General features: G+C 35.0%; 2 protein-coding genes across 4 annotated transcripts; one reads left to right on the top strand and one right to left on the bottom strand.

Annotated features, from left to right (window-relative positions):
* Nucleotides 1–13,578: 13,578 nt before the first annotated feature.
* On the top strand, nucleotides 13,579–17,575 carry LOC109789372 (Intron maturase, type II family protein). Its single transcript, XM_020348302.3, has 2 exons — nucleotides 13,579–15,782; nucleotides 16,924–17,575. The coding sequence occupies exon 1, from the start codon at nucleotides 13,650–13,652 to the stop codon at nucleotides 15,771–15,773; it is 2,124 nt and encodes a 707-aa protein (XP_020203891.2). The 5' UTR covers nucleotides 13,579–13,649; the 3' UTR covers nucleotides 15,774–15,782; nucleotides 16,924–17,575.
* Nucleotides 17,576–18,593: 1,018 nt separating this feature from the next.
* Nucleotides 18,594–26,740, bottom strand: LOC109789373 (uncharacterized). 3 transcript variants are annotated; one of them, XM_020348303.3, is made up of 12 exons: nucleotides 26,511–26,740; nucleotides 25,906–26,160; nucleotides 24,221–24,425; nucleotides 23,817–23,907; nucleotides 23,554–23,699; nucleotides 22,671–22,914; nucleotides 21,410–21,514; nucleotides 21,085–21,267; nucleotides 20,378–20,582; nucleotides 19,315–19,807; nucleotides 19,121–19,200; nucleotides 18,594–19,007 (listed from the first exon to the last, which is right to left on the bottom strand). In XM_020348303.3, the coding sequence occupies exons 2-12, from the start codon at nucleotides 26,132–26,134 to the stop codon at nucleotides 19,003–19,005; spliced, it is 1,986 nt and encodes a 661-aa protein (XP_020203892.1). In that variant the 5' UTR covers nucleotides 26,135–26,160; nucleotides 26,511–26,740; the 3' UTR covers nucleotides 18,594–19,002. The 3 variants fall into 3 exon arrangements, with proteins under 3 accessions (XP_020203892.1, XP_082920000.1, XP_082920004.1); XM_083063874.1 differs by lacking the exon at nucleotides 26,511–26,740 and adding an exon at nucleotides 26,314–26,434; XM_083063878.1 differs by lacking the exon at nucleotides 26,511–26,740 and adding an exon at nucleotides 24,991–25,431 and having other exon boundaries at nucleotides 25,906–26,042.
* Between the last annotated feature and the right edge of the window lie 34,208 nt (nucleotides 26,741–60,948).

The raw sequence follows: 60,948 nt of genomic DNA, 5'->3' as shown, positions 1-60,948 counted from the left end.
TATAAAGATTAATCGGGTTCGGCATGACTTGTGATGAAAGTCTGAATGAAATCAGTGCAAGGGGATCCCCCTTTAATGAAGGAATGAAAGATGATCACAAATGTTGCAAAGCCAAAAGCCCGACAAGAAACTCCTTGAAGGGGCAGCGCAAAAATTAGGGCAAGGTCCGCTAAGAAATCCACAAACAAAAAGGGTAGCCTAGGCAAAAACGAGGATCGAAAAGAAAATGTTCGCTAGGAAACACAACTCAAGTAACCTAGGCAAAAGTTAGGACAAAGCAGCATCTCAAGCTGAAAACCAAAAGGCAACTCGGGAAGATCATTTAATCAATACGCAATCTCAAGTCATCGCCTAACTTTGAAGGAAATAATGAGCTAACGTGGAAAATGATTTTCTCATTTTAAATATGTTTGTTCATCAACCTAGACACTAGCTTACCTCAACCAGCCCTTATTCTAAAGAAACATTTTGAAAGAAATCATTTCTAATAAACCTTTTTAGCAAAAAACATATATATTCCTTTCTTTTCTTTTTCTATTTACTTGTATGGCATTAAGGTAAATTTGAGAGATGCACGAAGTATGCACAGTGAACACTCATAGAGAGAAATTAAAGGTGTCCTAAAACAAAGTCTATGTACATTTGATCTAAGGGTTAACGTATCATATCCAGTATAAGCGAGAGTGTTGATGTAACGACCCGCCAGGTCTCACACTGTCTATAGCATCCAGATACAAGTATAAAATAAAATCTCACTACTAAATAATTATATATATAATGAGAATACACAACTAAAAAGTCCCATAATATATATAATTGAAGTAAGGAATAATACCCTATACAACAACTAAGTAGTCAAATGCTACCAATCAACTAAATACAACGCCAGCCCTCCTCCTGAGTCCCAACCAAAAAGAAGCTCACCCAGTCTAGCAGAGCACCTAATCCTGATCTGCTCGCATACCAAGTTATGGTCATCGCAGTCCCAACCACAAGGGAAAACATGTTAGGGTAAACTCACAACAATAATCATAAAAAAATAGCATCAACATATAATAAACAACAATAAAATTTTACTTTCAACTTGCAACTTAAAGCAACACAACACCTACAACAATAGATATACAACATCAACAACACTTTCAACACATTGCACTTTACTCAAATTGGCCGCTTATAATCATTATAGCTCGGCCTGATCCCTATACCTTGGTCACTTCATGCACGTGTGCCTCGACCTTGCCCACACACAGGACCAACAAAGTCCTAAAGGAGAACAACAAATCATCCACTCCAAGGGACAACATTCCAAGGAGGGTTTTTAAACAAATTGGGCTCTCATAGCACTACAACTATCTCAAATCTCAATCCGCACAATGAGATGAGCAACTTTGAAAACTTCTCCTCTAGTCCTAGTGATCAATAACTCATCACAACACAATCACATTGTATTTATCACAATAGCTCAACTATCAACTCATTCATACAACATTATACACAACTTGAATGCAACAACATATGCAACATCAACTAATGCTCGTCACGCATATACAACTAGGAGATTTCTAACAACAGAGGTTGAGCAGTTTAGGTGGCATAAACCCTACCGAATCTACATTTGACCTATCTTAACCAGGTCAAGTATAGGGCATCGTTAGGAACTTTGAAGAGAACCAGGTATAGACAACAATAGGCAGTTGCTCACTTAGACTTGGAGGTCCAGTACTACTGTCAGGGCAGAAGGGTTTGGGTATAAACCTACCACGACCTTGGTTTGCATAACCAATTCACATATGGATTAGTCCACCTACAGCCCTCCAAGTACCATGCACCCTCCAATACATAGTCAAAGACTACATCTTTAACTAGATATCTTACTCAATTTGGTTATTCAACCATGACATGGATCGACTACTTCCATGTCGTCCACACAGTACTAAGGGATTCAAGTTTAAAACAACTTTCAACTTATCACCTTAATACTATGTATCTCAACATAGGACATATATCTTCACCATATGTCCCCAACTTTTCAACTTTACAACAATAGGCAGCTTTACAACTTTACGACAATAGACAACTTTACAACTTTACACCTTTACAACTATAGGCATCATAACAACTTTACAACAATAGACATCATAACAACTTTACAACTATAGGCATCATAAAAACTTTACAACAATAGGCATCATAATAACTTTACAACAATAGGCATCATAACAACTTTACAACTATAGGCATCATAACAACTTTATAACAATAGGCATCATAACAACTTTACAATAATAGACATCATAACAACTTTAAGGCAACTTTCAACTTTACAGCAATAAGCATCTTTATCCTACTTAATTAAACAACTAGAGCAACTATAGTCAACACAATATCAACTTTACAACAATGAACTACTTCAACTTATACATCTCAACTTATTAATAATTCAACAATAAACAACATAAAAACAACTTAGTTTCACCAAATACACAACATATAGCAACTTTAACAACATATCACATATTATCAACACACAACATATAAACAACATAAGTCAACAACTACTCATCTCATCTTCATCAGGCAACTTAGCAACTTAACCACGTTAATTATAAACAACTTCTAAAACACAAGAACAGCTACATGCAACCACTAATTTAAATTAATCATCTCTTTTTCTTTCAAACAACAAAACCTAACATTTTAACTCAATCCGCACCCAACAACTCAACCATTTCAAGGAAAAAAATGTATGAAGCTTCCGTAACCTGAAGATTGGCTCAGCTTTGCCAAGAGCTGAGAAAAAGCGAAATTTTCTTCTGAAGCTCAACCTCAGAACCTCAATCTTCCAAAAGCAAGCTTCCTGGCCTAGAGTCTTTCTCTATAAAACTTCTCTCTAAAACCTCTCTCTAAGTTCCCTTTTCTCCCCCTCCTCAACTCCTATTTATAGAGGTCAGGAGTGACTAGAATCGCCTGTTTTGAATCCGGAATGTCTAAGCTCCTTCGTCATGTGTAAAATTCAAATGCAGAACGATCCATTTTGACACGTCTAGAACGGCCCGTTCTTAAACTAGAACGATCCGTTCTGGAGTTGAATTTAACTCACAATAACTATGTTTGGAATGGTCGGTTCTCAACTAGGATTTACAGGCTTATTTAGTAATCTGGAACGGCATGTTCCAATTTGGAAATGACCTATTATAGGTTACTAAATCACATTTTTTTTAATAGTTTGGAACGACTCATTCTAATTTTTGAATCCACACTCGGAATGAATCTGACATAGCTAAATGCTAACAATCCACACTGATAATAAATGCGCATAAAATTTGCATTTTAAGCATCAGCATAGAAATAACAGTGCATAACATGCATATGGCACAAGGATGCACAAAAGGGTATAAAAAATAAAAATAAAAATAAAATAAAAATAAAAGTAAAAATAAAAATAAGAATAAGAATAAAAATAAAAATAAGAATAAGAATAAGAATAAGAATAAGAATAAGAATAAGAATAAGAATAAAAATAAAAATAAAAATAAAAATAAAAATAAAAATAAAAATAAAAATAAAAATAAAAATAAAAATAAAAATAAAAATAAAAATAAAAATAAAAATAAAAATAAAAATAAAAATAAAAATAAAAATAAAAATAAAAATAAAAATAAAAATAAAAATAAAAATAAAAATAAAAATAAAAATAAAAATAAAAATAAAAATAAAAATAAAAATAAAAATAAAAATAAAAATAAAAATAAAAATAAAAATAAAAATAAAAATAAAAATAAAAATAAAAATAAAAATAAAAATAAAAATAAAAATAAAAATAAAAATAAAAATAAAAATAAAAATAAAAATAAAAATAAAAATAAAAATAAAAATAAAAATAAAAATAAAAATAAAAATAAAAATAAAAATAAAAATAAAAATAAAAATAAAAATAAAAATAAAAATAAAAATAAAAATAAAAATAAAAATAAAAATAAAAATAAAAATAAAAATAAAAATAAAAATAAAAATAAAAATAAAAATAAAAATAAAAATAAAAATAAAAATAAAAATAAAAATAAAAATAAAAATAAAAATAAAAATAAAAATAAAAATAAAAATAAAAATAAAAATAAAAATAAAAATAAAAATAAAAATAAAAATAAAAATAAAAATAAAAATAAAAATAAAAATAAAAATAAAAATAAAAATAAAAATAAAAATAAAAATAAAAATAAAAATAAAAATAAAAATAAAAATAGGGCCCGTTCTGGACGGGAACAAAAAGCCAGAAATCGGAACGGTGGTTCTAATCCGGAACAGCCCGTTCCGAATAAAACTAATCCAGAACGGGGCGTTCTATAAGGAGAACAGGGCGTTCCACTTGCAGCGAATAGCAGAACGGGCCGTACTCCTTCCAGAACGATCCGTTCCAGTTGGAGAACGGGCCGTTCTGGTATCAGAACGGCCTGTACCAGTGGGAGAACGGCCTGTTCTGATTCCAGAACGGGCCGTTCCAGAAGGAGAACGGGCCGTTCCGATTCCAGAACGGGCCGTTCCGCCTCTGATGCCTATAAAAAGGGTCATTCCTCCTCAAAATCTTCATTGACTTCCCCAAAACCCCCTCACTTTCTCTAGAGCATTTTTGGCGTTTTTCATTCATTATCATGCATAGAGGTAGTTCTTCCCACGGCCGAGGCAAGAGGCTTCGCATATTATCCCAACCGCAGCGGCCAGTCGCACAACCATCACCGCCGGTTCCCGGACCACCCATCATGAGTGACGCGCAACTCAGACGGAGACACCGTCTGAACAACTTTGAGTTCGAGTTTGCACGACAGATTGACCTCCCCATCCTCGAGCAGGTAGGCCTCTTGGATAAGGTCCGGGACTATTTAGCGGCTATTGGATGGGAGTTTCTCTTGGAGCCACTCGGTCGAGCTTATCGAGTCGCCACGATTGACTTCTTGGCATCCGCTAGGATGTATACGGTCACAGCACCAGAGGGGCCAAACGTACAGATGGTCCTATTTTGGATAGGTGGAGTTCGCCATAACATCACGTTAGCCGAGTTCAACCGGATAGCCGGTTTTGTCCCGGAGGAGCTGCTGGCGACCCCGGAGTACTCAGAGATGCTCCTCTTCCCCTATTCCGAGATCTCCATAGACGATATGTGGCAGGAGCTCACCGGCGAGGCGGTCATGCCAAGGACCGCCAAAGCTTCAAGGATCAGAGACCCAGCACTCCGTGTGGTCCACAAGTTGATGACGGGGACCATCCATGGACGATACCAAAGCGTAGGTTCTGTCACACAGAGGGATCTTTTTCCTCTATATTGCATGACCCAGGGGATTCAATGCAATCCCGGAGCTTTCTTTCTTCGCCATGTGCAGGACTATGGAGAGAGATCAGGTACAGTGAGCCGCACCGGATATATAGTGGTTGGATCGATGCTCGCCCGAGTCGCTGAGCACTATAGAGTTGTCGACGTTGACTCAGAGACTGGCCCGGACCCTCGCCCCATTGATGCACTCATCCTCAGATCCATGGGCGTCATCGAGCTCACTCCCGGAGGGTACGCAGTCGTAGAGGAGCTCAATTACGATGACATAATATTTGACGACATGACAGAGATGCAGCCACAGCAGCAGCAGACAACTCAGCCTCAGTCGCAGTCAGAGCAGCCCACACACCCACTATTGCATGTAAGGGCAGATATTGAGGCCCTCCGCAAGCAGATGGCTAGCCTCGACAGCCGTTTCACTAGTATGCAGGAGGAGATGCGCCAGCAGCATCATCAGCAGCAGCAGTGGCACGAGCAGATGATGGCTTGGCTTCAAAGGCGATTCCCAGATCCTCCTACCAAGAGTTAGGCTAGCGATAAGATATTTCTATTTTGTATTGTATATTTCTCTCAGTATTTGTACCCCAAAAGGCATATCTTATCTATGATATTATCTTTTATATCTATGATATTATCTTTTATGAGCTCACATATATGTCTATTTCAAATACATGCATGCATAAGATACAAAGGAGATAAGCAGCAAAAAAAACAACAATATGAGAAAAAGGCAAAGCTTTCACATCCAGGAAAAGTCAAAGCTACAAGACAAAAAAAAAAAAAAGTTCTACAAATCCTTTTTATTTTTGTTTTGATAATTCCCTCTCATGACTCATTTAGGAGTCCTAATTTTATGCTTAAGTAGTTCATCAAATATAAGTGTTAAATCATAACTTTAAGTCAACAGAAAGTGTTTATTATCAATCTCTATAATAATTATTTTACTTTTTTAGTAATGTGAGTGTGTGTACATATATATATATATATATATATATATATATATGTGTGTGTGTGTGTGTGTGTGTGTGTGTGTGTGTATATAGTTAGTTAATTTAATAAACTAAAATAATTTATAAATAAAAATTTATTAATATAAACGAATAGTTATTTTTAAATGGTTAAAATAAAATAAGATATGCATATACCTCTTTAAATGGTCATAAAGCTATTAAGTATTATCATTGATTATTGTAGACACCTAATTTCATCCGAACCTTAAGCATGGACTTCTATTTTGAGAAAAATAGGAGTTCTCAAGCATGAAAATGACAGGGTACGACATTAGAAGGCCTAAAACCCAACAAAGTTGATTTAGTAACCCAGAACGAGTTGTTCCCAAGCCAGAACTGCCCGTTCCCAAACAGGAACATACTCTTTTCAAGTTGGAACGGCTTGTTCTTAAACTAGAACGGGCCATTTCAGACTACCAAAAAGGGCCTAAAACCCTAGTCTAGAACAGGTCGTTCCAACATAGACAGTTATGTGTTAAACTCAACCCTAGAACGAGCCGTTCTGGTTTAAGAACAAGTCATTCTAGATACGAATTTAGCACATAACAAAGGGATCTAGAATGGGCTGTTCCAGATCTAGAACGGGTCTTTCTGGTCACTTGACTCACTTTTGATGTTTATAAATAGCAATCTCAAGCATAATTCTCGGGGTCGGAAAAATTCACCTGGAATTCCATAAATCTCAAAAAAAAAATCTCTCTCTCTTTGTATTTCTTGAGATCTGTGAGACATTTTTGTAGTGTGAAAGGTTGCCAAAAAGCACCTATCTTCATATTTGAAGGTTCAATACAACTTGTTTAGGAGGTATTTTAATAAAAAAAAATTTATTTCTCATCTTTAATAGGTATTGTCATGCTAAAAACAACCATGTAGACATCTTAAGAGCAACCGCGTAATTTAAATTTCAAACATGTGAATAACCATTAATAAAGGAAATTAAATATTTAATTTGTTAATTCTTATTATGTTAATTTCATCACGAGGGTACCAATTAAGGGCGTCGTGGGGGTGCTTAATACCTTCCCCACACGTAACCGACTCCCGAACCTAATTTTGATTATTGAGGCCATGATTGGATTTTTTAATTTTTTTTTTCTTTTTTCAATGTTTTGAGCAAAACATTAGTGGCGACTCCTAAGAACCTCTTTTCAAAAATTATTAATTAAAGATTAATCTGGTTCCCATTAATCGATGAGATTTTTGATCTCATATCTAATTTATGAGTCGCAAAAACCATAATTTTTTGGGTTGCGACAACTATAACTTAAATTTACATTTTTTTATTTCTATTCCTTAATACAATAATTACTACATATTGAGATTTGTGATTAAATGAATATAAAATCATCTCATACTGTTAATACATATAATACTTATTATAATATGATTGCACATTGAAATGAGTTTCTTTATTATTAATTTTATACAAAAATATCAATATTGAATTAAAAAACATAAGCTTTCAATTGATGATAATGGAGCGAGGTGGCACGGTCGTAATCTTTTCATTATTTTGTTAAATGTTAAAAGAAAATTCATTTTATAACTACCTCATATTAGTACGGGTATATGCAGATATTTATAAGCACGTGTCTTCATTTATTAAAATATGAATTTGTAAATATAAACAAAAATAAATTACGAGTAAATAGTTCTGAAACATATATTTTCACTGAAATATATAATTTTAAAACATATTTTGACTATAAACAAATTGTTTTAAATATGTATTTTAAAAATAAATTAAAGCAATGTGCTTTACATATTAATATAAGTATTTTAGTATTTTTATAATAAAAGTATATACAGATACAAGTACTTTATTATCTATTCTTCCTCGTTAATAAGCAGGTAGAGAAAAAATCACGATGTTTTATATAAGTACATTTTATATTCTGTTAAATATGATTAATAAGAATTATATTTTGCTCTTAAAACTATATACGTGCTCGTAAGATTTATTAGTATCTTAGTTAATTAGTTTATATACATTAGAGTGTTAAATTTAATATGTAAAATTTAATATTATAATTATTTATAATTAAAATGAGAAAATTATTCACATCACATAATCAAGGTAATAATGTTTGTAACAAAAAAAAAATGACATTGTAACAAATAAATCATGGTAATAATGTAATATATATGATCGCAACCAAATTAAATAAATTTATCAATAGAATAACAATTAATAGACCTAAATATATTAATTGTCGATATAATATATTTAAATAATTAAAATAATATATATATATATATATATATATATATATATATATATATATATATTGTTTCGAAATATTTCAAGACATAATTAATGTTGTCACAAGATTATGAAGTATATTAAGATTAGGTAGGAGATAATGAATTTAAATTAGTGTAAAAAGTAAAAGAGGTAAAATTAATTTATTGTCGAAGAGAACTCCTATGAGAATTAAAATGAGAAAGACATAATAATTTGAGTCAGAAAATACATGGAGAAATCAGTGAAAAGATAAAGAAAATAGAAAAGAGATGAAGAAATCTAAATTAGTAGGAAAAGGTAATTTTATGAGAATTTTTGTTTAAATAATATTTGCATAGAAAGATAATATAGTCCAACTTTTTAGGGGTGTAACTTGTAAGTCATGACATCCTTTAAAGATAACGTCTCAATGACTTTATTCTGTGAAGTGACATTTCATATAGTCTCTCGTTGGTTATAACCATTTATCACTCAAAACTCTTTATAAGTTGTCATTTTTGAAATGTTAGACCATCTTTAAGAATTGTTCCCATAAAAATACAAGATTATTCAAATTATAAACTTTTCAAAATGTTACATATTCCTAAATTGTTCAAAGTCAAACACAATTAACCATAAAATTCTTATGTAATGAGTTACCAAATAAATAAATGCACATTGTTTATATATTTAATACAAATTAATTTTTTTAAGTCATCACATAGTCTCTCACCTATATAGATCATTTGATTCTTCTTTTTTCTAGTGTATTTAAGGTGTTACATAAACAGATTGATTTTAGTTATGTTTGAATGAATTTACTAGTCTACTTGATCAAAATTTAACGAGTTTAATTGTATTGAGTTATGCCTCGTTTTTTAAAATTCAACCTAATCTAAGCTAATCATGAATGCCAATAGATTGAATTTGACTAGGTCAATCGAGTCAACATAATTAAATTTATTTTTTATAAGAATTTAAATGTTTTATAATAAATGTAAATAATTTTATATGTTGCTGCAAATACAACATTATCAATCCATAAAACAAATAATGGTATGAACTAAAATTTAAAATAATTTTGTGGATTTGCTGCATTAATATCACACCTCAAATAAACAACATTAGTATAAAATAAAATTTAAAATAAATATATTATATTGTTACAATACTATTAATCCAAAAACATAAAACCTATTATAGAGCAAGAGTAATAGTGAATATTGTACTGAACAAGTAATCACATTAAATTATTATTATATTCTGTTATTATATATGACTATGTCAAATTACAAAATAAAAAAATACAAAATTTATTATTCGATTTATATAGTGTCAAATTTTTAAACAAGTCGAGTCGGGTTTAACCTAAACACACAAAATTTTGTTCTAAACTCATTTTAGCAAGTTTAGATCAATTTGAATTTACAGGTTACTCATATCTTTTTACATCCACCTTTGTCTATTAGAAGAAAATCTAAACATGAGAAAGTAAGGAGAATAAAACTCTCACAAATTTGATAATTATTTTAAATTATAGAAGATATTTTTTATGAATCACGAAAAAGTATATTTATAAGAGTATTTTTTTCTTCACATGATAATCATCTATTTCATTTGAAAGACATGTTTTTCTTTTGAAATAAATCTTCTCTAATGCTTTAAATATCCATGTGTGGCATTAGAAATTTAATTCACATATAAAACGTGCCCATAAAATTAAACATTTACTTATTTTTTTATTATTTTTAATTGTTATGTTCACTATAATTATAATAATATATAAAGATAACATGTTGTTTTTTATACACAACCTCTTGAACTATTTTTTTCTTTTAATAACTACCTATAAACCCCTTTGTATTACTATCATTTTATTAAATTGTTATTATTATTTTTTACTTCTATGTAAAACTCTAATTAATCACTCTTAATTTTTTTTATATAAACAGAGAAACATAATGCCTTTTCCTATTAATAATTAACAAGTGTGTTTTGTTCCTTATTTTGACACAATGAGACCAAATTATTATATTTCATGTTACTTAAAAAAAAAGAAACTTGTAAAACTATTTTTAAATAAAAACATGATGACACTAAATTATACCTAGATAGGCATAAGTGATAAAGAATACAAAGTGTTTTGTATTATTATGTCTTGACAAGAATGTAACGAGTTTAAACACAATAAATTAATTTGTATAAGTTATAATGAAAGTTGAGATGGTTTAGATGATTAAGCCACCAACCTTGCATAACCTACCAACTTAGTAGGTTGGAAATGGGTAAAACGAGTTGACCCATAAAGTTATTTTTTATATATAAAAAATATTTATAGGCTATACTTTAGACAAGAGAGAGAAACCATTTTATTTTTGTTTAAAAGTTTGTTTAGTTTTCTTCTACTATTACATGATGAGCCTTTATCTCACAATTTTTTTCCCTTTATTATCTTTGCCTTACCATGTGAATTTTGGAATCTTTACAATTTGTATAAATTATCAATTAATCAAGTTTTGTTGTCTACCTAAGTATCTATCTTTTAACTCTACATTTAATGCCCAATAATTGTGTTGGTGTGTAATTTATTTAACACTTCAAAGATTTTTCAGAGTCTTTATGTTTTGTTTGATGTTTTTTGTTTCAATAGTGCACCATCTATTTGCCAGTAAACATTTTTTTTCTTTAGTAACCATAGTAGTCAAATGTGACTTTTAGCCATATAGAGCAAGTACATGTTGCTATTTAAAAATTGTTGCACCTCAATCTAGTAAAATAGACAAAGTAAACGTGATATTGATCCTATAGTGATTTTGCACCCATGATATTAAAAGCTCATGAAATCTCTAAAATACTTTTGTTTTGTGATTGTTAATAGAGTATTTTGTGAATTTAACATTTTTTTAAAAGTGAGCAAGCATGTTGATACAATAGGTTATTATTATTTTTTAAACGTGTTTACATTGTTACTTATTCTTTATTTTTTGGGTTTCAAACATAAACAACCCTATGTAACTAAACTTTACCTACTAATAACATGGTCTCTTAACCATTTAGCATTGCCCTATTGGTGTTGACCTTGTACTTAAAGATTATGATTTTATCTACTACAAGTTATAATTAATCAATTCTTTGACTTTTTATTCACTGCACTACAAACTTAAAAAATATATATATATATATTTTCAATCTATCGACCTAATTTTGATTGCTTTGTTTATTTTTCTATTAATTTATTTTATGGCTTACATCCACTACTCATGCTTATATTATTCAACAAAAATTAAACCAAATATGTTTAGTAAAAAAGATAAAATATCTTCAAAATCAAAATTAGTCTTTGCTTGGACTTTTTTTCTTTTCTATCTTCCTTTATTTTTGTAATCTTACATAACTTGAAGCTAAGATTGTTGAATGTTGTTATTGTACCCAAGTTGTAGGTCATTGGTGGCTTGGTGCTTTATTTACTTTGGTGCTTCAGTAAGAATAGTTATCTATGCTTTGGACTTAGAGGTATTTTATGTGACTTTCACTCTCTTATTTTGATTCATTTATGTTGTTGTTTTTTTATTCCATCAACGTACCAAATTTATTGCTATTGTGAAAAAAAAAATCACCTGGAATAATCATCATTAAATTGTAATACACCAATGTCAAAATACTTCATTATTTTTTTAAAAGAAAAAATTTCGATATCAACCACAAAAAAAAATAAAAAATGAAAATATGCTTTCACGTTAATGTTAAATTTAGATGGTAACTATTGTCATTTAATGTTTACATCTTATACTCTATGGATTGAAACAAAAATTTTAAATTCAACTATGAGTTTTTAAATCATAAACTCAAAACACTTATAAAACATGAATTTAATGTTAAATTAGTTGAAGATGAAGATGGAAAGTCTAAAATGTATGATAAAAAATAATTGTTAATAAATTTTAAAAATATTTTTTCATTATAAAATAACAAGAAACATATGAAATTCATAATAGATATTATTGTGATGTCTTTAGATATATGAGAAAAAAACAAAGTTTAAAGAAAATACAACTTTTATTCTTAGTAAGATATCTTCAACAGTATTGACATTTAGTAATCCCATAAATTATATAAGTTTCTCAATTCATTTTATTAACACAAGTTGAAAGTTAATTAATAATATCAATTTTTGTCATACTCTTATTTTTTACACCAAGTTTTAGTTATTTAAATAAGTTATAAAAAAAATTAAAGGTAATCATTAAAGTTTTAGATTAAATTAAGGAGTGCATCAAATAAGTGAGAGTTTCAAATAGTAAAATATCACATTCAAACAATACATTAGAAAATTTGGTGATCGTGAATTGATGATACTTGAAGTGGTTGTGTCTAAATATTTTTATTTGTAGTAAACTTAACTCATTTGGTACTTTTGGTACTTCAAAGTACTTTTAAACATTAGCATGTATTTGGAAGCTTAAATTTGAATAATGTTAACAGTAATGACAATAATAATAATATCGATAATAATAATAATATTGGTAATAGTAATGTTGATGCCACTAGTTATTGTAGTACAATGATAATGATTTCGGTATCAATAAAAGTAATAATGACAATAACAAAGATTATGGTTGTCACGCATAGACAATACGATCGGTTGCTCCTCGTGGACTTTCATAATTCTGTTATACAAAAATAGAATATGCATTTAAAATGAGTGTTCGAATTATTATATATATCATGATTGATATGTAAATGGATCGAGTAATCTCTTCCTTTATCCAAGAAAAAACATTTTTAGTTTGCATGATCTAATCATTGGTCCTAAAATTTTTTATAATAAAATTAGATAAGTTACTCATATAATATAAATGATCATTTCAATAATAATGATGATAATAATAAGATAAAAAAATATTTGTTTTGGAAATGAAAGTAAGCATTTGAACTCCATTTTTGCTTTTGAAAATAAGTTCATCAAATTTCCACTAAATCACTTACTAATAAATAAATAAAAATATGGTGGAAAACATAGTGACTGAGAGAGGGTTTTTGTTGGGTTTTGTTCTTCGAATGCCCTGAGCTGACCCCAAACTCCGAAATGCGTCGACGCCTCAGCCTCTTCACTCACCTCCTCTCCAAACCCCCCAATCCCCTACGCGCACTCCCCACCGTCCTTACCCTGCACCCACCCCCCTCCTCCCCTCGCCGCCACTCCTCCTCCCTCTCCGCGAAGGAGGACGGCGTGGCCCTCTGCTGCCACATGTGGATCGACAACTTCCGCCACCGCGACCGCGCCGTCACCTCCCTCTCCCCCCTCCTCCGCCGCTTCGACCTCTGGCTCCTCGCCTACCAGAAGGTCGCCACCGACGAAACCGGCTCCTACACCCCCCGCTCCACCATCCCCACCGCCACCCTCCAGGACCTCCTCGCCCTCCGCAACGCCGTCCTCGACGGCAACTTCAAATGGGGCTCCCGCCTCAAGCACTTCATCAAATCCCCTCGCGACAAAACCGATTACGATTCCCTCTCCAAGCGCAAGATCAAAACCATTCTCACCACCACGCAACCCGCGCCCTTCCAAGACAAAATCGTTCAGGAGGTTCTCTTGATGATCCTCGAGCCCATCTACGAGCCTCGATTTTCCCCCAAATCCTACGCCTTCAGACCCGGTAGAACCCCCCACACTGTGTTAAGGGTTATTAGAAGAAACTTCGCTGGTTACTTATGGTATATAAAGGCTGATTTTAGTGTTCTGTTGGACGGGATGAAAGTAGGGTTAGTGATTAATTCTGTTATGAGAGATGTTAGGGATAAGTTAGTTGTTGATTTGATAAAAGACGCTTTGGTTACGCCGGTTGTTACCAGTGATGTTGAGAAGAAGGAGAAGAAGAAGAAGAGGAAGTATCAGAAGAAGAGGGTGTTGGCTGAGGATGAGCCTAAGCCTGATCCTTATTGGTTGGACACTTTCTTCGGCTTTGCGCCCGAGGAGGCTCTCAGGGTTCCCAATTGGGGGCATTGTGGTGTGCTTAGTCCCCTTTTGGCTAATGTTTGCTTGGATGAGTTGGATAGGTGGATGGAGGGGAAGATTAAGGAGTTTTATGTTCCTTCCAAGAGTGATGTTATATGGAATAGTCCTGAAGAGGAGCAGGGGAACACCTCGTGGCCGGAGTTCGTGCCCACGAGTGGGCCGGATAAGACGAGGAAGATGGATTTCGTGAGGTATGGAGGTCATGTTTTGGTTGGGGTTAGAGGGCCTAGGGCGGATGCGGCCACGTTGAGGAAGCAGTTGATTGAGTTTTGTGATCAGAGGTTTATGCTCAAGCTTGATAATGAGAGTCTGCCTATTGAGCATATAACCAAAGGGATCATGTTTTTGGACCATGTGTTGTGTAGGAGGGTTGTGTATCCGACTCTTAGGTACACTGCAACGGGTGGTAAGATTATAAGTGAGAAGGGTGTGGGGACGCTGCTGTCGGTGACAGCGAGTTTGAAACAATGTATTAAGCAGTTTAGGAAGTTGAGTTTTCTCAAGGGGGATAGGGATCCGGATCCCCAGCCTTGTTTTAGGATGTTTCATGCCACACAGGCTCATACCAATGCTCAGATGAATAAGTTTTTATCAACCATGGTTGAGTGGTACAGATATGCGGACAATAGGAAGAAGATTGTGAACTTTTGCTCTTATATCATTAGAGGCTCCCTTGCTAAGCTGTATGCTGCAAAATATAAGCTTCGGTCACGTGCAAAAGTGTACAAGATTGGTGCTCGTAACCTGAGCCGTCCGTTAAAGGAGAAAAAAGGGCAGTCTCCTGAGTACCAGAATTTGTTGAGGATGGGTCTTGCTGAGTCGATAGATGGTCTCCAGTATACAAGGATGTCTCTTGTACCTGAGACAGATTACTCACCATTCCCTAGTAACTGGATGCCTGACCATGAAAAGTTCTTGCTAGAATACATAAAACTGGAAGATCCAAAGACTCTGGAGGAGCAGAAGAGTTGCATCAGAGAACAAGGTCTTGTTTCACCTCAAGACTACATTTCAATGCTTGTTTGGAATTACAAAAGGAACTCTCTTCCTATGGACCAATTCTCATTAGTAAAGAGCAATGAAAGTGTTGTAGGAAATCAGCATTTGTTAGTTGGCTCAAACCAGGATGACCAGGACCACATAAACAAAGAGGAGGAAGAAAATGATGGAAGGATGAATGCAGCACAAATGTAGCTCATAAAGGTTTTATAATTTGCCCTCACTAAGCAATACTATTTTTGAATGTGGCCTTTGAATAGGATCTTTCAAGAGATTTGAACTCATTGAGAATTTTAGATGTAGGTTCATTTAGTTCCCTGATCCCCTCCCCTGCCTGCACAATTGGTATTAACCTATCTTTAGGTGGGAAACCATACATGATCACAATCTTTTTAGCTACTGCTGTCACAGCGCTACTGGTAATGATTGTTTGCACTGTATTTCAGACGATGCCACAACTTTCTTGAGCAGTTAGCACAGTGCAGTAATAGTTAGTGTATGTTTGGTTCAGTTTCCCAACCTCTCGAGAGCTTTTGAAAAATAAGTAATTATTTCCCTTTAACAAAGCTATTCCAAACATGCTCTTAGAGGGATGATACTTTAGTTGTGTACCCACTAAAGATAATATTTCTGGCATATGTTCTCGTCATTTCTTATAAACAGTAGTTACTAACACAACTGCCACCAAGGCACCGGACAACATCCAAATCTTAGTCACACTGAGAGGGATTGGCTACATGGATTCTAGTATGCTGTTGTGGTTGATGCTGTACAATGGATTCCTGAACCCCATGCATTATAAATCAAGCTTGAACACTTCAAATGAACTTGTGTCCGTCCGTTTTACTACTTGGTCTCAACTAACTATTCACTAGCCTTTCCTTCTTCTTTGATCCAGCAGTATCAAGCCCATCTCATTCTATATTTTAATTTGGTTTTTTGGTGGATAACACTTTTTAATCCAATATCCATTAATATATTTAAATTGATAATGCATGTTGAGATTTTTAAAAAATCGGCCTGCATGCATCCTGCATTAATAAAGTGAGACTTAATTCCCCTTGCTGCATTGGGTTCTGAATTAATGCTCTCCTGCCTCTTTCACATTTAGCATTGGTTTTCCAGTTTTCTTGTCAACTTACCTACCTGTTAGTGACTTTATCATATGCCTGTCATGTTAGCAGCATTTCCTTGTTGAAATATCTGTTTCACTCTACTGCTTATACTCCTGTTGTCTTTCTTTGTTTAGAATGTCAAGTTTTGGAATTAATCATTGCCAAAATGTTACACTTGGCACTTCTTTGAATCTGTTTGATGTTCCATACGCCCTTTTTTCTCTTTTCAGGTTGATATTATCTATCACCTTCCCACCATGGATGCTTGCCAGAGAAAGGGTGCAAGAACCGAAGAGTGGAGAGCTCATTCGTGCAGGCATCTTACACAGGCAAAATATTAATATTGCCATGCTCTGCTTGTGAACACTGGGCTATAAGATGGAAAGGAAGGTAAAAATTGACGCACTTGAAAACGTGGAAAGTAATTCCACTTACTGTTCTGGAGTGCAATATTTGTGAGTCCACGAGAAGGAGTGTGCAGCTTTCTGTGGGAGGCTAAAAGTATGTTCCTCGGGGATGCATACGAACGACAAGGCAAGTTGTGAATTGAACTCCCCACTGAATCACTTCAAATATTATGTTCGTTTTGTAAATTGGCAATTTGTCCATATGCACCTGCCCCTATTCCTTTTTAATGATTGGAGCATATCGAAACTTAGTTTTTGACCATACATTGATAATATATTTATCTTTTTTTTTTTCATTTTTTTTTTTCATTTTGTTTCTGTACGATGATGGCCTTGAACTCAAGAAGTTGTAAGAACTCTGAATTTCAAAGCAGTGTACTAGGAAGAACCTCATTATACTACATTATGGGCTTCTCATATGATTCCCCATTTTTAAAATTATATAATTGTCATCGGATTTTTTTTTTTTTTTTCATTTTCTATGTTATTCCAGAGTCTTTTTTATTTATTTATTTTGTCTATTTAGTATTGTTTTGTTTACTTTTTATTCCTTTAAAATATCAATTATTCAATTTATTTATTTTCTAAACATTATAAGTTTCTGATTTGATCTGTCATTTTTAAGAGCCATGATGTAGAGACTTAACGGAGTCCTTGACTTGAATCTGGTCTTTAAAATGACACGTTTTACAAAAATATTGAAAATACGAATTAGTGGAAGGATATCAGCTTCTGTATAAGTGGCATTGGGTTCTTGGACATCCTAATCCCGTTCTTGTATACGAATATTGAAAAATGTATATGCCTTCTTTCCTTTCTCTTTCACTCATTACGAACAATGCATAAAACTTCGAAGAATTACATATAAAGGCATTCTAACAAATCATTTATTCACTGTCATGCGATGCATCTGATGATTATCATTTCCACTTAATTGTCACGCTTCCAATAACTTATATTAAATATTTAGCAAAAATAGTTCGTAATTAAGTGCTATCTCAATTTTTTTCCCACGTCTCTAATTTTGTACTGCTTAATGTACATCAAAGATTTACAGGCTAACAAATGAATCGTGTATAAACGAGACAACGTAGTGGTAAGTAAAAGCGAAACCTTATGAAAACTAGGAAGCTGTTGTCATACGGCGAGAACTCTAACAAAACCTCCCAATATAAAGAGGTACAATAAACTTCTTAGGTAATATGTTCATTTGAGTTGATTAAATTAAACTCTGCCAACAGCTTCGCTCGTAACCAATACCGAAACTCCAATTTTCATAGGAAACAAAAGATGGAATAAAGAAATTATTGATGTACCAAAGAACAGGCAAAACTTTAATCAAATGTTTTACATCCTTATCATCATGTTCTCCATTTAAATGATGATACATGGATGCTCTTTTCAATAATAAATATCTCACATTAAACATGTATTACAGAATTCTAAATAAATACCCACATACCATTTAATTGGCGAACTTAATGACAAGAATGTAAAAAACATAATCTAAGTTTACTTCAAAAAGAAGGAAAGCAAGATAGACAATGGAACCATGCCATGGCTTGCAGCATTTGGCACTAATTTAGATGGATTTGGGCTATATACAAAGATGTGGATTTCAATTTTAATGCCGATGGTACGAGTAGAGAAGCCGGTGTTCAAACATCCTCCCTCTCTTTACCCAACACAAATTAAAATCTACTCAACGCCTAGTAGATTTAATACTTAATTTCTGATATTTCCTTAGAACAAGTTTGATTATGAAAAAGAATGTGCTCCAATTACTAGTTCTGAGAACAATAATAATGTCCCAATACAATGAATTAGACTAGAATAAGACTAAGCCAGGAAGTATCCCTAGTTCTCTAGCCACCTGCTCCAACAAACTCCCATAATTTGTGCTTAACCTATCAAAGTGAAAAAAATCATTAGTATTAGTATTCTATACAGTGAGTTTATTTAGTTTGTCACTTGAAAAAAATAATGAACTTTATGCCTAAGGTCACAATCACCAACATACCCGATAAATATAAGCCGATGATTAGTGTGATCATAATGGTAAACACACAAGCCCTTACATTAACAGCAGCTGAGGTTGACCTGCACAATGGATGTTTCCATCAGTCAACTCTTGTCAAATGAAAAGTCGTGAATGACTGGTGGCATTGTAAAAATTACCATGTAAAAAGCTTTCATAATTTAAATGAAAATTACCTTGCTACCAGGTCCTTGACGGATTCAGTTGTTAGTCCAAAACCAAAAGGAAAAAGGGGGTCATAATGAGGATCTCCAAAATTCATTGGGAGTTGATCTACAGATTTGAACCATGTCCTCGCAAGCTTACCGGTGAAACCATAGTCGCCAAAAAGGACATCTGTCACCCCTTGGCCTTCGGTGCCCGGTAACCATGCTGCCACCAATGCATCTATAGAAGAAACGTATGGTTCCATCACAATAGGTCTGCCAGAAATGACAACAACCACACACTTGACCGTCCCACAGACATTGTTGATGACATTTGGGCCAGGATCCACCATTGTAAGTGTCGTGCTGTCCCCAGCGGTCTCAGCATAAGGAGGCTCACCGACAACAACAATGGCATATTCAAAGTTGTTGGACTTAACAAACTCACTATCAGGGTTGTCACGAAAGACAACTTCTGTGCTTGGATCAACGGTTGATTTTATGGCACTGAGGATAGTTGTTCCTGTCCAAGGAAAAGAAAGTCTGTCAATTTCTAATTACTTTTTCTTTTTAATTTTGGTGGTGGGGCAGGGGTAATTGAACCAGGAAATAAAGAGCATAAGCAAATTTTTACATTTGGATGGAGTGCATGTGCCTACGAAGCTATGATGAATGTTTGTATTACTAAATCTTTGCCTCTCATTCTCTTATTTTTGTCCATATTAAAGGTACACAGCAGTTATGGATTGAACTTGCAATATTTAAGGGTTATCCGGTTCAAGTAACTGAGAAATTATTATAGCAACTAAAGGACTTGAGCACAACAGTTTCTGCTCATTTGACATGCATGCAACTACCTGCTATTAATTATTAAAAAATATGCATCACAAGCTTGGTGAATATTTATAACAATGACTAATACCTTTGCATTGCTTCACACATTATATAATTGGATAACTTCAATCAGACAATGCTTATTGACTACTACTCTCATACACCAAAGTAAATAAATAACATTACATCTAGAGCTGAGAATTTCATGCTTCCATAGGTGTAGACCTCAGCTTGTCATCAATTTCTAAGTGTCACTAACCTCTCGTGTCACTGTTGCCAGTGAATCCTTGCCATTTGATTGTCCACCCACCACATTGGTAACCCAAATTATCGGCATGTGTACCAGCAACTAGGAGTTTTGGGACTTTCTTTGGAAGAGGCAGAAGTGGAGCACTTTCATTTTTCCCATTCTTAAGCAGCACAAGAGTTTTTCTCACAGCTTCCCTTGCTAGGTCCCTGTGTTCCTAGTTAAACAACATAATGTTTTATTCTTTTATCCCATGACTCTTAATGTCTCAACTATGCTAGTATATATTATAAATTATTGGCAAGGAATGCCATTAAAATACATACTAATTTTTTTCCTTAAAATACACGTGCAGGCACTAGATAACTTCAATGCTACAAGGTATATTAAAAAAGAATGCAAATATATTCATTTTAGTTTCCTAATAGAAGCAGATTTCAACTTTGAAGATTTCATTTTGTTACAAAACTGTTATTCACTGAATCTATCATGCGGAAGCTGAATCATCTGAGATGGGTTGAAAAGAATCAACCTCAAATGGGAGATCTTCAGTTCACCAATAGGACATGGTTAGATGGGTTTGAAAGCAAGGAAGATTATATTCGATGTGGCTGAAGATATCCCTTGGTTAGACAATTTCATCAAGCATATTAGTTTTCCATCAAAGGAAATGTTGTTTTATATTATTCTGATTGAACTAAATGGTATGAATGACTCACCTGGCTTCCAAGCTCATTGACTAAACTGGTATCAGCTAGAGGATTCTCAAAAAGACCCATGGTGAACTTTACAAGCAAAATTCTCTCTACAGCATCATCAATACGCTCCATTGGAATGATATTGCTCTTGACCAAGAGGGTAAGATCCTGAATGAACTCATCATATTTGTATGGAACCATCACCTGTAATGATTAGTCAACAAAAAGTAAGACTTTGTTCTATAACCCTATACTTGAGAAAACATTACATTATTTCACGAGCTATACTCCAGCAGAAAACTTTTCACACCAGTCTCACAGGCAATTTCAGCATAACAAGACTAACCATATCAACACCGGCTTCAATGGAAGACTGGACAGAGAATGTGTAATTTGAATCGGGTGGTGATGTGATTCTGTCAATGCCTTGCCAATCTGAGATGACAAATCCCTGATAAATAAGTGAACAAATTTGTTGTTAGTATCCAAAATAGAAATCATGTTGCTTATATAAGGAGCAGATAATAGAATAAAGACATATCAATTATCGGCTGTACAATAATAGAACATCAGATTGGTTTATTCTCACACTATACTTGATAATATGGTTCAAATAGTATTATCAAAAGAGCAATACCAATTGCAGCCTAAGTTAAATAGATTTCACAAGACTCATGGCCCAAACGAGATTTTTTAGTAGATCTGATGACAGAGAGACTTAAACATAATAGTGCAAATAGTTGATTAATTCACAATAATATTCTGCTAGGAACCCAATTTAAGGTAAACTGAACAACTATATAATTGTTTGAAAATATAAGAAGTATTACAAGATAAACCCTTGTAATCCCAGAGCAAAAGCTCCTCAGAAGAAATTCTCTCTCTGCCCAAGTCAGAGTATACACTCTAGACTCCCCATTGAAAATACAAATTTGCACACTTCTTTCCTTCTACCCTCCCTACCTATATAACATATTCCATTATTTTTTTTCTTTTTCTCTCTCCTTAACTAACTCTTTCCTCTTTTCCCACATAATGTGAATCTAAGTGGGCCTTATATATTTGGGCTTGTGGTTGAGAACCTATCATATTCAAAGTGAGTTTCTTCAAGAAATGATTTCAGAAAGCGCTTTACACACCTCCTTAAACTATAGTTTTACTTGGCTGTAACAATTAGCAAGTTATAGAGCAATCAGCATGTGACAGAAATATCACGCACTGGCCAAATATTTCATGGAAAAATTGACACAACATTTTAATATTATTATTAAATATCAAATGGAATTGACTTCCTAAAGAAAAACACGTAAAAGCAATGATGATCAACAATCAAGCCTTAATCACTTGAGTACAAAATTTATTAAACAAATATAATATGGACTTTGCCATGTTCATAACCACAAGTCTGTACTCATATCATATGCAGTGCAGTGTTCCACTCATGCCTAGGTGTGTTTTTCATGTAAGATAGACAATATAATACAATAGTCAAACAGGTGAGAAGCATTGCTGTAAGAAGCGTTTGGTAGCCACTTCCATTGCAAAAACAACTGTACCACAACATTATTATGTAACTATGTATGGGAAAAAAATACAAAGCCAATCACCTTAAACTTGAGGGTATTCTTGAGGAAGCCAGTGACTAGATCACGATTTGCATGCATCTTCACACCATTCCAACTGGAGTATGAAACCATGACCGTAGAGACCCCCTTAATAATAGAATCAGAATAGGCAGGCACGTGAATGCTCAGCAGTCCATGCCAATCAATTACTGTGTTGTTCTCATTTATTCCCTTGGTTGTACCACCATCTCCAACAAAGTGCTTAGCACAAGCTGCTACCTTTGTCCTACAAGAAATTTATAAGCCCAATGAAGGATAGAGGGACTACAAGAAACTTTTCTTACATCTGTAACTACAAAAGTACGAGTCAATCATGATCTTTTATATTCATTTTGGTTGCAGCTTAATAATTGCGGTTGATGCTAATAATAATTAATTGACTTCTAGCCTAGATGAACTGTTGTTGATATAAAGTGATTTCCCCCAAGTCAGTCAAATTATTATTAAGCAAAACATAGTTAAAAGACCTTATCACACAAATAAACTTAATAAATCATTTTCCACCCCCCATGGTTACCAGAATGGTAAATCACATGCATACATCATATCAGGAAGTTGCAGATCCAGAGGAATACTGTTACTTGTTTAACACTTTAGTTAAAATGTATAAGAATCTTTCAAATATTAACTATATTAAAGTTTAAATTAATTAGCAACTTATGTGATTAAAAACACTGAAGATCCACGAACCATATGTAGATCATATCATTCTTCTATGGGTTGAAAACCAGCATATTAGGCATTAAAATTCATAGATCATGGACCCTGGTGTGAATTTTATAAAATGTGTACATAAAATGCCTGAAAAAATATAAAGAAACCCAATCTTATTTTTTAAAATGCTTTACTATCATTAATTACATACTTGCCACCAACATATGGAAATCCCTTCCTGGAATTGGCAGGGACACTTCCTTGTAGACCAGGTATGATCTCTGTCATTTCTTGCACAATTTTAGGATCCTCACTATAGCTTTCATAACACCGGCCCCATCTTGGATCTCTACAAACCTATAATCAATGTTTCAGGAGTAATCAATAAAATTCTAAAGCAAAAGGTACATATTTAACAACCTCAAACTTGTCTAAGAAGAAGATTTCTACAAGTTTATTATTAGACCTACTTACTGCTATACATGGAGCAAAAACATACGGAATTCCAGTAGCTCTGACTTCAAGAGCAGTTGCAGCACCGATCCTTTGCGCCAGAGCAGGATCCCTATTCATCAAAGATTATTAAAAGTACCGAACAAATGGTGGATACATCCAATAGAACGTACATGCATGATGCAACCTAAGGTACCAATACAACACCATTAAGATTAAGGTCAACTACGTTCTAAACCTACAGAACTGACGGCATATTTCATAATTGACTCCCTTCTCACCCAAGTATATTGCAGGCGAAATGGTTCAGGTGACAAGAACCTTGAGCTATGTAAATTATCAAATACCAAATAAGATTGAAAGTTCTAATATATGTTGTCCCTGTGGCCCATACCAACAAAAAATGATAATAATCTTAAACTTGCCTGGTACATCCAAGCCCAACATTATGGGGAAATATGGTAGCATTGTAGACATTATTGTGTCCATGAACAGCATCAATACCATAGATCATTGGTATGCCCAATCTACTCTCCAGAGCTCCTTTCTGAAATTCATTTATCATATTAACCCAATCTTCAGCAGTAGCCCTTGGAAGGGGTTCACTGCCACCACCACTCAATACACTCCCTGCACACAATTAAAAGAACCAGTTAATTGATAGTCTCTTAATAATGTCATAATCTCCTTTGATTTCCTATTCTTAATTCAAATTGCTATCAATTACTCATTCCTGGCTTCTTTCAATTTCCTATTTAGCTAATAAAGATCTTATGACTAAAAAAATATCCAAAAACCTATTGGGTCATTAAAAAGCTAACATTTAAACATGAACAAATAGGAAGGCACCACAGCACTCAGCAGAAGAGTATGAGAGAGAGAAAGAAACTCAAATTGAAGTCAAGAAAAGAAATAACTCAAAGGTGGCAAGTGGCAACTTTTCCCATTCTCAGGGATTCTTAAACCTGTGCTTTATTGTTCATATTTACAATATATAAATGCAGTAAGCACAAATTAAAATGTAGATTAAGATTTAAGATTAAATTACCGTTAAGAAATATTAAATTATGTGAAGATATTGTCATATTTAGTGAATTAAATCTAGTGACCATGAATGTAGCAAAGAGAACATTCACAAGGAAATCAGCACGGAGTCAGGATCAATATTATTAAAAAACTGTTATCAAAATCGTACATGGAGCTTCCGCCTCACACGGCTCCTCTAAGATGGAGGCAGGCCCAGCCCAAGCTTGGGGGGCTAAGGTTGATGTACACATCCTCAACTGATACTGAACCTTTTAAATATATTGTGCACCGCCATAATGCTATAACATGGCAGAATTTTGGCCTTCTGCCATCCGCCATAGACAACCTTGGTTAGGATTCAATGTGATGTCCATGGAAACCCTAAGGGGGTTGATCAACAGGGTCTCACATGTAACAGGCGTTAGCTAGAAGCTCTCATTAGTCTCTTCTTGGGGTGAGATAAATGTAAGCCTTCTTTAGGAACCTTTTGAGCCCAGAAGCTTTTCTTGCCTTGGAAAGGAGTACCATCCCCTTTCCCCAATTTTTTTCTACCAAAAACAAAATGATGACGTCCAAGGATGATATAATCGATGAAACTGTATTACTTTAGCTGGAAGAATTCACAGAAGAAATTCTTTCAAAATAAGTCAATAGAAACATGATAGGCAAAAAATGTCAAGCAATTATCGGAAGACAGGAGACTGATCACCATTAAAACATTTAGTTTGAAAGATTAGTCAGACATGCAAACAATCAAAAGCAATGCAGATCAAAAGGAAAAACACAGCAGAAAACTGTAAGCTTGGTTACAAAGTTAGTTGCCTAGACATGGGGAATTTTCACAATACTTCTGGAATATATCTACTCCCTTTCCTTTGAGGCAAGATACCTGAGAGTGACATGCATGATTACTTTCGCTAATCTAATTTTTGTTCTAAAACAAAAATACGAAAAAAGAAAACTGCTAAATAAAGAAAAATAACCATATACCTAAAATTTGGACCTACACATGAAATTACATATTTAATTCAAACACCATGAACTGAGAAGAGAAAAAAAAAATGTAGGAGTTCTTAGTTCTTACCAATGAAGCTGGTTTTCATAACCTTAGCATTGGCAACGCTCCTATCAATTTGAACCATTTGACCAATCTTCTCCTCCAAAGTCATTCGACTCATCAAGTCCCTAATCCGAGTTACAATCGGTTGCTTAGGATCTTTGTATCTCAGGTACTCTATTTGGGCTTCTCCAACTGATGCCAAACACCAACATAGCCACAAAATGCCCAACAAACGAACCAATGCCCTAGACATGTTGAATTTCCCAGCTCTTACTTCACCTGCAGAATTTGACAGAAGATAACACACCCAACCCAACAAAGATTTAGTTTTTGGAGTTATACCCCACTTGCTCTCCAAGCTAAATGATAAAAGAGCAGCAAAAGAAAAGCATATCCAATGAAATGATGCTCAAGAAAACTAAACCCCATTACTTGCTTCAGCAGTTTTTTTTTTTCTTTTTATGTAAAGATGTGGAAATGTGAAAAGGGGTGTAAACTATAAAGCAAGTAACCAAGATCAAAAAACACTTTTTTTTTATGTAGTTTGCAGCAGGAAACAAATTTGAGAGCAACCTAACAGATGGTGAAGTGAAGGAATCAAGAGAAAGAGAGAGGGGGTGGGGCAATACCTCAAAAGGGAAACAAAAATGGTGACTTTATGAGATGATATTTAAAAAAGTTGGTAACTTTGGATCCAATGGAGGATTGTGATGATAGAAATAATGGATAGTAACATAGGCAAAGATGGATGGTAGTGGGAGACACTTATCACTGTTTCGTCAGAGGTGGGCGGTTTTTTCTCTTTGTGAAATGTGGAGGTTACTTAACAAAACTTTGTGATGACAAGCATGTGCGTGAAACACTACTAACTAGGAAAATGTTGTGCTCACAGCATACTTATGAAAAAATGACAGATTTCAACACTAATTAATGATTTAAAGTTGGACTTTGGTCAGTGTGTTTGTTTAATATACTATTTGGGGATCTGTATGCATCCATATAAATGAAAACTCACACATTGTACTAAACTAAGAAGTAAAAAATTGTCTTTTTCATAATTTTATTGATTTTCAACTAAAAACTAAACATATACTTACTAGTTACTAGTATTAAAACTCATAGCACACGATAAATAAATGTTTATTTATATATTGAAATTTATAATAAAGAAGTATTTTGTATAATAAAAAATTATAACAAGTATTTTAAAATATAACATTATATTTTGAATTTTTAATAAATAATTTAAATCATTCTCCAAAAAAAATAATTTAAAATTTGAAAATAGTTTTAATTATTAATAAATACTTTTAAAATTTTTGAAATTTGGTTCATAAATAATATAAAATTTACTTTTATACTGTTATTAATAAAAAAAAATGAAAATTGATTTGGTGTATAAGGTTTTGACAATATGAGAGATCATGTTTTTTTCAAAAATATCTCGAGCAGAAGAGGTTTTGGCAAGGAGTTGCTTGATATATGTGGTGGTGGTCTAAAAATCACAAAGTTCTTTATAAATATTATGTTAGGAGAAAAGGTAGCGGTTTCATTGAAACCACATGTTGATCTTATCAAGGAAAAGTTAGTTCAAATTGAATTTGAAGATGGGAATTGTGTGAAACCCAATATTCATCTTGAAGAGACTAATTTTGATAAACTTTGTGTTTCATGGTAGGACATGTTAGTGGTTAAGCTTTTAGGGTAAGAACATTTGTGTGTTTTTTTTTTTTTTATAATTTAGAATATCCTTCAAGGATTTGAAAATTGGTTGCAAGATTTGTGTTATGATATAGGCAATGGTTGCTTTATGGAGAAATTTGGTGGGGAGGTTGATAGGAGGAAGATTTGGTGGGGAAGTTATTGGATATAGACAATTGTTATTTTATGAAAAGTTGTACGATCATGGATGATTTTTGATCACTATTTGACATTTTAGACATGGTCACCTTTGTTCATATTGCCAAAAGCACAAATTGAGAAGACATTAGTCCAGGTAAGATTTATTGGATTAAATCTTATTTTTCATATTAATTGTATTTTATTGGCACTTGCGACAACTATTGGTGGACATGTGAAGGTTAACTCAAAATACTCTAGACATCAGACATGGAAGATTTATCAAAATACGTGGATATTGATCTTACAACTTCAGTGGTAGGAAAAGTTTGGTTGTATGGACATTGGTATGAAGTTGAGTATGAGGAGTTGCACCATATATGTTATACATGTGGTTGTTACGATCATCTTGCTTGAAAGTGCACAAAAGTTCAAGTTCAAAAAGTGGAGGTTGTTTTGACACATTCACCAAAACAAAACACTCGGACTAATCATGAAGCGCCGCTTGGAACCTTATATTCTTTCGAGGGTAAGGAGGTGGCTAAAGAGGGTGGCCCACAAGATATTGATGATTCTCAAGCATTACATGGCCAATGGATGGTGGTGCAATAATAAAATCATAATAGATTGACCAACAACAACAACAATAATAATAACAATAATAAATCTCATGATTAATGTCGATCATGATTCTCCATGAAATTATAGGAAAAAGAATATTTCAATTAACATTGAAAAGTCAAGACATGAAACTGTCATTCCTAAGGTGGTGGGGACAATAATAAAATATGAAAGGAACACAACAACAAAAAAACTTGTCATTTAATAATAAAAGGTCACACAAAAAGAAAAAAGTTAATAATGGGTCAACATACCACTAACTCATTAAAGTCAGATTTAGTGTGAAACCCATCAATTCAATGGTGTATCTAATGTGAGACCCTACCCTTAGCTGACCACACTCCCCCTCCCAACTCTCACTCTAACTCTCCCTTTCACTCTCTTTTCTTCCTCCATTCTCATTTTGGCTGATTTCACTTTGGTTTCTAGGATTCAAGGTGGTGGTGTGGAGTGATTAAGGTTGCTAGCTGAACATTTGGGGGTTCCTCTTCTTCTCCGACTCTTCTCTCTTCTCCGTTCCTCAATCGTCTCTTCCCGGAAGCTCAGATTTCTTTACCGAGGTAAGGGAAGTTAGTATTTTAGCTGCGTTTTTGGCTGGAATAATGGGTTTAAGAACTCAGCTGACTGCTGGTGATTGATTGTGTTTGGCTGAGTTGCTGGAAAAATTGGGGTTTTGGGGTTTTATGGTTTTGAGTCAAAATTTGGGATTTTCTTTGATCTGTTGTTGCATGCGCATAAAGGTGGTACTTTTGAGCTCCTTGATGATAATGTGGCACTTTGAACCGTTTGCATGTGAGTTTTCTGTGAAATTTTGCAGGTTTTGGAAATTTTTCGAACTTGGGAGAGTTACTAATGAGTTCGCGCTGGGCGCTATTGTAATATCCTAAATTTCAGGAACAATATTTTCAATATTATTATTATTCCATGTGTAATTAATTTTTTTTTATATATATATAATATATAAACACTAGTATTTTATTTTTATCTTAGAATTAGAAAACCAAAAATATATATATACATATAAGTTATTTAGTTATGTTATAAATATTTATAATATTAGCTAAAAAGAAGAATTTATTATAAATTTGAATGATGATATGAACAAATAAAATAAAATGGCTTAGTGGGTAGGACATGTGACTATCATTTAAGGGAACCAGGGTTCGAATCCTACAAATTTGCATTTGTTTTTTTTTTTAAAAAAAAAAAAGTGAGAAGCATTAAATGCGGGGGATAAAACTTATCCCTGCTGCACTGCTAAACGGATGAAATTTTATCCTTTACGAATCTTTAGCCACGTAACGTAATCTTGTAAAAAAAAATCATTTTCATGTAATCATTACAATTTGCCTATAAATAGGCAAGAATAAGGCACCGAGAAGTAGAAACAGAGAGTGAAAGTAAGAAAGGAAAGATTGAAAGTGAAACTGAGAGTGAAAGTGAGAAAATTACGAAGAAAGTGACGAGCAAAATTTTCCTTCTTGTGTTCTTCAAAATAACAAGGTAAGGGGGAGGAGAACCTTATCTCTTTAAAATTTTATCTACTCTTATTTTTATTTATTTATGTTATTTTTTTATGTATATTTATTTAGTGGGGTGTCCCTAACCTCATTTATTTGCTTAACCTTTGATTATTTTTGTCTATAATAATTATTAAGGTGTTCATCTTTTATATTGTTTCATTATTTTATAATGATGGTCATTTTTATTTATATCATTGGTATTCTTAATATATTCTTTTTACATAGATATATTTATTGTAAATATATTTATAATCAACTATGTTATAGTTGTGATATCTTGGACTCGTTTTGTTGTTATTTCTTCACGTATTTATGAAGATAAATATTGTTCTATGGCCATAGAAGATAAAGTTTGAATTATTTGTAGCTGGAGGTTTGACCTTGGGGATTTAAATGAGTAAGAAATGAAGGTGAAATATCCTATTGTTGATTAAGGTGAAATATCCTTTTATTGGTTGATGTTATGATGATGCTCATTTATCCTGACTAGTCACTACAAGTATAATTCAAATTTTATTGTATCATGAAAATTTAATATATGATCTGTATATATATTTATATATATATATATATATATATGTGTTTAATATTGATTATAAATAATTCTGTATATTCTTTTGAGTTATTATATTTATTGGATATTGTTCTTACTCCTTTCTTTTCTTTGTTTTTATAAATTAAATATATTACAAAATAGATGGATCTACTTTGGATTCCAGATCATTTTGCAGTTGATATAGCTGTGGTATTCCTTGGAAGGAATTGGAATGTGGAGGCTATTTGATGAATCTATTACAATTTTTGTAAATTTATTTTCACTATCAATGTAAATATTGTAATAAAAGTGAAAGAAAAATATATTGTGTAAAATAATACATTATTGTAAATATTTTAGAACGATATATCATGTATTAAATTCACAAAATATGATTGTTCTTTATCTTTATCTTTATTAAAAAAAAAGTATTGTTAACGATATAATTGTGAAAATATTATATAAGAAAATATATAATTATTATTATATAAATTGGGCGTTAGAATCGTGCTTTACATTAGTGGTATCAGAGCAACGTTCCATGTGTAACTTGGGGAAATGTGCTAACCATGTTTCTAGTATAATAACTAATCTATAAATTTCAGATGGCAGGAAGGAGGAATACATAACTGACTGAGGCTGTGCAGGCTATTCGAGACATGGCTGCCGCCTTGTTAAGGAATCAACAACCGGAAAGAATAGGGGAGTCACAGGGACTAATAGAATTTAGAAACAATAAACCTTCTCAATTCGATGGAGGATATAATCCTGAAAAGGCTGAGTTATGGATAAAAGAAATAGAAAAAATATTTCGAGCTATGAACTGTCCCGATAACCAAAAAGTGAACTATGCAGTGTTTATGTTAGTAGGAGAAGCAGAATATTGGTGGGATAGTACTAGGAGATTATTAGAAGGTGGAGGAATAATTATTACATGGGAAGTGTTTAGAGCTAAATTTTTTGAAAAATACTTTCCTAATGATGTTAGGAGAGCTAAAGAAATAGAATATATGCAGTTAAAACAAGGAAACATGACGGTGGAAGAATATGCTTCTAAGTTTGAGGAATTGGGAAAATACTCTACTTTCTTTTATCATCCCGATGAGAGAATGAAGTGTATTAAATTTGAAGATGGACTTAGACCAGAATTAAGAAAGGCAGTAGGAATACTAGAAATCTCTGATTTTCCCACATTAATACACAAGTGTAGATTTTTGGAAGGTTTTGATTATAATAAGGATAATAGACCAAAATCCTTTGGCCCTCAGTTTAATAAGAAAAAGAATAATGAAGGAAAACCTTATGATCGACCACAATGGAAACCCCAATCTTCTCAATTTGCAGGAAATTCCGGTAGACCCATGAATAATCAAGCTAAGTGTCTTAAGTGTGGACAGGGTCATTATACTAAAGACTGTCATCTCAAAGGACCTGTTTGTTTCAAGTGTGGAAAGCCTGGTCACGTATTTTCTGAGTGTGGACAACCAAAGGTAACCGCAAATACCTCTGGACCCAAACCGAGACCTCCTACAACTGGAAGAGTTTATACCATGACCGGAACTGAAGCTGCTCAAAACAACGATCTAATACAAGGTAAATGTTTCATTAAAGGTAAAACTTTAAATGTACTGTATGATTCAGGCGCAACTCATTCTTTTATCTCCAATGATTGTGTTCAACATCTTCAATTACCAATTTCTTCGTTAGAAAATAATCTAATTGTTTCAACCCCTACAAACAAATCTGTAATTGCTAACAAAGCCTGTTCAGACTGTCCTATTTTTATTAGTGACAGAAAATTTCTTGTAAATTTGATCTGCTTACCTTTATCACAATTAGATGTGATTTTAGGTATGGATTGGTTATCTTCCAATCATGTCCTTCTCAATTGTGCTGAAAAATCTGTAATGTTTTCTGATTCTAAGGACCTATCGATTTCATTATCCAAACCAAAAAGCAAGTTTTCATGGGGTAAATTTCAAGGATATTTAATTTTATCTTCTATGGAAGCTAAAGAGGAAGTTGACTTGAAAAACATGGCTGTTGTTCAAAATTTTCCTGAAGTTTTTCCTAACGATATACCTGGTTTGCCACCTGACAGAGAGATTGAATTTTCGATTGATTTAATACCTGAAACTGGACCAATTTCAATGGCACCTTATAGGATGTCACCTTCTGAATTAGCAGAGTTGAAGAAACAATTAGAAGAGTTACTTGAAAAACAATTCATACGCCCTAGTGTATCACCTTGGGGGGCTCCTGTTTTGTTAGTTAAAAAGAAAGATGGAAGCTTTAGGCTGTGTGTGGACTATCGGCAATTAAATAAGTTTACCATAAAGAATAAATATCCTCTTCCTAGGATAGATGATTTGATGGATCAATTGAGAGGAGCCACTGTGTTTTCTAAGATAGATTTAAGATCAGGATACCATCAAATCAAAGTAAAAGCAGGAGACATACAGAAAACTGCATTCAGAACAAGGTATGGTCATTATGAATATCAGGTAATGCCTTTTGGAGTAACCAATGCACCTGCAGTGTTCATGGATTATATGAATAGGATTTTTCGTCCGTATTTAGACCATTTTGTGGTGGTCTTTATAGATGATATCCTCATATATTCTCGAACTCATGAAGAGCACGAAGAACACCTTCAAACTGTTCTTCAGATTCTAAAAGATAAACAATTGTATGCCAAACTTTCTAAGTGTGAATTTTGGTTAGAGGAAGTTAAGTTTTTAGGACATGTGATCTCCAAAGACGGAGTGTCTGTAGATCCGTCTAAAGTTGAAGCAGTTCTATTATGGGAACCTCCAAAGACGGTAACAGAAATCCGTAGTTTTTTAGGTTTGGCAGGATATTATAGGAGATTCATTGAGGGATTTTCTAAAATAGCTATGCCTTTAACTCAACTCACCAAGAAAGGGCAATCCTTTGAGTGGACAGAGAAATGTGAGAATAGTTTTCAAGAACTTAAGAAAAGATTAACCACTGCACCAGTTTTAGCATTACCCAATCCTAATGGACAATTTGTCATATTTTGTGATGCCTCAAAAATGGGATTAGGGTGTGTTCTTATGCAAGATAGAAGGGTAGTAGCATATGCTTCTAGACAATTGAGAGCTCATGAAAAGAATTACCCAACTCATGATCTAGAACTAGCTGCTATTGTTTTTGCACTCAAGATATGGAGACATTATGTGTATGGAGGTAAGTTTGATGTTTTTAGTGATCATAAGAGTTTAAAATATTTGTTTGATCAAAAGGAACTGAACATGAGACAAAGAAGGTGGATGGAATTTTTGAAAGATTATGATTTTGAATTACATTACCATCCAGGGAAAGCCAATGTTGTGGCTGATGCACTAAGTAGAAAATCTTTACACATCTCTTCATTAATGATTCATGAGAGAAAATTGATAGAAAAATTTAGAGATATGAATTTATTAACTACAGTAAGTCAGGATATAATACAATTGCATGCGGTTCATATTGCTAGTGACTTACATGAACAAATTGGTGAGGCTCAGGTAGTTGATAAATTTATCCAAAAGAAAAAAAAGTTATTAAGTCAGAAAGATGGTGAAAAGTTTAATATAGATCAAAGAGGAATTTTGAGATTTAACGATAGGATATGTGTGCCTAATGATTCTGAAATTAAGAAAATAATTTTAGGTGAGGCACATAAGAGCAAGTTGAGCATACACCCTGGGACAACAAAAATGTATCAGGATCTCAAGAGAATGTTTTGGTGGCCAAAAATGAAAAAGGAAATAGCACAATATGTGGCCACATGTTTGATTTGTCAGAAGGCCAAGATAGAACACCAAAAGCCGGCAGGAATGTTACAACCCTTAGATATACCTGAATGGAAATGGGACAGTATAGCAATGGATTTTGTAGTTGGTTTACCACGAACAATTCATAAGTATGATTCCATATGGGTCATCGTGGATAGGCTAACAAAATCTGCTCACTTCTTACCCATCAACATTAGGTATTCTCTTGAAAAATTGACTGAACTGTACATAAGGGAAATTGTAAGATTGCATGGTGTACCATCTAGTATAATATCTGATAGAGATCCTAGGTTCACTTCTAAATTTTGGGGAAGTTTACATCAAGCATTAGGAACTAAGCTTCGCCTTAGTTCTGCATATCATCCTCAAACAGATGGGCAATCAGAAAGGACCATACAATCTTTAGAAGATTTATTGAGAGCTTGTGTGATTGAAGATTCAGGTAGTTGGGATAAGTATCTGCCTTTGATTGAATTCACTTATAACAACAGTTTTCATTCTAGCATAGGTATGGCACCCTATGAAGCTCTATATGGGAGACGGTGTAGAACTCCTTTGTGTTGGTTTGAAACAGGAGAAAATTTAATCTTGGGCCCTGAATTGGTGCAACAAACCACGGAAAAAATCAAAATGATTCGAGAAAAATTGAGAACAACTCAAAGCAGACAGAAAAGTTATGCTGATAAAAGAAGACGACCTCTTGAATTTCAGGAAGGTGATCATGTATTTTTGAAAGTTACACTAACAACTGGAATAGGTAGGGTAATGAAATCCAAGAAACTTACACCTCGATTTATTGGTCCTTATCAAATCCTCAGAAAAATAGGTCCTGTTGCCTACCAAATTTCTCTACCTCCTTTTCTTTCTAATCTTCACAATGTTTTTCATGTGTCTCAATTAAGAAAATTTATCTCTGATCCATCTCATGTAATAATGCCTGATACAGTACAATTAAAGGATAACCTTACATATGATGCAATGCCTGTACAGATCACAGACAGAAAGATCAAGCAGTTGAGAGGCAAACAGATTACACTGGTAAAGGTCATCTGGAATGATGTTACTGGAGATACTACATGGGAATTGGAAGATAAGATCAGGGAAAATTATCCTCATTTATTTTAAGCAATAAAAATTTCGAGGACGAAATTTCTGTAAGTAGGGGAGAATTGTAATATCCTAAATTTCAGGAACAATATTTTCAATATTATTATTATTCCATGTGTAATTAATTTTTTTTATATATATATAATATATAAACACTAGTATTTTATTTTTATCTTAGAATTAGAAAACCAAAAATATATATATACATATAAGTTATTTAGTTATGTTATAAATATTTATAATATTAGCTAAAAAGAAGAATTTATTATAAATTTGAATGATGATATGAACAAATAAAATAAAATGGCTTAGTGGGTAGGACATGTGACTATCATTTAAGGGAACCAGGGTTCGAATCCTACAAATTTGCATTTGGTTTTTTAAAAAAAAAAAAAAAAAAAGTGAGAAGCATTAAATGCGGGGGATAAAACTTATCCCTGCTGCACTGCTAAACGGATGAAATTTTATCCTTTACGAATCTTTAGCCACGTAACGTAATCTTGTAAAAAAAAATCATCTTCATGTAATCATTACAATTTGCCTATAAATAGGCAAGAATAAGGCACCGAGAAGTAGAAACAGAGAGTGAAAGTAAGAAAGGAAAGATTGAAAGTGAAACTGAGAGTGAAAGTGAGAAAATTACGAAGAAAGTGACGAGCAAAATTTTCCTTCTTGTGTTCTTCAAAATAACAAGGTAAGGGAGAGGAGAACCTTATCTCTTTAAAATTTTATCTACTCTTATTTTTATTTATTTATGTTATTTTTTTTATGTATATTTATTTAGTGGGGTGTCCCTAACCTCATTTATTTGCTTAACCTTTGATTATTTTTGTCTATAATAATTATTAAGGTGTTCATCTTTTATATTGTTTCATTATTTTATAATGATGGTCATTTTTATTTATATCATTGGTATTCTTAATATATTCTTTTTACATAGATATATTTATTGTAAATATATTTATAATCAACTATGTTATAGTTGTGATATCTTGGACTCGTTTTGTTGTTATTTCTTCACGTATTTATGAAGATAAATATTGTTCTATGGCCATAGAAGATAAAGTTTGAATTATTTGTAGCTGGAGGTTTGACCTTGGGGATTTAAATGAGTAAGAAATGAAGGTGAAATATCCTATTGTTGATTAAGGTTAAATATCCTTTTATTGGTTGATGTTATGATGATGCTCATTTATCCTGACTAGTCACTACAAGTATAATTCAAATTTTATTGTATCATGAAAATTTAATATATGATCTGCATATATATTTATATATATATATATATGTGTTTAATATTGATTATAAATAATTCTGTATATTCTTTTGAGTTATTATATTTATTGGATATTGTTCTTACTCCTTTCTTTTCTTTGTTTTTATAAATTAAATATATTACAAAATAGATGGATCTACTTTGGATTCCAGATCATTTTGCAGTTGATATAGCTGTGGTATTCCTTGGAAGGAATTGGAATGTGGAGGCTATTTGATGAATCTATTACAATTTTTGTAAATTTATTTTCACTATCAATGTAAATATTGTAATAAAAGTGAAAGAAAAATATATTGTGTAAAATAATACATTATTGTAAATATTTTAGAACGATATATCATGTATTAAATTCACAAAATATGATTGTTCTTTATCTTTATCTTTATTAAAAAAAAAGTATTGTTAACGATATAATTGTGAAAATATTATATAAGAAAATATATAATTATTATTATATAAATTGGGCGTTAGAATCGGGCTTTACAGCTATTCTTCGCGTCGGGCGCGCGACCACCAGGAGACTCTGTTTAGGCAAGCCCGTCGGGCGCAAGGCTGTGTGCGCTGGGCGAGCTTGCAAATTGGAGTCTCTGGTTGGCACGCGCCGGGCGTGACTCGAGCTGCGCTGGGCGCGATATCAAGAGTAACATGTTTTTGGGATACTTGGACCGCGCTAGGCGCACTTTTGGACTCGCTGGGCGCGGAGGCTCCTTGGGAGCCTCTGCCAAGAGCACGCCGGGCGCAATTGCGAATTGCGCTGGGCGCGAGACCTTGGTAGGTCTCTGCCTTCCCCACGCTGGGCGTGGGTTAGGCCCCGCTAAGCGCACGAGACTCCTTGAGTCTCTGCCAGGCAGGCACTGGGCGCAATTTGGAATTGCGCCAGGCGCGGGAGAGCCTTGGTGCTCTCGGGCTGAGTTTCGCTGGGCGCGAGTACTCCTGCGCTGGGCGCGCTGGTCCTGGTGCTCTCGGATCAAGCCGCGCTGGGCGCGACCTCGAGTGCGCCGGGCGCACAAGGAGATGACGATCTATATGATGTTAGCTGTTGAGTTGTGCCGAAATTGTTAATCAATGATGTTATATGCTGAACCAAGTTGAATTTGATGAATATGCTGTGATGACTAGGGGATAAAGCTGAGATAAATATGTTAGTTGTATTAGAGATGTATTGTTGAGCTGGAATCAATGGATTAATAAGAGAAATATATAGTATAGCGGAATTATAGACTTTTGGGCTGAATTGTAGAAAATAATAATTTTGTTGAATTGCTGTGCTGTGTTATGTTGTGTTGTGCTGTGCTGTGCTGTGCTGAGCTATGTTGAGTTGGGTGATATTATAGCCGCTAAGTCGGTGCTGTTGTTAGCCACACATGTGGTGCTGATTCTAACCGCTAAGGCGGTGCTGTTGTTGCCGCTTTGCGGTGCCGTTATAGCCACTAGAGTGGTGCTGATGTTGCTGCTAAGCAGTGCTGATATTGCCGCATTGCGGTGCTGATATTGTTGAGTGGTATAAGTTGTACAAGTGTGCTGATAACTGTATCTGTTGTTATTTATATTGATATTTATATAATTGTATGTTGAATTTTAATTTCACTAGCTTACCCTTTTGTTGTTTTCCATGTTATTGGACTGCGATGATCATACTATGTATGGGAGCAGGGCAGGAATAGGTGGGCGTCTTGTGGTGAGTCTCCGGCGGACCTTGCAGCTGTTTTGCTTGGTGATGTTGTTTTGCTTGTGGCTACTTGGGATAGTAGCATTTGGTTGTAATTTTCTTTGGTACACTTTAACTCTAGTCAGACTGGAACCTTGTATATTTATATATTCTAGATCCTATATTTAAATACTTGTTCTATCTGTCTGGTGTTTCTAGTGTGCTATGCCGGGTGTAGTGACCAGCCGGGTCGTTACACTTTAGTGGTATTAGAGCAGGTCGAGTCTAGTGGACACTCTTTGGGGGTGGTCCCTTTAGGCTTTTTGCTGTGTTAGCTCTGTGCTGTGATGTTTTGCTGTGATGTCTGCTGTGCTGAAATTGCTGTGATGATTTGTTGTGCTATTGATTGTTGTGTGGTTTAGTTGTTATTTACTAAAGAAGCTGTTACTTTTGTAGACGATGACTAGGACCAACGAGCAGATAGCCCGTGCCATAGAGATGATGGCCATGGCTATGCAACAACAAAATGCCTATTTTGCTAGGATGGAGGCTGAGAGAGCTGCAGCTGGTGTAGCAAGACCTGTAGGGTCACAAGAAAGCCGAGATCTTGCTGAGTTCCGGAAGTGTAATCCTCCACAGTTTGCAGGGGATGCAGATCCAGAGGTAGCTGATCGTTGGATCCGTGAGTTAGAGAAGATTTTTACTGTCCTGGGATGTCCTCCAGAGAGGATGTTAGCATATGCTGTGTATATGCTTGTTGGGGAGGCTGAACATTGGTGGAGAGGCACCTATCAGATGCTTGCCACTAGAGGAGTCACAGTTGATTGAGAGTGCTTCCGGACAATGTTTATGGAGAAGTACTTTCCGGAAAGCGTGAGGCATGCCAAGGAGGCAGAGTTTATGCGACTGCACCAGGGAGGGATGACAGTTTCTGAGTATGCGATGAAATTCGAGCACCTGGCTCGTTTTTATTCGCAAGGTATAGCTGAGGCCTGGAAATGCAGGAAATTTGCTGATGGATTGAGATATGAGTTGAGGAGGGTGGTGGTGCCTATGTCCATCACTGAGTTCCCAGCCTTAGTGGAGAAGGCGAAGGTGGTGGAGCGGTTGGAAGGTGGTAACCGTGCTGTGAGGACTACTGGGGGGCCATCTGGGTCCAAGAAGGGTGAGAGTCAGAGGAAGCCGTATGACAGGCCCCAGTCTCAGCAAGGGGTTCTGTTGCTCGGCAATCTTTCAGTGCTGCTAGTGGAGGTAGACAGAGTGAAGGTGCCACTCTGAGATGTTTCAGGTGTGCTGGGCCCCACTTTGTCAGGGACTGCCCGCACACGGAGAGCCGTTGCTTCAGATGTCATCAAATAGGCCACGAGTCAGCCAACTGCCCTGCTAGGGGCAGACCAGAGAGGAGTACTCCGAGGGGTGATGTGCAGAGAGCTGATACTCAGAGGGGTGACAGACCCACTACTGCTGGTAGAGTATTTGCCTTGACAGGTGTTGAGGCCTCGACTTCTTCTGATCTCGTGAAGGGGAAGGGCAAAGCTGCTGGTAAGGATGTGATGATTCTCTTTGACTCTGGTGCTTCCCATTCTTTTATATCCTATGCATGTGCTGCTGTGTTGGGTGTGCCTGTGTGTGATTTGGGGTTAAGACTGCTAGTGTCTACGCCCGCTTCTGCTTCTGTGATTGCTTCTGAATTGTGTGTGGGTTGCCCGGTTGTGGTGAATGAGAAGAAGTACAAGGTGAACCTAATTTGTTTACCTTTGGTGGATATTGACATAATCTTGGGAATGGATTGGTTGTCTGCCAATCGCATTCTAATAGATTGTGCCAATAGGCGGTTGATCTTTCCTCAGGAGGAGGATGAGCTGTTGATCTCAGCTGGCCAGGCTGAGTCATTATTGAGAGATGGAGCAGAGTGCTGTCTTTTGCTTGCTGCTATGAGTGTGGAGACCGAGAGGGTCTTAGCTGATATCGATGTAGTGAAGGAGTATGCCGAGGTGTTCCCTCATGAGGTGCCTGGGTTGCCTCCTGTTAGGGAGATGGAGTTCAACATTGACTTAGTTCCAGGTGCGGGACCAGTGTCAGTAGCTCCCTATAGGATGACTCCTGCTGAGCTGGTTGAGCTAAAGGGTCAATTGGAGGACTTGTTGGAAAAGCAGTTGGTGCGGCCGAGTGTTTCGCCGTGGGGTGCTCCTGTGTTGTTGGTAAAGAAGAAGGATGGGGGTAGTCGACTGTGTGTGGATTATCGGCAGCTGAACAAATTGACCATTAAGAACAAATATCCACTTCTCCGGATAGATGACTTAATGGATCAACTGAGGGGCGCGTCGGTGTTTTCTAAGATTGACTTGAGGTCAGGATATCACCAAATTAGGGTGAGAGAGAGTGACATACCGAAGACTGCTTTCAGGACTAGGTATGGCCACTATGAATATGTTGTGATGTCGTTCGGTGTGACCAACGCCCCCGCAGTGTTCATGGACTACATGAACAGGATCTTCCGGCCGTTTTTGGATAAATTCGTGGTAGTGTTTATTGATGATATCTTGATCTATTCGAAAACCCCGGAGAAGCATGGAGAGCACTTGAGGACAATGTTGGAGATCTTGAAAGCAAAGCAGCTGTATGCTAAGCTTTCAAAATGCGAGTTCTGGTTGGGGGAGGTGAAGTTCTTGGGCCACGTGATTTCAGCTGAGGGGATTGCTGTTGATCCGGCTAAGGTGGAGTCGGTGTTGCAGTGGGAGCGCCCGAGGACTGTCACGGATATACGGAGCTTTGCGGGCTTAGCGGGTTACTATCGGAGGTTCATTGAAGGGTTCTCTAAGATAGTAGCGCCAATGACCCAGCTGACTAGGAAGGAGCAGCCATTCATTTGGACTGATGCTTGTGAGCAAAGTTTTGTTGAGCTGAAGAGAAGGCTAACCATTTCTCCTGTGCTGGTGTTGCCGGATTCTGGTGAGCCTTTTGACATGTACTGTGATGCTTCTCATCAGGGTCTGGGGTGTGTGCTGATGCAAAACGGGAGAGTGGTGGCATATGCTTCAAGGCAACTGAAGATTCATGAGAGGAACTATCCCACTCATGACTTAGAGTTAGCAGCTGTGGTGTTTGCCTTGAAGATCTGGAGGCATTACTTATATGGTGCTCGGTTCAGTGTCTTCAGTGATCACAAGAGTCTAAAGTACTTGTTTGATCAGAAGGAGCTGAACATGAGGCAGAGGCGGTGGATGGAGTTTCTGAAGGATTATGATTTTCAGTTGATGTATCATCCGGGCAAGGCCAATGTGGTGGCAGATGCACTAAGTAGGAAATCCATCCACATGTCGGGTATGATGCTTAGAGAGTTGGAGCTGGTCGAGGAGTTTAGAGATTTGAATCTCTGTGTGGAGTTAGCTCAGGATCACATTAGTTGTGGGGCAGTACCATAACTAATGAGTTCTTGAGGCAAGTTGGACTCAAACAGTTGCAGAATGAGGAGTTGGTGAGACTTCTTGGTTTGCTGGGTATTGAGAAAGCTGCTGGTTTTGAGCTGGGAGAAGATGGGATCTTGAGGTTCAGAGGCAGGATTTGCCTACCTCAGGATGCTGAGCTGAGGAGAGCTGTATTGGAAGAAGGCCACAAGAGTAGACTTAGCATACACCCGGGTATGACTAAGATGTACCAAGACCTCAGGAAGAATTTATGGTGGTCTGGCATGAAGAGGGAGATCGCGGAGTATGTGGCGGCCTGTCTGACCTGTCAGAAGGCAAAGGTTGAACATCAGAAGCCGAGTGGGTTGATGCAACAGATAGATTCAGGAATGGAAGTGGGATAGTATCACTATGGATTTTGTTGTTGGGCTGCCTAGGTCAGCTAGGAATAGTGATGCTATCTGGGTAATTGTTGATCGGTTGACCAAGTGTGCACATTTCTTGCCTATCAACATCAAGTGGTCCTTGGAGAAGCTGACTCAGTTGTATGTAAAGGAGATAGTACGGTTGCACGGGGTGCCTTCTAGTATTATCTCCGACCGAGATCCAAGGTTCACTTCCTGATTTTGGCAGAGTCTACATCGGGCCTTAGGCACGAAGCTGAAGCTGAGTTCTGCTTATCATCCGCAGACGGATGGTCAGTCAGAGAGGACAATCCAGTCCTTGGAGGATCTGCTGAGGGCCTGTGTGTTAGACCATTTGGGTAGCTGGGAGGAGGTCCTATCGCTGGTGGAGTTTACTTATAACAACAGCTTTCATGCTAGCATTGGGATGGCACCATATGAAGCCTTGTACGGCAGAAGATGTAGGACTCCTCTGTGCTAGTATCAGGATGGTGAGTTTGTGGTTGTGGGACCGGAGCTGATCCTACAGACTACTGAAAAGGTGAAGATGATCCAGGAGAAAATGAAAACTGCTCAGAGTAGGCAGAAATCTTATGCTGACAGGAGGCGTAAGCCTTTGGAGTTTGCCGAAGGGGAACATGTATTTCTAAAGGTGACTCCGACCTCGGGTGTGGGAAGAGCGCTGAAGGCTCGGAAGTTAACACCGAGGTTTGTGGGTCCCTATCAGATTATACAGTGTGTAGGTCCAGTTGCTTATCGGTTGGCTTTGCCACCGTCTCTTTCAAACCTACACGATGTGTTTCATGTATCCCAGCTGAGGAAGTATGTGCATGATCTGAGTCATGTGGTGGAGCTGGATGATGTACAAGTGAAGCCGAACCTGACATTTGAGAAGTTGCCAGTAGCTGTGGTGGATCATAAGCTGAAGGAGCTGAGGGGCAAGTCCATTGCTCTGGTGAAAGTATTATGGGATGCAGTTACTGGTGAGGCTACTTGGGAGGTTGAGCAGCAGTGCCGGGAGCGTTACCCGTTTCTATTCCCAAGTAAGCCTGTTTTCAGGGACGAAAACTCTTGTTGTTGGGGAGATTGTGAGACCCTACCCTTAGCTGACCACACTCCCCCTCCCAACTCTCACTCTAACTCTCCCTTTCACTCTCTTTTCTTCCTCCATTCTCATTTTGGCTGATTTCACTTTGGTTTCTTGGATTCAAGGTGGTGGTGTGGAGTGATTAAGGTTGCTAGCTGAACATTTGGGGGTTCCTCTTCTTCTCCGACTCTTCTCTCTTCTCCGTTCCTCAATCGTCTCTTCCCGGAAGCTCGTATTTCTTTACCGAGATAAGGGAAGTTAGTATTTTAGCTGCGTTTTTGGCTGGAAAAATGGGTTTAAGAACTCAGCTGACTGCTGGTGATTGATTGTGTTTGGCTGAGTTGCTGGAAAAATTGGGGTTTTGGGGTTTTATGGTTTTGAGTCAAAATTTGGGATTTTCTTTGATCTGTTGTTGCATGCGCATAAAGCTGGTACTTTTGAGCTCCTTGATGATAATGTGGCACTTTGAACCGTTTGCATGTGAGTTTTCTGTGAAATTTTGCAGGTTTTGGAAATTTTTCGAACTTGGGAGAGTTACTGATGAGTTCGCGCTGGGCGCTGTTCTTCGCGTCGGGCGCGCGACCAACAGGAGACTCTGTTTAGGCAAGCCCACCGAGCGCAAGGCTGTGTGCGCTGGGCGAGCTTGCAAATGGGAGTCTCTGGTTGGCACGCGCCGGGCGTGACTCGAGCTGCGCTGGGCGCGATATCAAGAGTAACATGTTTTTGGGATACTTGGACCGCGCTAGGCGCACTTTTGGACTCGCTGAACGCGGAGGCTCCTTGGGAGCCTTTGCCAAGAGCACGCCGGGCGCAATTGCGAATTGCGCTGGGCGCGAGACCTTGGTAAGTCTCTGCCTTCCCCACGCTGGCGCGGGTTAGGCCCCGCTGAGCGCACGAGACTCCTTGAGTCTCTGCCAGGCAGGCGCTGAGCGCAATTTAGAATTACGCCAGGCGCGGGAGAGCCTTGGTGCTCTCGGGTTGAGTCTCGCTGGGCGCGAGTACTCCTGCGCTGGGCGCGCTGGTCCTGGTGCTCTCGGGTCAAGCTGCGCTGGGCGCGACCTCGAGTGCGCCGGGCGCGCAAGGAGATGACGATCTATATGATGTTGGCTGTTGAGTTGTGCCGAAATTGTTAATCAATGATGTTATATGCTGAACCAAGTTGAATTTGATGAATATGTTGTGATGACTAGGGGATAAAGCTGAGATAAATATGTTAGTTGTATTAGAGGTGTATTGTTGAGCTGGAATCAATGGATTAATAAGAGAAATTATATAGTATAGCAGAATTATAGACTGTTGGGCTGAATTGTAGAAAATAATAATTTTGTTGAATTGTTGTGCTGTGTTATGTTGTGTTGTGCTGTGCTGTGCTGTGCTGAGCTATGCTGAGTTGGGTGATATTATAGCCGCTAAGTCGGTGCTGTTGTTAGCCACACATGTGGTGCTGATTCTAACCGCTAAGGCGGTGCTGTTGTTGCCGCTTTGCGGTGCCGTTATAGCCACTAGAGTGGTGCTGATGTTGCTGCTAAGCAGTGCTGATATTGCCGCATTGCGGTGCTGATATTGTTGAGTGGTATAAGTTGTACAAGTGTGCTGATAACTGTATCTGTTGTTATTTATATTGATATTTATATAATTGTATGTTGAATTTTAATTTCACTAGCTTACCCTTTTGTTGTTTTCCATGTTATTGGACTGCGATGATCATACTATGTATGGGAGCAGGGCAGGAATAGGTGGGCGTCTTGTGGTGAGTCTCCGGCGGACCTTGCAGCTGTTTTGCTTGGTGATGTTGTTTTGCTTGTGGCTACTTGGGATAGTAGCATTTGGTTGTAATTTTCTTTGGTACACTTTAACTCTAGTCAGACTGGAACCTTGTATATTTATATATTCTAGATCCTATATTTATATACTTGTTCTATCTGTCTGGTGTTTCTAGTGTGCTATGCCGGGTGTAGTGACCAGCCGGGTCGTTACATCTAACGCCTACACCAATACAATGGATGCAAATTCCTTGTGTTAAATATTTATAAGTTAGGTAATGGGTGTAAGTCAATCATGAACTTGCAACCTTTATTTGAAACACAATATGTTATGTCCTATATATGATTGTTTTAATGATATTTCTATCATCATTTCATGGAATATTTTAGGCATTGTTGGAGTTCAAAAATGATGTCATGTTCATGAGATTGTTAAGCGATATCATCCATTTGTTTTCCCTTGTATAAGACACATTCATTGTTTCAAAAAGTTTAAGAAATTCCAAGTTTAAAGTTATTCCGTCCAAAACGCCCAAGGACACTCGAGAGTAGGGATGACAAATATATTCGTACCCACGAGTAATACCCGAACCCGTCATGACTTTGACGAGGAATACCCGGTTTGACTGGGTACGGGTACGAGTATGTACTTACCTGCCCCGTACCTGTACCCGTACTCGTCCTTGTTCCCATTTTTAATTTAATACCCACTTTGAATTTAATTATATTAAAGAATTTTAATATCTTTTTATGTGTGATTATTTGTTATAATATGAGATAGAGAAATAACCTAATTATAATTATAATATAATAAAAAATAATTTTAAAATATCATATTTTTTTTATAAAAAATAAAAAATAAAAATTTTGACGGGTACGAGTACGGGTATACCCGATACTCGACAAGGACGAGGATGTGAATGAAAATCACATACCCGACGGGTACGGGTACGGGGACGGGGATGGGTTTAACTCACGGGGACGAGAATGTGTATCATGAATCCCGTACCTGACCTGCCCCGTTGCCATCCCTACTCGAGAGGTATTAGGACTTTGACTTTTTTTAAAGGATGTTGCTTTTTCTTTGGTGGATCAAACGTCTCAAGCACTTATGTTTAAGCTTTGTGAACGAAATTTTGAGTAGTGGTATTGCAAAACTATTTATGGCTCTCTTATTCCTTTGAGAAAGATGTTGTTTTGTGTAACACTATATTTTTGTTAATTATTGTGTTTTGTCAAAAATTATATGTTGTGGTGTTTTAAGATGTGGTGTTGAGAGATTTTGAGAGTTAAGGAACTCCTAATGAGTTTTTTAGGTGTTTTAGAGGGTTTCTATAAATAGATGACCAATTTGACCCTGAGGGAAGAAGTATATAAAGTTTTCTTTGAGACTTGAGTCTCATAAACTTATTTCTCAAAGAACTTTATAGAAATAGTAACGAGAGGAGCTCTAGTTTTGAGGATTCTTCTTTTTTCTAAACTTCTTAAGAGAGTAGTAGATCACAAATTGGGTGTTTTGTCGGTGATTTAAAGCGGTTGAAGCTAAGGATTGACGTTAATGTAGGGCTTGTAGTTGCTCGGAGCTCTTGTTGGTGATTCAAAATGGTTGAAGCTAAGGATTGGTGTTAGTATAGAGCTTGCGATTGCTCAGAGATCTTGTTGGCGATTCAAAGAAGTTGAAGTTGAGGATTGGTGTTAGTGTGGAGTTTGCGATTGCTCGGATCTCATCTGTTCTTCTCCTTCTTCTTTTTCTTCTTCTTCTCCTTCTTCTTCTTCTTCTTCTTCTCCTTCTTCTTCTTCTTCTTCTTCTCGATTCAAAAGCATGGAATATTATCAATAAGAAAATTATATTTTTGTTTAATATTATACATATATATATATATATATATTATTTATCAAGTATAATCATAAAAACTAATATGATCTAGTGGTCATTTAAGTAGTCTACTAATTGCAAGACTTAGGCTCGATACCCACCTTATGTTGATTGTGAGCAATAATATTGTTAGCATGCATTACATAGGAGGCATAATGTCTGCACAACACACCAACGAGAGGCATGTCATGTTAGTGCACATCACCAAATGAAATATTAGAAAATAAATTGGTTTATCCGAGCTAGATTGAACAAATTTATATCGATTTTTACTGGTTTAATGACATCACTCCTAGGTTAGATGCATAAAAAATTGAATTATCAATTTGAATCAGTGTGTTGCCAGGGTCCTAATCAAACCAATTTGACTACTCGATCTGAACTGGTTTTAAAACTATGGTTGCAATGGTGTGGTCGAGTTGTGTGATTCTGAAAACAAATGTTAAACCTTGGTATTTCTGGTTTTCAAGAGAAGAACTTGGTGATCTTGAGTAATTGTTGTTACATGTGTTGTTTCTTGTTGGAAATGAGTTATTGGAGATGTGTATGTTTAGATTGGTGCATTGCATGCTTGTCTTTTCTGGTTTTCAAGAGCCTTTTCAAGAATCTGCCATGTGTAGAATCCACATCGCGCTCGACGTGCCTTCATGGCGTCGAGTGTGCCTCAAATTATGTGTCTTTGTCTCACTCGCATCAAATGTAGGATTGGTAGCGTCAGACATAAGGAGAGAGAATAACCTCTTGCTTGGTCACGTCGAATGTGTTTTGAATCGTGTCGAGCATGAGGTAAGAGAAATGATTCTACATGAGCTGACATTAGACACCAATGGAGTGGCGTCGAGTGTGAGGAGAGAAACTTGTCTCTACTTAGAATGGGGTCAAATGTGGGTTTTTCCATGCCAGGCGTGAGAGTCCATGGGTTCTTTACCTCATCCACGTCGGACGTAAGTTAAGTGGTGTCGAGTGTGGATGAGGCAAAATGTTCTCTATCTTAATGACATCAAACGTAGGGTTTGTAGTACTAGGCATGGTTAGGTTTGTGAAAATTGGTTGTTTGAATGATTATATGATGAACTTGAATATGTTAGATGAATCTATTGCATGTTGTATGTTAATGGGTATGATTGGTTTTATGTATATTGATTTGGGACAATGTACATAGTTGATTATGATTGTTGACCTATTAAGGTGTTGATGCCGAGAATACCATAGACATTTAGACATGTTGATTGACTTTGGACTAAATAAGAAGGTGTTTTTGAAAGTTGGATATCACATAATATGGATATTGGTGTTGTACTCTATGAGCCTAGTTGTTGGAAAACTATCCTTTAGTAGCCATTGTCCCTTTGAGTGGATTGTTGAGTCTCCTCTAGATCCTTGGTTAATGTTTGAGTAAAGTATTAAGTTGAGAGTTAAAACCCTTGATTGATTATCGAGGACCCTTAATTGATTACTAGAAAGGTACATAGTATCACGAGGATAATTAGCAAGCTAAATCCACAGGTGGTTTGGTTAATGCAAACTAAGGTCGTGGCACATACATACCTAAGCCATGTTATGCTTAAATATGATATTGAACTTTCCTAATTTAAGTGATGACATCTGAGAAATCATATTGTAAGGATTGATATCTCAATTGGTTGTCAATCTAGTAAGTGTAAAAAGATAGATTGGTTTAATAAGGTTAAACCACTTAGACTATTTATCTTGATTGTAGGAGATATAGAAATTACTATTCGTGTATAAATATAGAAATTGATATGTTTTATTTACATGCATGTATGAAGACGAGTTCTATAATGCTTTACTGTACTGAATGAAACTTTCCTTCTTATGAACCACGATCTTGATTTTTATTCGTCACGGTTTTGCTTAACACAAAAATACTCTCGCAATGACATTTTGCATTTTTAATGCAAAATATATAACTCAATTATACAAACAAAGCTTGCATGCATTATTCAATTTCATAGCTACTTCCTAGTTCCTACTCTACTTGAGCATGCCATTATTATTTTAGTTTGTAATTTCGTCAGACTTTCATTTATTGTTTGATTTGAATTTCCTTTCTGAGTTGTAAATTTCAACTAGCAACTAAATGTGAAGTTGAATCAATAAACAATCAAATATTAATTTGTAAACGCATGTGGGAGGACGCCATATCACATTTACTATATTTTTATGATTTCATCAACACAATAACGTAAACATTGTATGGTGGTTGAATATCAATTTAAAATTACGATTAACAAAACAACTCATGTTCTATGTAGAAAAAAGAAAAATTTATGAATATAGTTTTTTTTTTAATTTCAATTGAAATGACTTTAGGTCACTAAGATAAGTGTAATATCTAATTTTATTACCAGATTTACTTTTGGCATTAAAAATTTCAAGATATTAAAAACTAATTATTGTTAATTAGGAAACATGCATTGATCTTTTGGTGATCTCTCTTATGATAACCTTTAATTAGCTTTGGATGAGTTATATACTCTTTGTACATGTGCCTGTGTGTTATAACAAAAAAAAATGTTTGTTAGAATTTACTAAATTTAAAAATCTATTGATTGGTGAATATACTTTTTAAATTTGGTTAAACAAATAGTACGATATTTTTTTTCTAGAAACTCATAATTATGTGATTTAATTATTGAGTTTAGGATTTTTATTTACATTGTTGTATACATGTCTGTTTAAAGCTTAATGGGTAAGTGTTGGATAATAGTGTAGAGTCAAGTAGCCTAGAATCTATAATAATAGGTAGTAGAAACTATTTTTTTTTAAAAGAAAAACTATAAACTAATGTTATCATTATTATTATTTAAAGTTCAAAATCACTTTTTCTACTTTTGACCCTGCTGGTATACTTTTCCCTTTTTACCGTTAAAGTACTGTATAGCAATTTACAAGAAAGGGAAAATGTTTATAACTTATAAAAGTGTGTAATCCATCTGAACTTAATATAAGTTAAAAAAAAAATTATGAATTGCGAATTTAAATATAAATAAGAATTAATTAATTTTATCCTATTAAATATTATCATCTTCAAAGTATTTATTATTTAATTCAAATTATATTTTTAATGAATCTTTTAATTTTAAATATCAAATTTTAATAAAAATAATATAGAAAAAAACTAATTAAGATTAACAAAATAATCCATTGTTTCGTTTTTGGATAAAGCCAAAGTACTAGCTTGTTTAATTGCAAAATAAGACAAGCGGTAAGAATCATTTTTAAAACGGAGAAAATAATTTTGAAAATTCTTAACTACTCACATAAATTATCAAAAGTCCTTCATTTTATTTATTTATTAAAATTACAAAGATAACACTAGAATTTGAATTTAAGATCTTGTATATTCTTTCACAATTTTATTACTAGACTGACATTAATGGTTAAACTGTCCTTCAATTTCATTTTTCTTAATTCTTTATTTTATATTTTGCTAATGAAAAGTACAGAACATGCAAAGAATAAGATAACTTGATTTGTTTGTTGACATTTCAGGGAATCAGATTCAAATTCCATGCATGCTTCTTTTTACTGCACTTTTCTTGTCAATTCATTCAACGAATTTATAGCAAAAGTTTTCCCTTTTCAGACCTCGATTCGGTCACATCTTGTTTTGATGTATTCGTAAGTAGAGAGAAGCTTTAAAAAATTTGAATATGATCAGTAAAAATCAAAATGGAAAAGTAATGATTATGATCACTTTTCTTTCTTTTTTATAAATATGGTGATTTTTTTTTTCATTGTCTGTGCATTTAGATATCTCACTTTTCTATACTATATGCTTTCACTTTCACCACAAAAATTACAGTTTCCATTATGGGTAACATTCAACACATGAAGAAGGTGTTACTTATTTACTTTTATCATGTGAAAAAGAATTTCAAAAGTAAAATATTTCTCGTAAATCGTAATTAAGATTTATTTTAAATATGAACTAAATGGTGGGAATATAATTAATTTAATTTGAAGATCAGGAGGAGGGGCAACCCAGTCATTATTACATTTTTTCTTTTATATATTTATTCGTCAAAAAAAAAGAGTAGACAAAAGAATACATCACCAACAACATTTAGTGGTTATTGAAGGACGAAAAAGATTAAATCTAAACCCTAAAAAACACACGTCCCTGACTCAACCACATGAGCTATAAATTATGGACAATTTAATCACTGTCAATTTAATAAATTTTAACCAATTAAAAAAAAATAGTTTGTAACATTTTTCTAATGGCTTATTCAGATACTATTTTTTCTTTGACTTTCTTTTTGGACTCTAATAACTGGTCCAAATTAATTTTTCTAAGCGAAATTACCGTGTTAAAATAAAACAGTGACAAGACATGTGCATAATCGGAGCAGCTCAGCCCAATCGTTTAACTCATGACCCATAGAATTTGGGCCGATAAGCCCAACTTCATAGTTAGCTTGGTTTTCATTTTCAAACACACACACACACTCATTGCATATTCAGTGTAGTTGGATTTTGTAAATAATTAGTTCCATCCACCTACATATGTTTATATTTCGGTACAGGTAGGGGGGTTCGGCCACCACCCCATCGGCCGCCGAATGGCAGAACCAGGAAGTCGAATGTCAATCGGCCACCAGGATCGGCCTACCATCATTTGGTACTCTTAATCAAAGATTAGAGGTTAATTAGTCGATTAAGGTGTATTACCTAATACGGTAAATATGTCGCAGGGCTCATGGGGTCCAGGGCTCATAAATGTCAGTATAAATAGCTCAGGACAAAAGGTAACGTCACTGTTCATTAATTATCCTAGATATTCGAGCTTGTTCTGACTTGAGCGTTGGAGTGCCTTTGCAGGTACCAACCCCTTCACCAGCGCATTGGATCGAAGCTCTCGTTCGGCCTTTAGACAACCAGAAGACTTAGGGGGTGTATTGGATTAGGATTTTAAAGGACTTTTTTAGTTAAAAAAAATCCTGCGGATTTTAAAAGACTTTGCAGGATTTTCATGACTTTTAAGATTTTGCAAGATTCTACAAGACTTAAAATCAGGATTTTAATGGATTCTGCAAGACTTTTAAATTAGGATTTTAATGGATTCTGTGGGATTTTGTGGAGTTTTGACATTTGATAAGATTTAAAAAAAATTATACATTCAAATTTAAAAGGAGTCAAAGATAAAAATAATAAATAAAAAAAATAATGTCTAGATAAATAATAATAATAATTCTCTATAATATTCTATCCTCTTTTTATAGCATCCACTATCAATTGTAACAATTCATCGGAATCATCCTTAATCCAAGCTTCATAGTTTTCTTTCTCTTTTCATTTTTCTTTATTATTTCCTTGTGAATCTCCCATTTGAATTACTAAAACAATATATGTTAAAAAATAGTTATATAAATAATTACGGATAATTACGGATAATAGACAAAATCAATAAAATTATATTATTATTTTTAGAAGCACACCATCATACAAGATCGAATATATTTTTGCTATCCAAATGGATCAAATACCTCAGTTATTATAAAAAAAAATGTAAAAACGAAAATATAGAAACATAAGATAATTTTTTATATAAAAAAATTAGTATATTCGATACTGAAAAAATATTTAGATATATAATTTTTTTTATATAAACAGAAGTATTTAGATATAGAGAATATATATATATATATATATATATGATAATTTTTAACGATATTTATAAATATAAATTATTCTAACAAATATTTTAACAATATTTTCTTTTTTAAAAAATAAGTTAATGAAGGCATAAATTCTAAACCCTAAAAAATTAGATATTGCAATGTCTTATGTTAATTTTCTTTTTTTAAAATATAAAAAATCTTAATTTCATAATATAAAAATAAAAAAGAAAAATTCATAGTAAAAAAAATAAAATAATTGTTGAGTCATAAAAGGAGGAGGGATAAGAGTAACAAATTCAAGGGAAAGAGAGAATTCGCAATTTTTATGCTAAGAGGGTTCTTCCCCCTACTAAGATCCATTTTTATCTCATTCTACTCACAAAAACCCTAACAAATTCATCTTATATATATATATATATATATATATATATATATATATATATATATATATATATATATTGTTGAGATTATGATATCAATTTCATCTTTCACCTTTTTCTTTTCTTAACGTGTGTCATAAAAAAAATTACCACTTAAAAGTTAAAATTTCAAGTATTTTTTTGTGTTATATAAAGGAACAAATTCAACTACATAGAATAAAATAAAGTAAGTCAATTAAAGAGAACGAACAGAAAAATAAAACAAGTCAATGACACTATCATTTACATATTAGAGTTTCACAAAATAGGAGAATGGTATGAGAATAGTATTATATATGAGCAATGAACAATAGTGTAGTATTATTAGTAGAGAAAAAATGGAGAAGACAAGAGCATAGAAAAAAAAGATGAAAAACTCACTTGAAAATTCTTAAAACACTTGAAAAATCATTTCAAATAATCCTTCAAAATCCGATGGGTTTGGATGGGATTGTTTTATGAATCTGGTATTTATAGATAACACTAGAAAGTCTTTCAAAATCCCTCTCACACAACAATCCTTTAAAATCCTTAAATTTTTGAATACCAATGGATTGTTTTTAAGTTGTAAAAAATCTCAAATGAATACCAGTGGATTTTAATGGACTCTTTAAAAAATCCTAAAAATCCAGATTGAATACCACTGGATTGTTTTTAAGTGACATAAAATCCTGATTGAATACCAATGGACTTTTTTACTCAAAAAAAGTCTTTTAAAATCCTACGAAATCCTAAACCAATACACCCCCCTTAGTGTGCCCATCAGACAGGTACAATTTCTTTTACTTATTTATAATTAAATTTTCAAATATAATTGGACTGTTTTGATTATACATTTGAAACACGTGTTTTTATGTATGAAATACAAAAACAAGAAAGTTGTTGCCCATGTGAGTTACATTAAACTTGAGTTTCATTGGAACACATATTAACTAGTGAAGCTAAATGAATGGATGATAGAGGCCGTACATTTTCACTTTTGGAGGCATGAAGGAATCTAGGAAGAGATGGTCATAGAAACCAAGACCTCCAATTATAGAAATGTGACAAAAGTTTCAAAATAATGCATTATGCTGAATGCAACTAAACTATGCAAGTTGTTTGGTTTTGGTCTTTGACATTGTGGATTATATATTTCAATCGTATCAGACATAACTGCACGCCACATCATTTCCTGCTAGATCACGTGCACGTAATATATATTATTATCCAATGTTTATCATTACACAAAGATTGTGTCCGAGCACCCACACCAGAATTTCTGTCCAAAGAATAACATTAAAATGAATATAGTAGTGGTGATTGTATGAATCCTAGTATATGATGGGGAAACAATAACACAATAATAATAGAGAAAAAACTCAAACAGTTATCGCAGTGGAAATAAATTTCCTAAACTTGCAAGAATCTATGAGGAGCAACAACTACTGAACAACAATAATAAATCACCAAAAATTACACATAGAGACACCAAGATTTTTAACGTGAAAAATCTCTCAAAGTAAGGGTAAAAACCATGAGTCATCCAGACCAAAGAAATAGCTCCACTATGATCAACAAAGAGTATAAAAGAGTCTCAATCAACTACACAAAATAGTGCTAACACCCAGTCAAACAACAAAACAATAAAACTTACAAATAGAGAACAAAGAAGATGAAAAAATCCCAAATACACAGCTACAGTGCAAATTGAATATCTCCTTACTCAGACCACGTTTCAACGATCCAACTGGTCAGAATGAAGAGCTGGATGTTACAAACCTGCTGTCCAATTTTCAGGCCGATCCAACAGTGAACGAATCTGCAGTATCGATTTTACTGTCGCAATCCTGTGTAAAAACGAGAATGACTTTCTCTCTTCCTCTCTCTCAAAGTGTTGTTGCTCTAAGTGACTTCTGACTTTCCCTCTTTCTCACTCTTATGCTTCAGACCCTCTCTCCACTTAATTAAGTGAGACATCAAGTGGACTTCTCAATTTTGGGCCTTTTCTCCACATAGGAAGGGAGCTCAATACCCAACAAATCTTCCCTTCACAACTATGTGGAGATAACCGCCAAACCGACGATCTCACAACAAATTTCAAATTTTCTTCTTGGCAATGCTTTAGTCATCATATCAGCCCCATTATCATCAGTATGAATTTTAGCCAATTTCAACAGCTTAGCATCCAAAGCATCACGTATCAAATGATACCTTACATCAATATGTTTGGACCTAGAATGAAAAGTTGGATTCTTGCCAAGATGGATAGCACTCTGACTATCAACAAATAAAGGATATTTTTTATGCACAAAACCAAGCTCCTGCAAGAATTTCTTCAACCATAGCAACTCCTTGCATGCTTCAGTAATGGAAATGAACTCCGCCTCTGTAGTAGACAATGCTACACACCTTTGTAGCCTTGATTGCCAAGCCACAACTCCCCCTGCAAACTTAATCAAATAGCCCGAAGTGGACTTTCTAGAATCAATGTCTCCTGCCATATCTGAATCTGAGTAATCCACCAAAGTAGACTTATCCCCTCTAAAACAAAGCTTCATATCAATAGTACCATGAAGATACCTCAGAATCCATTTCACAACATTCCAATGCTTTCTACCTGGGTTTGACAAAAATCTACTGACTGTGTCAACAACATGTGCAATATCTGGTCTAGTACACACCATTGCATACATCAAACTACCCATTGCAGATGCTCACAACTTCATTTGAAGGACTCTGTTTAACACTCAATTTAAAATGAGTAGCAAGAGGAGTGCTCACAGCCTTAGCATTTTCCATCTAGAATCTCTGCAACACCTTTTTAATATATTGTTCTTGTGATAGCCAAAGCTTCCCTTTCTCTCTGTCACGAATGATTCTTATACCAAGAATATGTTTAGAAGCTTCCATGTCTTTCATGGCAAATGACTCGCCCAATTGCTTCTTTAACCTGTCAATCCTGGAAACATCTTTCCCAACAATAAGCATGTCATCAACATACAATAACAGGATAATAAAGTCATCACCAGAAAACTTTTTAACAAAGACACAATGATCCGAAGTAATCTTCTTGTAGCCTTGCTCACACATAAAAGACTCAAACTTCTTATACCATTGTCTTGGAGCCTGCTTCAGACCATATAGACTTTTTCTCAGCCTACATACACAATCTTCCTTGCCTTTAAACTGAAAGCCATCAGGTTGTTTCATATATATCTCTTCCTCCAAATCACCATGAAGGAAAACAATTTTCATATCTATTTGCTCTACCTCTAAATCAAGAGTAGCTGCCAAACTCAAAACTGCTCTAATGGACGACATCTTCACCACCGGTGAGAAAATCTCATTGAAATCAACACCCTTTCTCTATCTGAAGCCTTTCACCACTAATCTGACTTTATACCTTGGAGATGCAGAATTAATTTCTTGCCTCACCCTGAAAATCCACCTGTTTTCTAAGGCCCTTTTGCCCTTAGGCAATTTTACTAAGTCATAAGTGTGATTATCATGCAAGGATTTCATCTCATCTTGCATTGCATCCAGCCACTGTTGTTTTTCTTCACTTTCCAAAGCCTCTTCAAAACATTTAGGTTCTCCACCATCAGTCAAGGTCACATACTCATCAGAAGAATACCTTGTTGAAGGTTGTCTCTGTCTATTAGACCTCCTGAGTTGAACTTGATGTGGTTCAGGTGCATCATCAATATTCTCATCATGAGACATTTCATGTTCTTCCTGGTCATCATCAATAGGAACATCTAATCCACCTCCAAGTTGTTGATCATCAACATCATCATGTTGTTCACCAGGTTGAACACTACCATCAACATTATCTAGATTGTGAATAGGCAACCACATAGGATCAACATCATTCAGATTCCTATCTTTCTCGGGTGTAGTCTTTTCCACCTTATCAATGTCTTCAATGGTTTGGTCTTTGATGAACTGTACATCACGGCTTCTAACAAGCTTTTTCTTAACAGGATCATAAAACCTGTAGCCAAATTCATTTCACCATAACCAATGAAGATGCACTGCCTTGTCTTTGCATCCAACTTGGATCTTTCATCCCTTGGAATATGGACAAATACCTTGCAACCGAAGACACGCAAATGATCATAGCTTGCATTTTTGTCAAACCAAATTTTGTCTAGCACCTCACTGTTAAGAATAACAGTAGAAGTGAGATTAATAACATGCACCGCCGTGTATAGTGCCTCACCCCAGAAATGCTTGGGTAATTTAGCATCTGAGAGCATACATCTCACCCTCTCAAACAATGTCTTGTTCATCCTCTCCGCTAAGCCATTCAACTGAGGAGTTTTAGGAGGAGTCTTCTCATGTGAAATACCATGTTGCTTGCAATAAACATCAAAGGGTCCACAATACTCACCACCATTGTTAGTACAAATGCGTTTCAACTTCTTCCCTGACTGTCTTTCAACCAAGGCATAAAATTGTTTGAACCTCTCCAACACCTGATCTTTTCTCTGCAAAGCATAGACCCATAGTTTCCTGGAAAAATCATCAATAAAGGTAACAACGTAAAGTGCACCACTAAAGGATTTCACCTTCAATGGACCACAAACATCAGAATGTACCAATTGCAACAATTCTGACTTCCTTGAGGGAGGATGCTTCTAGAAGGATACTCTGGTTTGCTTGCCAGCCATGCAATGAGAACATTTCTCCAATTCTGCTCTCTTCAACCCTTGAAGAACATCATTTTTAGCTAAGCAATTCAATCCCTTTTCACTGATATGAATAAGCCTTCGGTGCCACAAAGATGCCTCCATATCCATGGCATTCACACTGTCTTTAGCAACCAAAGCTTTTGTCCAATACAGTTTATAATTTTTCTCCCCTCTAGCCACAACCAAGTTACCTTTGGTGAGTTTCCACTTTCCAGAACCAAAGTGGTTATCATAACCACCATCATCAAGTATCTGCATAGAGATCAAATTAAAACGGACATCAGGAACATGTTTGACTCCTCTAAGCAACAACTGCATTCCCATGTTGGTTTGCAGGCAAACATCACCAACACCAATCACTTTAGACACACCATCATTATCCATCTTCAACACACCAAAATCACCAGAAGTGTAAGATGTGAAGAACTCCTTCCTTGGTGTAACATGCAGTGTAGCACCACTATCAACAATCCACATGCTCTCATCTGATACAAGATTAACTGACCCATGGTCACTGAGAATAACAAGATCACCACAAGTAGCAGTAGCAACACGATCATCATCATCATGATCATTTTCTTTCTGCTTACCCTTCTTGCCTTTATTCTCCTTTTTCCATAGAAAATAATTCCTCTGTATATGCCCTGTTTTGTGACAATAATGACACTCCACGTTCTTGTATCTGGACTTGGACTTACTCCTGCTCTTTTCTCTACCACCCTTTGATTCCTTCTTCTGACTTCTCCCCCTGTTTTCAGTGACAAGCACCTCAGACTGAGATGAAGAACCATGTGCCTTCCTTCTCATCTCTTCATTAAGAGCACCACTCTTTGCCGCTTGCAAAGAAATAACACCATTAGGGTCGAGATGGTAATAGAAACCCAAAATGTCTCCCAAGACTCAGGTAAAGTATTTAGTAGCCATAGTCCCAAAACTTCATCATCAAATTTGGTACCCATTTCGGATAACTGATCTAGGAGCCCTTGAAATTCATTCAAGTGATTTGAAATGGAAGAACTTTCCCTGTACCTCAAATTCATCAAACAATTCAACAAATACAATTTATTATTTCCTGATTTAGAAGCATACAAGGACTCAATCTTCTCCCATAAAGTTCTATCATGTGTCTCATTTGCAATGTGATTATAAACATTGTCTTCTACAAATTGACGAATAAAACCACACACCTGTTGGTGTTCAAAGTCTCAATCTTCTTCAGACATAGAATCTGGCTTTTGAGTAGTAAAGATAGAAAGATGCATTTTCTTCACAAATAGCAAGTCTTTCATCTTGCCCTTCCACAAATGATAATTAGTGCCATTCAAAGCAATCATTTTAGTATTTGCCTCCATCATTCAAGCAAGTCAAATAGCCCCAAACCAAAGCCAACAAGAGCTCTGATACCACTCTTATGGGGAAACAACAACACAATAACAATACAGAGCAAACTCAAACAGTTATCGCAGCAGAAATAAATTTCCCAAACTTGCAAGAATCTATGAGGAGCAACAACCAATGAACAACAATAATAAATCACCAAAAATCACACACAGAGACACCAAGATTTTTAACGTGGAAAACCCTTCAAAGTAAGGGTAAAAATCACGAGTTGTCCAGACCAAAGAAATAGCTCCACTATGATCAACAAACAGTACAAAAGAGTCTCAATCAACTGCAAAAAATAGTGCTAACACCCAGTCAAACAACAAAGCAATAAAGCTTACAAATAGAGAACAAAGAAGATGAAAAAACCCCAAATACACAGCTAAAGTGCGAACTGAATATATCCCTACTCAGACCTCGTTTCAACGATCCAACCGGTTAGAATGAAGAACCGGATGTTACGAACCTACTGTCCAATGTTCAGGCCGATCCAACGGTGAACGATTCTGTAGTATCGATTTTACTGTTGCAGTCCTGTGTAAAAACGAGAATGACTTTCTCTCTTCGTCTCTCTCAAAGTACTGGTGCTCTAAGTGACTTCTGACATTCCCTCTTTCTCACTCTTATGCTTCAGACCCTCTCTCTACTTAATTAAGTGAGACATCAAGTGGACTTATCAATTTTGGGCCTTTTCTCCACATAGGAAGGGAGCTCAATACCCAACAATTTATAGATATGTATGAAGGGGAATGTAACTGTTTTATAGATATGCACAATGACAAGTAATTGATGCATACTTGACGTAGCGAGTTAAGTTTGGATTTGTTGTGTACCAAAAAAACAAAAAAGGTAGCTGTATGAGTAAGTGATGATTATATTATGAGAATTGAGAAAGTAATTTTTGTTTTATTGTGGTTAAAGGTTATAGGAAAAGGTGGAAGACAAAGAGTATATGATGAACATGTTTGAGATAATGGAGTAGAGTGGTGCGTGCCTATATATGTTATTGCCTAATAGCTAATGGCTAACGACTAATGATGAGGATGGAATGCGAGGGCCACACCTGAAAGTACAGATCCTTAATTATGATCTATATCTTCTCTTTCGTCAATAGCTAATACATGTTCAACCTGTACTTATCATTCCATAACCAATTATTGCATACCATCCATAAATTTGTTCATTTTCAAAATTATATCAAGATGTTGGTGCCACATGAATTTTGTTTCAATTTCTTTACAAACTCAATTTGTATTTCGATCGATTTCAAGTATCAATGACGGTTTAATTTTGAAGATTTAAGTAGGCTAACAACATTTTACTTTTAGTTGATGATATCTACGAGTCAAAATGTTAATTCTTTCATTTAATTAAGACCTTTATTTACAAGGAACAACTAAATTTAATTAATTTTTTATCAAACAGCTGAATTCAATCAATACAACGACTTTGTGGTCATAATCGATACAAGTATTTATTTTTAAATTTTTAGTTGATTTAAGGTATATTTATTTTATTGGTAACACCCATTATAGGCAACTAAACGAATAAGTAGAGAGAAAGAATTTCTTAGTAAATGTCTGTTTGTTTTTACAAACTAAAAACTAAATACACTTTTATATTTTTATCCTAGATTAGTTTAAAAAAGGAGAGAAATGAAGGGAAAAAAAGGAAAGGAAAGGGAATAAGAAGGAGAAAAGATTCCAAGTCAAAAGTAAAGAACTTGAAATAAAATGTTAAGAAAACTTCAAGATCAAAAAGCACTATAATTCGGAAAAGTGAAATTGTGTATGAAAAATTGAAACTTGAGAAGAAATAAAATGGAGAATATATATATATATATATATATATATATATATATATATTTTTTTTTTTTTTTGTGAGTGCCTATATTAATATATTTAATTGATGATAGGTGGTTATTCATATTTTTTTTATCATACTTAATATTGGGATAATAAAATATTTATGATAACAAATCATTACTTATTGGTTTGAGTCATATTTGATTCAATTCTTTTAAGTAAAGTTTTGAATTCAAATTATATATATATA

The sequence above is a fragment of the Cajanus cajan genome, chromosome 1 (assembly GCF_000230855.2).
Source record: "Cajanus cajan strain Asha chromosome 1, NIPB_CcT2T_4, whole genome shotgun sequence".
NCBI lineage: Eukaryota > Viridiplantae > Streptophyta > Magnoliopsida > Fabales > Fabaceae > Cajanus > Cajanus cajan.
This window is presented reverse-complemented; position numbering and strand designations above follow the sequence as displayed.

Bases quoted from the DNA above. Each gene is read 5' to 3' on its own strand.
- LOC109789372 (XM_020348302.3), top strand. From the start codon at position 13,650: ATGCGTCGACGCCTCAGCCTCTTCACTCACCTCCTCTCCAAACCCCCC.
- LOC109789373 (XM_020348303.3), bottom strand. From the start codon at position 26,134: ATGTCTAGGGCATTGGTTCGTTTGTTGGGCATTTTGTGGCTATGTTGG. The intron at 23,908-24,220 runs GCAAGTTTAAGA...TTTGATGAATAG, and splicing joins GTTGGGCTTGGATGTACCAG to GGATCCTGCTCTGGCGCAAA. The intron at 22,915-23,553 runs GTATGTAATTAA...AATTTCTTGTAG, and splicing joins TTTCCATATGTTGGTGGCAA to GACAAAGGTAGCAGCTTGTG.